At 41.7% G+C, this 71,218-nt stretch overlaps 4 protein-coding genes and 2 long non-coding RNA genes across 17 annotated transcripts; 4 read left to right on the top strand and 2 right to left on the bottom strand.

Moving 5' to 3' along the window:
* Positions 1–10,410: 10,410 nt before the first annotated feature.
* Positions 10,411–14,302, top strand: LOC139567845 (uncharacterized). The gene is made up of 4 exons (XR_011673469.1): positions 10,411–10,512; positions 13,534–13,590; positions 14,007–14,176; positions 14,267–14,302. It is a non-coding gene; the product is annotated as an uncharacterized lncRNA (long non-coding RNA).
* A 2,982-nt stretch (positions 14,303–17,284) lies between these two features.
* On the top strand, positions 17,285–42,907 carry LOC139538974 (carbonic anhydrase-related protein 10-like). The gene is made up of 9 exons (XM_071341623.1): positions 17,285–17,805; positions 18,453–18,527; positions 25,117–25,262; positions 36,863–37,048; positions 37,768–37,863; positions 38,004–38,076; positions 40,372–40,526; positions 40,670–40,844; positions 41,975–42,907. Exons 1-9 carry the CDS (start codon positions 17,748–17,750, stop codon positions 41,995–41,997), a joined length of 987 nt encoding a protein of 328 aa, XP_071197724.1. The 5' UTR covers positions 17,285–17,747; the 3' UTR covers positions 41,998–42,907.
* LOC139539028 (uncharacterized) lies at positions 32,147–34,124 on the bottom strand. The gene is made up of 2 exons (XR_011667863.1): positions 34,065–34,124; positions 32,147–33,817 (listed from the first exon to the last, which is right to left on the bottom strand). It is a non-coding gene; the product is annotated as an uncharacterized lncRNA (long non-coding RNA).
* Positions 42,908–53,042: 10,135 nt separating the features above from the next.
* On the top strand, positions 53,043–59,804 carry LOC139538343 (SWI/SNF-related matrix-associated actin-dependent regulator of chromatin subfamily E member 1-like). 12 transcript variants are annotated; one of them, XM_071341001.1, is made up of 12 exons: positions 53,205–53,443; positions 53,525–53,703; positions 54,883–54,934; positions 55,375–55,418; positions 55,873–55,971; positions 56,774–56,854; positions 57,228–57,359; positions 57,473–57,644; positions 57,741–57,913; positions 57,991–58,092; positions 58,360–58,624; positions 58,841–59,804. In XM_071341001.1, the coding sequence occupies exons 3-12, from the start codon at positions 54,928–54,930 to the stop codon at positions 59,059–59,061; spliced, it is 1,296 nt and encodes a 431-aa protein (XP_071197102.1). In that variant the 5' UTR covers positions 53,205–53,443; positions 53,525–53,703; positions 54,883–54,927; the 3' UTR covers positions 59,062–59,804. The 12 variants fall into 12 exon arrangements, with proteins under 12 accessions (XP_071196934.1, XP_071196598.1, XP_071196851.1 ...); XM_071340671.1 differs by having other exon boundaries at positions 56,774–56,866; XM_071340405.1 differs by having other exon boundaries at positions 53,216–53,443; positions 55,873–55,977; positions 56,774–56,866.
* A 230-nt stretch (positions 59,805–60,034) lies between these two features.
* Positions 60,035–66,698, top strand: LOC139538843 (von Willebrand factor C domain-containing protein 2-like). The gene is made up of 3 exons (XM_071341371.1): positions 60,035–60,503; positions 60,940–61,069; positions 65,879–66,698. The coding sequence occupies exons 1-3, from the start codon at positions 60,147–60,149 to the stop codon at positions 66,118–66,120; spliced, it is 729 nt and encodes a 242-aa protein (XP_071197472.1). The 5' UTR covers positions 60,035–60,146; the 3' UTR covers positions 66,121–66,698.
* Positions 66,699–67,825: 1,127 nt separating this feature from the next.
* LOC139538903 (large ribosomal subunit protein uL14) lies at positions 67,826–70,851 on the bottom strand. The gene is made up of 5 exons (XM_071341504.1): positions 70,726–70,851; positions 69,499–69,582; positions 69,108–69,236; positions 68,743–68,856; positions 67,826–67,954 (listed from the first exon to the last, which is right to left on the bottom strand). The coding sequence occupies exons 1-5, from the start codon at positions 70,736–70,738 to the stop codon at positions 67,872–67,874; spliced, it is 423 nt and encodes a 140-aa protein (XP_071197605.1). The 5' UTR covers positions 70,739–70,851; the 3' UTR covers positions 67,826–67,871.
* Between the last annotated feature and the right edge of the window lie 367 nt (positions 70,852–71,218).

Here is a 71,218-nt window from a genome sequence, read left to right as displayed (position 1 = left end):
GTCTCTGGCAGCAAGGTTACCCTGGGAGTCGGCCTCTGTGGCTGGGTTGAGACTCAGCTCAATCTCAAGCTCATTTTGAATTGCTTGGCAGGCAGTTGCCACAGCAAACGCTGAGTGAGAGCACAAGAACTTCAAGTCAGAGTCTGAGATGGGCAGAGATGGTGAGTCGTGAGTCATGGACATGGCCTCTAGACTGCTCTCAGAAACAAAGGGCTGGAGTTTTATGGAGACTTGTCTGACCATCTCCCCAGCAACACCGCTGATGTCTATTGATGAGCTGGCGCTGGTGCTCTGTGGCCTTAAATGTGTTTGGCTGTCCAAAAGTCCAAGATTATAAAGAACATCCCCAAACACAACATCCACAACATCAGTCGACAATGCTGTAATTCTGTTGCTAGACATAAACTTAGCTGGATGCACGTCGTCTGAGGTGAGAGTCCAATCACAAAGGGATTCTTTGGACGGGCACATGGACAGGCTCTGGATTGTTGGAGTTGCTGATATGCAGCTTTCATTTGTAGACTCGCCATAGAGTTGTGACATTTTAATTTGAACGGCTTTCACGATCTTGCCCTTGGAGATATTCAACAAGTGGTCACTGATTGACTGCCTGGAGGACTGTCTACTTGCAGATCTTTGAACTACCATGCTTTGAATTTCAGCAGAAACTGCAGTAAGGAAGTAACTCAAAGGGGTGGTCCGTTCCTGCTCAGATCTTCCATTGTCTTTAGTCCTGAGGATACTATTAATGATGGTGACTATTACCTGTCCAGCCAGAGGACCCAATATGGCTTCAAGCTCCCCCTCTAATTCAAGCGGAGACTTTTTGGACTGGCGACTGCTGGACTTGCTTCCGTGCGCAATATGCACCATGGCGTGGGCATACATTGATGCAATTGCCATGCTCAGCATCTCTTGAGCAAACTGAATGCTTGCTGAGTTGCTGCCATGACCTTCAGTTCCCTGATTACAACCCACATGTAGCATTAGCTGAGCTAGCCTGGAGTTGATGACTTTCATCACCATCTCCACAATTTCCATTACCAACCTGGTGTCTGCGGAGACGATGATGGGCATGAGCTTCCTCTGCCTACTCTGGCTGGACGGCAGTACAATCTCACTCAGCGACCTACATGCTCCACTGTGGACCATTTCATTGAAAACACAGCTCTGAGACAGGCCAAAAACAGACCTGAGTGGTTCTGAGCAGGGTCTGTCCTTCACCTCTCTATTGTCCCCCTCAGGTGTAGAGAGATATGTGAACTCTCCAGGGATCAAGTCTTCATCGTCCTCTTCACTCAGCAAAGAGGTCATGGACCTAGAGAATGCACACAACAGAGACATAGCAACAAAAATGTCCATAGCGTTTTGGACTCAACCTCATTATTATTAATACTCAAAGGAAGTAAACCAATAAACATTTTAGAGCGCTTGTATCCATCTAAGCAGTATCTCTCACTAAGTAGGGCTGGTTATTGGTACACATGGTGGGGGGTATGGGAGTAATGTGTGAGGGTAGAACTTCTTGGAGGGAAGTGGATAGTGGTGCTTACCTGTGAGTGGAGGGGAAAGGTGTGGATGTCCGCGAGCTCCAGGAAGTTTTAGGGCTGGTGCTCCTGCTGGGGCCTTGAGTACAACTTAATCTCACAGTGCGGGAGAGAGAAGTTACTGCCTCCTCACTTCCTGATCCAGGAGAGCCTGGCAACTCAGTCAGCTCTATCTGCATGGTGAGGTCAAGGGCTGGAACCACAACTGTCGATTTGATCTTCTTCACCCATGTGACAATGTCCATGCACTTAGCAGTAAACTCATCTCTGGTTAACTGCAATGAACATATAGAGAAGTTAGACAGTGTACTGATATAATGACTTAGAGCCATGTGATGACTCACCATTTCACTAACCAAGCAGACAGGAACTGACTTTAACTCACCTTGGCACGCATATTCTCACTCAACAGATTCCAGTGGCTGAAAAGTAAATAACAGATAACTTTTCTAATGAGGAACATATCAAGGAAGCCCAGTTGAGTTGGGCATCTAAAATATTTATAATACAATCAAACAGTCAAGGGGAGAATAGGAAAGCCACAGAGCAACATACTTGTCAGTCATGTCCTGCACAAAGGTGCAGAGAACTGGGGAGCTTCTTTGCAGCCTGACAAGGCTGTTCTGGGACGTTGCAGCCTGGGGGGCTGTGGGCGTGGTGGTGAAGGTCACATCAGTATCCTGGGGACGCCAGGAATTACAGTTAGGCTGGAATTCAATCAACTCTAGTACTCTCTCCTCCCAAACACACACACACAATGCAACTAGTAGACTAGATTGAGAGATGACTACAGTCCTCACCTCCAGTTCCAGGTCTCCAGAGTTGAGTAGAGAAGTCTGGTGTGGCTCCTGTACATGGGATGGGCTGGCTGTCTCTAGATCAGCCTGCATCTCACTTTCTATTGCAGCCTCTAGTGACTGGGTTGGGTCAGCTGACTTCAGATCAGCCTCCTGCATCTCTGCCTCCGGTTCAGCCGCTATTGACTGAGTTGGGCTGGCTATTTCTTGATCAGCAAAGAATTGGCCCAGGCTTAAATTTGTACAACAAAAAATGTCATTGGTAATTTGCTGCGTGATGCTTGTTTGATCGAATAGAAGTTTCGTAATGGTTAGGTTGTTTGGAATGCACTGATATAAGCAGACACTCATGGCATTTCAGCAACTTTGAAAAAAATCTACTTTATATTGGAGTTGTGCCTGTTGTTCACACATGCATCTGCCCTCTCCTTGGCTAGAATGGTCGTACCTGATCTCACCCCCTCTATTGGTCTATTACTTAAATGTTTTGGTCAATGACAGCCTATAGGCTACCTTTTAACCCACATAAATGAATACAATTGGATGTTATCCTGCTGTAAAATCTGTACAATTATTATTCTTCTCATTTACAATAACCACAGTATTGAAAATAAAGTAACATACCTCAGACACTTTACTCTCCATGTCTTTTCCTTGTAAAATAAGAGAATGTGCATCCAATGATTAACACTAGGTTGTCCAGTCAACAACGAAGATAAGACTGACCAACCAGTTGTTCTGTTCAGTTTTAAACCTCATCAATTATGACGTAACAATGTTATGAGTATTTTACGCACTGGAAAAATGCACCCCCGATTCAACGCTTTGTTTATGGCCTACACATTGAAAGTACTGAATTTTAATGAAAGTTCTGGGGGTGGTAGGCCCATGTTTTGGGCTTTTGACGCAAATGTTGAGTGCGATGCAAAGCAACATAAAACGTGATACACTAAGTTACATACCATAACGTCGCAGTTGAGCTGGAACTATCCTCCTATAAGATCATGAGAGTTTTTGAATAAGGTCGCAGTACACCAGTATCTATCTGTACGTTAGAGGTATCGTCGTCATCTCTAACGCACAGGTACTGGGGCAGGTCGCAGGTATAGTTACATCCCTGCTCTTATTACTCCTGTAATTCAACCAGATATAAGGAGAACAGGACAATAAACTAATACCTATTACAATACCTATTACTGACAATCTATATTCACCCTAAAATCGATAGTCATACCCAATCATTAACATCGGTTCAATAAACTCTGCCCAGCCTATATAGAGGACTTCAATAAATAAGGGTGGTACATAAAAAACTAACTAAAGGACATATTGCCCTCTTGTGGTTAGTAAAGGTAATGACGTGATCCCAGTCTTCAAAAGTTTCTGACACTAAACTCTCGCGAGGCTCGGCCCAGAAGTACCGCACAATAGACTAATAGTCTGCTTTTATGGTTTAATGGATCTTTGAGGTTATTGACCTTTGGCCGAGTTTTTAATCAATAACAGACAGTGGATAGTAAATCAAAAAATGTGTTCGAATACTGGACTTTGTTTCAAAGCATTGTTCCAAAATAATTTAGCAAATTCAAAAAGTATGTGGACACATAGTAAATCAAAAAATGTATTCGAATACTTGACTTTGTTTCAAAGCATTGTTCCAAAATAATTTAGCAAATAAAAAAGTATGTGGACACACCTTGAAATTAGTGGATTCGGCTATTTAAGGCACACGCGTTGGTGACAGGTGTCTAAGCACACAACCATGCAATCTCCATAGACAAACATTGGCTGTAGAATGGCCTTACTGAAGAGCTCAGTGACTTTCATTGTGGCACCGTCATAGGATGCCACCTTTCCAACAAGTTAGTTTGTCAAATTTCTGCCATGCTAGAGCTGCCCCAGTCAACTGTAAGTGCTGTTATTGTAAAGTGGAAACGTCTAGGAGCAACAATGGCTCAGCCGCGAAGTGGTAGGCCACACAAGCTCACAGAACGGGACCCCCGAGTGCGAAGCACGTAGAGCGTAAAAATTGTCTCTCCTTGGTTGCAACAATAACTACTGAGTTCCAAACCGCCTCTGGAATCAATGTCATCACAAAAACAGTTTTTTTCGGGCGCTTCATGAAATGGGTTTCATGGCCGAGCAACCGCATACAAGCCTAAGATCACAATGTGCAATGCCAAGCGTCGGCTGGAGTGGTGTAAAGCTCGCCGCCATTGGCGTAATGAATCATGCTTCACCATCTGGCAGTCCGACGGGCGAGTCAGGATTTGGCATATGCTAGGAGAATGCTACCTGCCTGAATGCATAGTGCCAACTGTAAAGTTTGGTGGAAGAGGAATAATGGTCTGGAACTGTTTTCATGGTTTGGTCTAGGCCCATTAGTTCCTGTGAAGGGAAATCTTAACGCTACAGCTTACAATGACATTCTAGACGATTCTGTGCTTCCAACTTTGTGGCAACAGTTTAGGGAATACCCTTTCCTGTTTCAGTATGACAATGCCCCTGTGCACAAAGTGAGGTCCATACAGAAATGGTTTGTCGCGATCGGTGAGGAAGAACTTGACTGGCCTGCACAGAGCCATGACCTTAACCCCATCGAACACCTTTGGGATGAATTGGAACGCTGACTGCAAGCCAGGCCTAATCGCCCAACATCAGTGCCCGACCTCACTAATGCTCTTGTGGCTGAATGGAAGCAAGTCCACACAGCAATGTTCCAACATCTAGTGGAAAGCCTTCCCAGAAGAGTGGAGGCTGTTATAGCAGCAAAGGGGGGACCAACTCCATATTATTGCCCATGATTTTGGAATGAGACGAGCAGGTGTCCACATACTTTTGGTCATGTAGTGTACATTAGGCCTACATGTCATAAAGTATATGGCATACTGAAGGAGGCATACTTTCAGTGCCAGTTCTGTTTTGAAACCTTGTACGCCTACGCATGATGTCCATTTTGCAATCAACTACTTTGATAATCATGGAGAAACATTCAAGAAATTCCCAAAACGTTAAGAGTCTGATCATTTGTACTATGACACATTTGTTGTTAATTATTGCCTCCTTTGATAAGAATTTGTGTTGTTAATTTCAGCAGACAGTTCAGAAGTCTCACTCTCTTTGTAGAGAAGTATGTTGTGAAGAAGAAACATAACATTCTAGAATGGTTGAGGAGGAATGACATCAACTGTGAACCGGTATGTGGATCAAATTGTCAGATAGCCCTGGATTTCTCCTCCTCTCATGGCAGCAAAATGAACTGCATGAAATGTATTCAACTTAACAGTGTGAAACTGAATTAAAGGTAGACAGTCACATGAGTAAGAGGTTTCCAAGTGTAAAGAACACAACCTTCATGATTGTTTGGAGTTCTTTGTTTATTATCTTTTCATATTGAAACAATCAGGATGTGCCACACATAGCACTGCTAGGTTCAGCAGGTGGACAAAGGGCTGCAGTGGCCATGCTCGGGTGTCTTCATCAGATGTGCATGGATGACCTGCTGGACTGCCTCCTGTATGTGCATGTGGTGTCTGAGTCCACCTGGTAAGCACAGACAGATACCGTGTATTATTGTACAGTAAATATATAGATTAGAACACAAGTAGAGAGCAAGTAGGTTCATGGAAAGAAATCTTAAATATGTATTTAGCAGTAAGGAAAATGCATTGATTTTGATAGCACGTTATAACCCAAGATTCTCATTGCACTTACACACACACACACACACACACACACACAGGAACATGTCTTCCCTGTTCAAAGAAGCTGCCTGTGGTCCAGACAAAATGATTGAGACCATAAAGGGACCCAGTGTAGGCTTTGGAGAGATCCAGGGTTGGTTAACCGACAGAGTGGAGGTGGAGGGCTTTCTCTCTCACAGACGTCTAGGGTGTCTTCACAGCAGCCGGGGTCATGAAAGAGGTCAGCACCACAGACAAGCAGTAAAATCACATTACAAAAACATAAAAATACACCTTATGGAACAGCGGGGACTGTGAAGAGACACACACATGCACAGACACACTCATACACACACACACACATGATAACGTACGCACTATATACACACACATGTACACATGGATTTTGGTTTGTAGATATGTGTGGTAATAGAGTAGTGGCCTGAGGGCACACACTTAATGGGTGTGAAATGTAATGGCATGTTTTTTACATTTTGCTGGACCCCAGGAAGAGTACCTGCTGCCTTGGCAAGAACTAATGGAGATCCATAATAAATACAAATGCATTTGAAACTTTCCAAGATAGCATAGCAGTCAGACGTTCTTTGTCCTCGTCCTTTGTCCTCGTCTTGTCGTGTCCCGTATATATATATATATTTACACCTTTCTTCGCATATCTTTTATATATTTTATTTTCCTAAAACTCAACTTCAAAACACTCTCCTGCAACCCGCCTCACCAATTTAAAAAAAAAAGTATTATTTACCTCAAATCTGAAATCCACAATAGAAGCTAGCCAGAAGCTAACCAGAAGCTAGCCAGAAGCTAAACAGAAGCTAACCAGAAGCTAGCAGGTTTACTGGCTAACCTTAGTATTCAGCTAACCACGGTTTGTGGTTATCAGCTATTCCTTTAGCTCGAAAATCTGTTGCCAGTTTTGTACAACGCGACTCAGACCAGAACATACCGGACCTATTTTTCTCTCCATATCCCCGGATTTCAAATGCAAGCTCTGGACATTTACACCTGGATTTCGCAGCTAGCTAGCTGCTATCCGTGTGACTATTGGCTTACGTCGATCCCGGAGCAAACATCAATTATTCCGGAGCTAGCCAGCTGAAGAGTTCCATCAGCCACTCCTGGACTACAATCACCTATCCGGACCCGTTTTACTGCCAATGCGGAGCCCCAACGGGCCTTCACGACTGGACTACCGATGTTATCTGCCCGAGGGAGTTATCCAACTGGCCCCTCCGTCGCGATGTTACCTGAACGCCCATCTACGGCCCGCTAATCGTTAGCTGTCTTATCGGCTGCTATCTGAATAAGTCTATCGGACAGTTTGTTTTCTTGGGTCACTATAACTATATATATTTTGCCAATTGGATTGAACCCCTCTACCACACGGAACCCCACTAATCTACCGACGGAAACACACAAGGTGGCTAAAAACAGACCTCCATCCTATGCTAGCTTGCTACCGATGGCCCGGCTAGCTGTCTGAATCGCCGTGACCCCAACCAACATCTACTCACTGGACCCTTATGATCACTCGACTAAGCATGCCTCTCCTTAATGTCAATATGCCTTGTCCATTGCTGTTCTGGTTAGTGTTTATTGGCTTTATTTCACTGTAGAGCCTCTATATACCTTATCCAACCTTTCAGTTCCACCACCCACACATGCGATGACATCACCTGGTTTCAATGATGTTTCTAGAGACAATATCTCTCTCATCATCACTCAATACCTAGGTTTACCTCCACTGTATTCCCATCCTACCATACTTTGTCTTTACATTATACCTTGAAGCTATTTTATCGCCCCCAGAAACCTCCTTTTACTCTCTGTTCCAGACGTTCTAGACGACCAATTCTCATAGCTTTTAGCCGTACCCTTATCCTACTCCTCCTCTGTTCCTCTGGTGATGTAGAGGTGAATCCAGGCCCTGTAGTGCCTAGCTCCACAACTATTCCCCATGCGCTCTCTTTTGATGACTTCTGTAACCGTAATAGCCTTGGTTTCATGCATGTTAACATTAGAAGCCTCCTCCCTAAGTTTGTTTTATTCACTGCTTTAGCACACTCTGCCAACCCGGATGTTCTAGCCGTGTCTGAATCCTGGCTTAGGAAGACCACCAAAAATTCTGAAATTTTCATCCCTAACTACAACATTTTCAGACAAGATAGAACGGCCAAACGGGGCGGTGTTGCAATCTACTGCAAAGATAGCCTGCAGAGTTCTGTCCTACTATCCAGGTCTGTACCCAAACAATTTGAACTTCTACTTTTAAAAATCCACCTCTCTAAAAACAAGTCTCTCACCGTTGCCGCCTGCTATAGACCACCCTCTGCCCCCAGCTGTGCTCTGGACACCATATGTGAACTGATTGCCCCCCATCTATCTTCAGAGCTCGTGCTGCTAGGCGACCTAAACTGGAACATGCTTAACACCCCAGCCATCCTACAATCTAAGCTTGATGCCCTCAATCTCACACAAATTATCAATGAACCTACCAGGTACCACTCCAAAGCCGTAAACACGGGCACCCTCATAGATATCATCCTAACAAACTTGCCCTCTAAATACACCTCTGCTGTTTTCAACCAAGATCTCAGCGATCACTGCCTCATTGCCTGCATCCGTAATGGGTCAGCGGTCAAACGACCTCCACTCATCACTGTCAAACGCTCCCTGAAACACTTCAGTGAGCAGGCCTTTCTAATCGACCTGGCCGGGGTATCCTGGAAGGATATTGATCTCATCCCGTCAGTAGAGGATGCCTGGTTATTTTTTTTTAAATGCCTTCCTCACCATCTTAAATAAGCATGCCCCATTCAAGAAATTTAAAACCAGGAACAGATATAGCCCTTGGTTCTCTCCAGACCTGACTGCCCTTAACCAACACAAAAACATCCTATGGCGTTCTGCATTAGCATCGAACAGCCCCCGTGATGTGCAACTTTTCAGGGAAGCTAGAAACCAATATACACAGGCAGTTAGAAAAGCCAAGGCTAGCTTTTTCAAGCAGAAATTTGCTTCCTGCAACACAAACTCAAAGTTTTGGGACACAGTAAGGTCCATGGAGAATAAGAACACCTCCTCCCAGCTGCCCACTGCACTGAAGATAGGAAACACTGTCACCACCGATAAATCCACTATAATTGACAATTTCAATAAGCATTTTTCTACAGCTGGCCATGCTTTCCACCTGGCTACCCCTACCCCGGTCAACAGCACTGCACCCCCCACAGCTACTCGCCCAAGCCTTCCCCATTTCTCCTTCTCCCAAATCCAGTCAGCTGATGTTCTGAAAGAGCTGCAAAATCTGGACCCCTACAAATCAGCCGGGCTAGATAATCTGGACCCTTTCTTTCAAAAATGATCTGCTGAAATTGTTGCCACCCCTATTACTAGCCTGTTCAACCTCTCTTTCGTGTCGTCTGAGATTCCCAAAGATTGGAAAGCAGCTGCGGTCATCCCCCTCTTCAAAGGGGGGGACACTCTCGACCCAAACTGCTCCCGACCTAAATCTATCCTACCCTGCCTTTCTAAGGTCTTCGAAAGCCAAGTCAACAAGCAGATTACCGACCATTTCGAATCCCACCATACCTTCTCCGCTATGCAATCTGGTTTCAGAGCTGGTCATGGGTGCACCTCAGCCACGCTCAAGGTCCTAAACGATATTTTAACCGCCATCGATAAGAAACAATACTGTGCAGCCGTATTCATTGACCTGGCCAAGGCTTTCGACTCTGTCAATCACCACATCCTCATCGGCAGACTCAACAGCCTTGGTTTCTCAAATGATTTCCTCGCCTGGTTCACCAACTACTTCTCTGATAGAGTTCAGTGTGTCAAATCGGAGGGTCTGTTGTCCGGGCCTCTGGCAGTCTCTATGGGAGTGCCACAGGGTTCAATTCTTGGACCGACTCTCTTCTCTGTATACATCAATGATGTCGCTCTTGCTGCTGGTGAGTCTCTGATCCACCTCTACGCAGACGACATCATTCTGTATACTTCTGGCCCTTCTTTGGACACTGTGTTAACAACCCTCCAGGCGAGCTTCAATGCCATACAACTCTCCTTCCGTGGCCTCCAATTGCTCTTAAATACAAGTAAAGCTAAATGCATGCTCTTCAACCGATCGCTGCCTGCACCTGCCCGCCTGTCCAACATCACTACTCTGGACTAGAGGTCGACCGATTAATCGGAATGGCCGATTTCAAGTTTTCATAACAATCGGAAATCTGTATTTTTGGGCGCCAATTTGCCGATTTTTATACCTTTATTTAACTAGGCAAGTCAGTTAAGAACACATTCTTATTTTCAATGACGGCCTAGGAACGGTGGGTTAACTGCCTTGTTCAGGGGCAGAACGACAGATTTTCACATTGTCAGCTCGGGGGATCCAATCTTGCAACCTTACAGTTAACTAGTCCAACGCAATAACGACCTGCCTCTCTCTCGTTGCAGTAAACCAAGGTAAATTGTTAGCTAGCATTAAATTTATCTTAGAAAAAACAATCAATCATAACCACTAGTTAACTACACATGGTTGATGATATTACTAGATATTATCTAGCGTGTCCTGCGTTGCATATAATCTGACTGAGCATACAATATGAGTATATAATCTGATTGCGCAGAAGCAGGCGCGTAAACATTCATTCAAACAACACTTTCGTGCGTTTTGCCAGCAGCTCTTCGTTGTGCGTCAAGCATTGCGCTGTTTATGACTTCAAGCCTATCAACTCCCGAGATGAGGCTGGTGTAACCGAAGTGAAATGGCTAGCTAGCTAGCGCACGCTAATAGCGTTTCAAACATCACTCGCTCTGAGCCTTCTAGTAGTTGCTCCCCTTGCTCTGCATGGGTAACGCTGCTTCGATGGTGGCTGTTGTCGTTGTGTTGCTGGTTCGAGCCCAGGGAGGAGCGAGGAGAGGGACGGAAGCTACACTGTTACACTTGCAATACTAAAGTGCCTATAAGAACATCCAATAGTCAAAGGTTAATGAAATACAAATGGTATAGAGGGAAATAGTCCTATAATTCCTATAATAACCACAACCTAAAACTTCTTACCTGGGAATATTGAAGACTCATGTTAAAAGGAAGCACCAGCTTTCATATGTTCTCATGTTCTGAGCAAGGAACTGAAACGTTAGCTTTCTTACATAGCACATATTGCACTTTTACTTTCTTCTCCAACACTTTGTTTTTGCATTATTTAAACCAAATTGAACATGTTTCATTATTTACTTGAGGCTAAATTGATTTTATTGATGTATTATATTAAGTTAAAATAAGTGTTTATTCAGTATTGTTGTAATTGTCATTATTACAAATAAATAAATAAAAATCGTCCGATTAATCGGTATCGGCTTTTTTGGTCCTCCAATAATCGGTATCGGTATCGGCGTTGAAAAATCATAATCGGTCGACCTCTACTCTGGACGGCTCTGACTTAGAATATGTGGACAACTACATATACCTAGGTGTCTGGTTAGACTGTAAACTCTCCTTCCAGACTCACATCGAACATCTCCAATCCAAAGTTAAATCTAGAATTGGCTTCCTATTCCGCAACAAAGCATCCTTCACTCATGCTGCCAAACATACCCTTGTAAAAGTGACCATCCTACCAATCCTTGACTCTGGCGATGTCATTTACAAAATAGCCTCCAATACCCTACTCAATAAATTGGATGCAGTCTATCACAGTGCCATCCGTTTTGTCACCAAAGCCCCATATACTACCCACCACTGCGACCTGTACACTCTCGTTGGCTGGCCCTCGCTTCATACTCGTCGCCAAACCCACTGGCTCCAGGTCATCTACAAGACCCTGCTAGGTAAAGTCCCCCCTTATCTCAGCTCGCTGGTCACCATAGCAGCACCCACCTGTAGCACGCGCTCCAGCAGGTATATCTCTGGTCACCCCCAAAACCAATTCTTCCTTTGGCCGCCTCTCCTTCCAGTTCTCTGCTGCCAATGACTGGAACGAACTACAAAAATCTCTGAAACTGGAAACACTTATCTCCCTCACTAGCTTTAAACACCAGCTGTCAGAGCAGCTCACAGATTACTGCACCTGTACATAGCCCATCTATAATTTAGCCCAAACAACTACCTCTTTCCCTACTGTATTTCTTTCTTTCTTTCTTTGGCTCCTTTGCACCCCATTATTTCTATCTACTTTGCACATTCTTCCACTGCAAATCAACCATTCCAGTGTTTTACTTGCTATATTGTATTTACTTTGCCACCATGGCCTTTTTTTGCCTTCACCTCCCTTATCTCACCTCACTTGCTCACATTGTATATAGACTTATTTTTCTACTGTATTATTTACTGTATGTTTGTTTTACTCCATGTGTAACTCTGTGTTGTTGTATGTGTCGAACTGCTTTGCTTTATCTTGGCCAGGTCGCAATTGTAAATGAGAACGTGTTCTCAACTTGCCTACCTGGTTAAATAAAGGTGAAATAAAAAATAAAAAATCTAGTTTTTTAATCTAATCTAAACTAGTTTTAATGACTCCAACCTAAGTGTATGTAAACTTCCGACTTCAACTGAATCTGTCAATGGGGCTAGTGTTTATCTTGCATAGTAAAATGTAAAAATGTTAAATAACATGTTGTAAATGTTTACATTATATACATATAGACAAGTGGTGAGCACCAATATCGATACATTTTTTATTTAAAAAGAAAATTGATATTTTTTAATGTAACCTTTATTTAACTAGGCAAGTCAGTTAAGAACAAATTCTTATTTACAATGACGATATCCCACGATATCAATATAAGCAAAGAATATCATGATATCAGTTGATCCTTTCTGTTAACCTACACTATTATGCAACAAAAAACAACAACACATGACTGTTCTGCATCCACAAATTCCTCCCACAGAACTTCTAAATAGGGCTCTACCTGTACAGAGCACATGCCCCTTCAAAAAAACAACATCTATACAGTTTTTGTCCTTGTTGTTCTGAACCCACATCTCGCAAGTCGTCGTTAAAATCGTGTTAAATATGTCATTTAATTAGCCCTTACGATGTGGCCATCTATTGCTTCTATGTGACTAAATAATCAGTCAGGTTTGTTCAACGAGTCTGTGACCGCGGTTGCAGATTTTTTGGTTTGAGCACCTGCTCCCCAAATGGTCTGTGCACCGTAGGTTTACGCTCCTAGAACATTCACTCCTGGCCCAGGTGGCAATTAGCGAGCAGTTCTCTGCCCAGAGACATTTGCAATCTTTTTTTGTAAACCGATATCAAAATCGTATCGAAAAATCTAACTGATCGATAGATTTTCCATATTGGTGCCCATCTCTAATAGATGGTACATAGATACAGTATGTTGCACTTTTACATGTTATAGTTAGTGTTGGCCCTGTTATAAATACTATGTAACAGATACATGAACACCTGTGATTAATTGAATCAGTTTGAGCCACACAAACTGTATGTTCTTCAATGGTGATGTCACTAATTACAGATATCTTGGGATGTGCTTTGGCAGATGAAAAGGAGATCACAACCGACTGGATTAAAGGTATTACTCTGTTACTCTGTGAGAGTAGCATTACTATAGCAATATTCCATCTGTCTACTTTGCGGACAAACCAAATTAAACCAAGACACATTTTACACTGGAGCCAGAGAGCTTGAAAATGAACTGGTGAAGTGTTTGGAGATGTGATGTTCAGCGCAGTGGAAATATTTGAGGCAAATCTAACCTTAATTCTCAATTAGAAATCTCCTTTGACGTATTATACTATATTTCTATCCAAATGTGACACCCGCGGCCTAGATGGTTCGGCCACATTCAAGTCTGCGTCCGAAATGGCACAGTATTCCCCTATGTAGTGCACTACTTCTGAACAGAGCCCCTGGTCTCGGTCTAAAGTAAAGCACTATAGGGAGTAGGGTGCCATTTGGGACGCACACTAACACCTTCTTTACCCACAGATTGTGATGCACTCCGGGACTATTAAAAAAAGATGGCAAATCCTTTCCCTAAAATAGGCGACAGTGTGACAAAGGAAATAGACCATCCAAAGGACTGCAACGTGTTTGAGGGCAACCGAGTGACCCCACCATCATATACATGCCCCTCTTCGATATCCATAATTGTAAAGGTATTTCATCTCATTCTATGCTTTCCTTCTCTTTGTGTATCCTTGGTTGCTTGATGTGTCTGATCCTGATGTTTCTTATCATGTCTCTAGGTGAGGAGGAAATAAAGAAGGAGATGGTTGAGTACACCACATTCGTACTGTCTTACATTGTAGGGAAGATGTATCACCTTCTAGAAAAGGCATCTGCAAACATGAGAAACAATAAGGGGAAAATCCTCAGGGAGATTGAGAAGGCTATCAAGCGCAGGCAAGAAAATAAGTGAATTTCATATGTAACAATGAAATGGCTATTGAATTACTAGCCTGCAGTTAGAATCTTAGTATTGACATTAGTGGCAACATGAGCAACATGAGTTCTCATCGGAACCCATAGTTGCCAGTGGCCCCAAACTCCAGTCTGTCATACCGCATAGGCCTACCCCTTAGTCCAACACCTGATCCAGGAGAAAGCTGACTACCAATTATAGGTTCCCAACAATAATTGTTTTCTCAACTCAATTATATCCAAGCCCTATACGTGTTGCAGTGGGACTATGTACAGTATAGTCTACAATGGGTGGAATACCTCCATGTTTGTATATCGGCTAACATTTTTCCTGAAGATGTACTAGTTAAGTACAACCACCAGATGTCTCTAAGTGTTCACATTATCCATTAATTTCCATTGAACTTGTATTTTCTAGTTATGTGGGAAATTATGAAATGTATCTACATTTTTCCCAATATTATGGGCTAGGCAGGGGTTAAGTTATATTGTTGTATTGTGTAGGCCTGTCATGGTTTGTGGGTATCATAAGCACAGATTTAATAACACAAATTTATACTTGTAGCCTTATGAATATGGCCATTGGGCAATACATTACAAACTGCCAAAACGTAGGGTACATGCCCTTCCTGTTAAGATGCATTACTACATGAATTGATAAAAGTAAAGAATACAGATTCAGAGTAGCTTATCTATTGACTGATGATCATCATTCTTTTTTCACACCTTGCTGGCATGTCACTGTCTCATGGCAACAAGGTCTCAGAGCATTTCGTATTATTCTATACAAAAACCAAGACACTACATTTAGTATGATATGTTTCCTTTCGTATGGTATGTATTAATTTGTGGATGTCCATCATCCATTTTGTATGATATGTTACAAATTACAATTTGTATGATATGTTACGAATTGCAATTCATACAATATGTTACGAATAGCAATTTATACAATATGATATTATGAAGTAGCAAAACGTATGATATGTTACGAATTCCAATTTGTTGTGGCTAACGTTAGCTAGCTCTAAGGGTTCGGGTAAAGGTTAGGGTAAAGGGAAGGATTAGCAAAAAAAGGTTAAGGTTAGGGGAAGGGTTAGCTAACATGCTAAGTAGTTGCAATTGCGTGTAGTCATGGTTGCCAAGGGAAGCCAGGCTTCCCAAAATATTTGACCAATAAAAAATAACAATTATAAAATGTCTATTTTGTCTCTGTGTTTTCATAATCTCACGGGAGAAATCATCCGAGCCCATGTATCTGATTCTGTCTGGAACAAATGAGTATGACATGTTGCCGCCATAGCATTTGATTTATTGATGCCAGCAAGCATTTGTTCTCTCTTGATAAAAAAAAATAATAATAATTAGCCAATCAGCATTGAGCTGAGCGAAACTGTGGGTTATCCTGGCATAGCAAAATACCCCCCATGGGAGGCCCGTTTGGATTTGGCTTCACACCAATCAAGTCACATCCTCAGCAAAACATCATTGTCAGAAAAACATGTCTGTTTTTGGTCTGCTTGTGTTGATGTCCTGCAGTAGCTATCTTGCTAAATCGGCCCTTTCCTAAGCCGTGAATGGAGATGGGGATTTGGACTTGTGGTTTTGACTTAATTCTCTGTACAGGCCAATGTTTATGACAGCAATCAAAACATTTCTAACAATTTTTTTGATTTTATTTAACCTTTATTTAACCAGGAAGGGCTCAATGAGATTTGAAATCTCTTTTTCAAGAGCATCCTGGCCAAGATAGCAGCACCAAGTCATTACACAATTACAGATAGACAACATGAAAAACTACAAGTAATCTAGTAAAAAAACAAATTCATATATTGTGCCTGAGACGATTGAAGTTCAATAATGTAGCCTAGATGTAGCCTAGTAGGCTCACGTTAACTAGCTGGTTCATTGTTGACCATACGAGGAAGTTAGACTAGCAAGCACTTTAGCTAGGTAGCCAATGACAACAAAATTGAAAAGCGTACTACTGTATGACAGAGCCATAGACCGTTTTTGCCAACATGAAATAGAAGAGGATGGGATTTGCGTTCAACTATACAAGTAGGGTGAAATCCAATGTTTTTTTATATTTTTTTTTACTTGAGCACATACACAGACACAAATCGGTACCATGGACAGCCATATGATATTTAGCAACATTGATTAGGCTAAATTGTTTTTGGTATCTTTAAGTTTGTTTTCAGTGAATTAAACTAAGCATATATAGCCTTGCTGATTTGATGATGTTTAAATTGAAATGGTGCTTGCTGTAACTCTGTGGTTCTAAATCAGTAGTTGTTTTAGTAAACTGTTGAAAACATTAACACGCTTGACCATGCTGCAGGTCATATAACTGCTTGTGACATGCAATATTTGCTCTGTGGACTTCACTGGACAGATGTTGCTCTCCGGTTTTGTGACGAAACTAACATATGTGTATTTGAATTTATTCCGCCACTGTGTGACTGTTGTCTTTTTGTTGTCACTGCCTTATTGTATATCACGGTGGCGTATGAACTAATAGCTTATAAAGCAAATAACACAATTATCACAACATAGGTTGTAATATGGCTTTTGTACTGCCTTGGCTTCCTCAGTGATATTACCCATGCACCGCTACGGAGTAGTTGCAAAGTAACTCAAAATAAGTAAGTAGTTGCAAAGTAACTAAAAATAAGTAAGTAGTTGCAAAGTAACTAAAAATAAGTAAGTAGTTGCAAAGTAACTAAAAATAAGTAAGTAGTTGCAAAGTAACTCAAAATAAGTAAGTAGTTGCAAAGTTGCTAATTAGCTCAAATGCAAAAGCTGTCTGTGATAAGATTTGACCATGTAACCTTTGAGTTGCAAGACTTTCGCGTTATGTCACTCATCCACCACGACTCATCCACGTGTCCCGTACTAACGTCTACTATGCTACGTCTAGTCCACGAGACCAGTCTGCCCATGGTGATGGTCTGCGGAACGCAGTGACAAGTTGAGTCCACTCAAAGATAGCCAGTCATGTAGCTTTAGTTCGTACTCGGTCTTCAAACACATTCAATGGCGAAGCGAACGACGGCATCGTGTCGTAATTATAGAATATATTTTTTATGGCTCACATTACAACGTGTTTTGAGTGGTAGTGGTTTTTGATGCGCTTTCTTTTGGCATACCATTTTGGCAGAGCGCGCACCACTCTGAATGTGACACCTTGGATAGTTGACGGATTGGGGAAAATGCCTCATCAAAGTTTGTCATCGTTAAGAACTCAAACTTTACAATTAATATATTTAAGCTTTTGCAAAATTAACTTGGAATGAATGAAGAATGCATATCGTTTGGGAAATATTTTTGATTTTTCAAGCATATTTCATCTGTACATCAGGTAAGCCTTGAAGCCTGCGGTTATTAAATGGAATACATGAGATGAAGTGATGAGCTCAACTGCAGGGTTTGAACAAACCCCAGAATATTGTGGCACATTTAAATGTATTTGGATAAAGAAATACAGAATAGTCTTCTGTTGATGCAACCGTATCATATGTAGGGCACGGGTGTTGCAGCTGTCTACCAATAATTGTTTCAATGTAAGTTTAAGCATGACAAGTCTTTAAAGGTCCCTAAAGCAAATATTTGCTCCACTTGCGCGTGAGTTGGCAACACAATTACTGTAATCGTTGATTATCTAGCCATTCTCGTGAATCTTAGTCATAATATTGTATAATAGGCTATTTGTGTTTAGGATTATAGATTTGTTTTGTCCCGCCCCCAATTTGGTACAAATGAGAGAACATTTTACAAAATCTCTTTGCGCCTGTCATATTTGTAATGCTGAGATTAGATTCAACATTAGGCGTGTTCCACATACAGATGTTTTTATCTCAGTTTTTATCTCTAATCTCTCTCATTGTCTCTTTAAAGGTAATATTAGACTTAAGAAGAAGTGAAAGTAAATAGTGTTCTAACAAGTGAGTTGATGATCATTTTCAGCGACATGATAGTTACTGTGGTTTTGTTTTCTTCCTATTGCAGCACAGCTAATTTCACCAAAGATTCATGACGGTTGGTGGGCGTACAAAGATGCTGTCCAAGGGAGCTTTGTTCCAGGTAATTATTTTAAATGTTGAACAAACACTGACATCACATGAACTCAAAGCCTTGATGGCCCACTATTAAATTCGGAGATGGTCCAATCAGTTTTCCACATTGATTCAATGTCATCACACTGAATAATTTTTGTTGAAATGACATGGAAACAATGTTGATTCAACCAGTTTTTGTCCAGTGGGTTGTTTTGTAACAGAAAGCCAGACCAAACATTCCTTTCTGTTTTGGGAAGGGAACATTTCTTGTTAACCAAGAGGGTTCGCTTGTTACCAACTTTCTTTCTCTTGGGCAGTGTTCTTGACATGGGCTGGTTTCTTCCTCCTCTCTCTGTCTCTGCAGCAGGAGCTTCAGGTTCGCTACTGTTCTGACTGCAGGTCTTATGACATTTTTATCAAAGCCCTCTCTCCATCTTCCTCCCTCCCTGTGCTTCTTTACTCCATAATCAAGGGGAGCACAGACATACAAGTATACAGAAGAAGAATGGCAGCACAATGAATAAAATAGAGGTCTCAGACCTTTTCAAGGAGGAAGGATCGAAGGACCAATATAACTGTGGAGTCAAGTGGAGTCTGGTAACATTTCAGTAATACAACATAAGCCCAAATTCTGGCGACATTTCTTGTTTGAGGCTGTTATTCGTTAAAAGGTACATTTGACATCACTATTATATCATACACAGAAAGGTGACTTCCTGTTTGCAGGAATCAACTTCCTGTTTTGCAGGAATCAATTGCCAAGACTTACACTATTGTCAATAGGGTCAGGGCGATACCAGGATGTCAATATTTTTTCCATAGCAAAAATGAACATGAAGCAGACCAATCTCCGTGGTCCTTTAGAAACCTGCTCTATGTAAAATAGTATGTGCTATAGCTTGGGAAATAAATACATGTGACTCTGGATCGTACCTGGCTCCACGAGGGGGCTAAAGGGGGCCTAGAGCAAAAAAATCTATCTTCGCTGTCAGCACAATGGACAGGGCGCGCCACTGTGTGTGTAGGGGGGCTATGGAAAGCCACTGGGGCAGTTAGGTATGACTCCTTTGAGTTTCCATAAAAAGCGGGGGGAAAATGCGTCTCATCTCTGTGGTAGACTAAGTGAATAACGTTATACACCTCGGCATGCAATATTTGATTTTGATTTATAAGGACGGGGTCAAGTTTACCAGTTTAAGTGTTGGAGGCCCAATTGTCTCCTTCCTGCTCCTCCGCTCTTCCTATGAGGGGTTGCTCTGCAGGAGTGTCTGCCCTATGATTGGGTGTGTGAGGTTTTCATCCCGACATTGACTGACACTAAGTTGATGATGACCTAGCTCTCTCCGGAGCCTGGAGAGGGTGACAGGGTGTACTCTGACCCTTTCCCTGGGCTTGGAGAGAAAAGGACTGCACCGCAAAAATTTTCCTGGGAGTGGCACGGAAGTTGTCACTGCTGGGGAGTCTGGAAACAACCCCAGTATCCACTGTGCATTGTTCAGGAGAGAATTCTCTCTTACCTGCTAGAAAAAAAGGCCCATGTGGGGAAGTTTGTACCCCTGCATTGCCAAAAGGTTATTGGACGGTGGTGTTCATCTGCCTTGGGGCAACTCCTTTATTTTCTCTGTTGATCTACGTTCACCAAATGGACATACCATGTTGGTCAATGTGTATCATGTACCCAGTGCTCGTTTAAATATCAATATAAATATCGCCGTCTTCTTTGAAACCCCAGTGCTGTGTAAAATAAATCCAACTCATTTGCATCTCTACCTGCCGCCTCCTGCTGAATATGTGTCCTTATGACTGCTGAATATGTGTCCTTATGACTGCTAGAAGGACCCTATTTTACACTGATACAGCGTAGCGGAGATAGATTACAGATTTTGCGCCAACCTGTCACTTCAAAAGCACTCAATGATCTCGTTGTCTCTGCATTTGAACTTTATGTTTATTTTGGTATAGCGTGATAAGCAGAATTCAATATAATTCCAATGCAAGAACACCCCAAAATGTAGCCCCCTCACCGATTTCCACTGCCTCCTTAGTCACTTTATCCTGGCGCCGGTTTGTCTGTTTGTTTCCAACATTAGCGCTGTTTTGCTAAAGAAGTTAAATCCGCTTTGTGTTTTGTTTCCTTTGCCACGATACTAACGAGTATCACGATACTGGTATCATCCCACCCCAATTGTCAATGTGGGCCTCAAGGAATGGTGCAAATTTGGATGAGCCAATGGGCTCCTATAAGGATATGTGACACCAGCAGAAACCGCTGCCTCGAGGGCCAGCGCTGTTCTCAACTGGTCCATGTGTAACCCTGTCATTGGATTACCTTAGGAGAAAGGCCTATTTATTAGCTGTGACAGATAAGCACAGCAGGTGACACAGAGGTCTTTGGAAGTCTTTTGTAGAAGGTTGTGGGATGCTCCCTGACCTTTTACTTGATGTCTGCTGCTAGTGTATCAGTGTGTGGACTCAGGGGGTGAGCCCTTTCAGCCTCTCAGCCTAGCAACGGGGAAGCTTCCTGTCTATCACCACAGAGACCTTTACACAGGAGAGGAGACATCCACACACAGCAAGTGACAGTGACTCTGTGTATGTGCTGTGTGTCATATGGGTGGAAACCAAGTTGGTGGGATGTTTTTGCTATTGTACATTCATTCGCCTTAAGCCCTTTTTGATAAAAACGGGAAACTCTACAGCTAGAATGTACATTTGTAGCCATCTAATTAAAGACTTTACTTTTTGAAATAGAAAGGAAATCGAATTGATCTAAACAGGCTCAAGAAGAGTGCAATTATGCCTTGGCCCATTAACTTTTTGATACAGATTTCAATTCAACTGAACCTTTTGTCAGAAACAAAGGTATCATCTTCCTTCTGTATATTCTTACAGGAGCATAACTCTGTATTATTATTTGTATGTGCTGCAGTCTTGGAAAGTAGGTCACCAAGTTAGTGATCACAGCCAGCTATCTCTCTCTCTCACACACACACATACACAGATGCCCTTGCAAAGACTGAGGGGCAAAAAAGAAGTGCGGAAGGAAGAAACAGAATCCCTCCCACGCAAAGGGTTATGAGGGAATTTAAATGGAATGGGAAGAGGCTAGAATAGAATTATGATTACTATGCTCTCAATAATCTTCTAATGGTATTAAAAGGCCATATTCACAGGACACTTTACATTTTCACTCTCACTCAGAGCTATAATAATGTTAAGCCCCTCTTCCTCCTTTTCCCACTCACCGACTAATGTGATGAACATCCTCATATGTTCTAGCATATTGCTGCTGTATTTCTATGGCGGCCTGGAGGATGAGCGGATAGGTTTGGTATTGGAGCAACATTAGCTACACCATTGTCCTCAAAGCTAAAAGATTGTGTGAAGGTGCTAGATTATGGCTGACATTTAAGACTGTTAACAACCAAATCATTTATAGCCGAGCCAGCCAAATCATTTACAGCTGTGATAAAGGAAGATTCTCAAAAGAAAGGTCAGAAAAACAGTGGCTTATTCCTCCTTGCCATGTCAAAGTAAGATTTGATTTGTTTGAGGGCTGAGCAAAATAACCTCCTACAGCAGATGGTGTTAAATCCTCTATGATGAGAAGGTCTAGACCTAGGAATATTATCCTGTCAAACCAGAAGCTTGTCAGTAACCAGGTTTACATTTAACCTTTTCCATCGCTAGAGTTGAAAATGTGATGGAAACCCATCTCACTTGTATTTTTTAAATTCAGCACATGGACATTTGTTTTTATGTGCATTACATCATCACACACAGCCTTTTATCCTCAAACAAGTCTGTTACTTGATGGAAACATTTCTGGTAAGAAAATGTGTATGTTGTTTTTATGCAGATTTTAGAATATTCACATGAAAATCTGTCACCAACTGGATGGAAACCTAGCTAGTTGTTCTACATTGTCAGGCTCCTCCTTTGGAATTGGTATTGCTACCTGCCCACCAATACCCAAAACACCCCTTGGCTTACAGCACCCTTTTAAGCACTGTTTATTGAAGAACAATTCTCCCTTCATCATTACTCTCTGATTGTCTCACACTCCATAGCCTATAGTTTTCATGAGTCGGTTGTCTGAGTGTGAAAAGGTCTACCGTGTCCTAGTATTTGGCAAACAATATTGCAGTTGCAACACAGGTATTTGAACTAATTGTAGTTCCATCTGTAGTTCTCTCACATCCCAAGACATCTGCTCTCTGATGTTAACTGCATGATGGATCATCAGCTATTCCTCCACTTTAATTATATCCACAGGACCTTAGGAAAGCATTACACTGGAGTCGGGAGTGTCTCTGCACAGTTCAGCAGGTTCAATAGACGGCAACCTGTCCCAATTTTGTCTTCTTTGTTTATGCTGCTTCGAAAATTGGAAATGTAATCCCTACGATCTGAGGGGAGGATTTCCCTGGTCATTTTGATATAAAATCAGAGTGAATTTTGTGAATTGTGATTGCTGTGAATTGGCCAGTCCTCAGTCCTAGTGGTCTCTCCAGACCCATTGACATTTATGTTCTCATTTTAGTTTGTTCTCTTTAACGTTATGTTTATATCCTGACTATTTTGCTCTGGAAAAAACCTCTAGACCTCAATTAGCTGCATATCCCAACACGTGTTGTGAAGTCTCCCTAGAGGTAGTTGTACTGTAGGGTCTGGTTTTCAGCTCTTGGCTGGGACATACTGCATTGCACCTGCTGCATGCACCTGCTACCTGATCCAATAATATACCTGTACTGGAATAGAGATCATGAACACTATGCAGCATGGGTAAAGGGGGTGAGAGTTCACACGTGAGGGTTTAGACATACTTATACTTTTCTAGCTGAGTTTTCTAATGGAAATTGTTGTCTTTCCTGCTCAGCCTCAGTAATGTCCAGGTGCATCTCTAAGCACCTTTCGCTGCCAAAACAATAGCGTTTGTTTGAATCTGCCCTATGAAGCATCCTTAACAATGAATGCCTCGTCATTTATTTAGACGTTTTTATCGCTCTTGCTCCACCAAATCAACAATCAAATAAAGTGGTTAAAAAGTTAATACAACAGTTAGCATTACACTCAACTCATGGCAATCTATCTTTTTTTCCCTTTGAGCATGGTTCTCAACAGTTTGACATATCCTCTCTTTCTTGCGACTGTTGTGCTCACCAAATGTCACTGAGTGGGATTACAACACAGTTACATCACTGTTTTAGGACACAAAGGCTTTTATGTACTGTACGTCACATTACCAATTTTTTTGGGCAAAAGTAATAATTGTTGCCAAAATACTGCCATCGAAACTATCAACAACAGTGTCAATTTTTCCCTGGATCAGTTCGTTAAAACAATGATAGTTTAGTTAAAAATTCCTAGGCTTCATTTTGTGATCATTTTACTAAACATTGTGCTTTTTTGATAAACACTATATTGAACCCACTACACGTGCAGCTACAACTGGTAAACAATGTGGTGGCTCCCAAAAGCAGGAAGATATGCAACAGGAGCTTTGTTGACATTCAGAAATTCCAACATCATTCCAGATCCTCCTCTACTGTATTTCATTATTATGCATTAAGAGTAGTTTGGCCAAGATAGGCATGTAATATAGGTCACTGATCATCTTAGGGTGGCTAATCCATTGCTTATTTGCTAGTTGAATCTTTATTCAGATTATTTTGAGATTTACCTACTTAGCAGATTCACTAGCTGATTCATTAGCTGATTCTTAATTCTGAAATTGACTCCTATTCATGATTTCCTCTTATTGTAGAAACATCTATAAGGGGTTGTGGCATTGATCTGATTGTCCTTAACCACCATTGGGCTTTGCCCATGAAGGCATGCCCCTTGCCCATGAATTAAGAGCAATGAAAAAGTACTGGTTGTCCCAGGAGTCTCCGTCCGGCAGTTCAGATGAGTATCAGTCTCTAATCCCTATGCTAAGGGAGAGAACGTAATAGTCCTGAACCCTCATCTGTTTCACAGCTGGACGGCCCACTCCATTCAAGCCGACCCACGTGATGTAATCACGGCTGGGTGATGTCACACGTGTCAGAAAGGGGTAGTGATGGCACTCTTGAGGCCTGCCACATCTGTCACAGCTGCCCTGCTCCTGTGCCACTGCCAGGCTCTGAGCCATACTAAGAGGAGAGGAGGGGTTCTCCCCAGTCCCTTCTGTCATGTGCAAGTAACGAGGGACGGATAACTAAGATTATTTCAGCTGATCTTAAATCAGATTCTGGAAGCATTTAAACTGATTCTGATATAGAGGGATTCTATCTAAATCCATAGTAGGATCTACATACATACATAATCAACTTTGGCATTACTCTCGTGCCCTTCTCTCAAAATAGCTCTTCCTAGTACTGTACAATCATAATATGGAATGTTGTGCTGATGGCATACTCCATACTCTAACTGCTGCTGTTTGGTTACAGTAAGGCAAGGACTTTAAAGGGATATCTTTACTTCGTTTCCTTACTCAGTGTTTCCTCAGTGGTTCCGGTCAAAGTTTTTATAGTCCAAGTGCTGTTTAAGAACATACTCATCTCACACATCAACATGATATTAGACATTAGACACGATAAAGGACATTGAACTGTGCTTGTTGTCCACAGTACCATCCTTCTGGGGGCTAGTGAATTCCGCCTGGAACCTGTGTGCCATGGGAAAGAGGCAGTCGCCGGTCAACGTCGAGACCAGTCACATGATCTTTGACCCCTTCCTCACCCCTCTACGTCTCAACACAGGCGGACGCAGCAAGGTAAGGAGATTGTGGAAAGCCTGATGACTCTTGAGCTTGTAGATCTGAAGGGCATCAGGACTTAAACTTCAGGAGATGTTGATCATCTGGAGGCTATTATTGGATTCCAGTTGTTTGTGTTCATATTACATTTAATGCGTAATGCGTAATGAGGACTAGTATGCTCAGCCATCATCAAAACGAGGTGTAGGTGGGAAAAATTCTGTTTACAGAATAAACGTTTCTAGATTTATAGTATGAAGTAACATCAAATTAAAAAATCTTCTCTCAGAATTCTTTCGACTACACTGACAGGGTGAATTTTCTAAATGCCACTAGCAACACCCCCGTTATCTGGCCCCATGGCTCCCCTTTAGTTGTACATCATGCTCTGCTTCCACAGTTGCCTTCTGAATCTCTCCCATCCCGATCCCATCAAATGACCCATATAGCAGATAGTATTTATTGTAGGATTTCACTAACATTATCAAAGGGTGTTGGCAGGATGCCCCAAGCTCAAGCTGCAAGCTGGGGACATGACCATCGTTCACCACAGGGCATAAAGTCCACTAGGGAATAGGGGAAATCACTAATCATGTAAAATGAGAATGACAACAGAATTACACCCAGTACTATAGTTCAAATGGTGACAATTTAACTATTACCGAAACTATTTGATGCAATTACATTTTATTGACATATCTTTTGGTTCTTAGCGGTGTTGTGTAAGAATGAAAATTGACTTACTGTAAGATATGTGGTGACCATTTTTCAGAGGACAAAAACCTTTGATTAAGATAGTCCACCTCCCCCAGCATTTGGGTCCCATGAATAGTACGCTAATTTTGTTAGAATCAGAAAAATACCACAAGGAGCCAGGGAGGATTGGCAAAGAACAGTACATATAAGAGAGGGTTAAATTCTCTTTGTAAGTCTTGTTTTATGATTAATGCTAGTGTGCATCTGCTGAGCGAGAGCGCAGAGAGCTGGGCCATCTGTGCTGGCGTGTGTCTGTGGGAGGACTGTGGGAGAGGGGATAAATGAAGTTAGCCAGGATGTTTTTACATTCGCCACAGCTCATCTACTCGATACTCCCAGATATATGTCCATCAACAGATGGACATGTTTACTCTCCCAGTTAATTGCCTCTTTTCCTGCAGCTATTTATTGAGATGTATACACCATTTTAGTTTTAAATATTGTCATGTGCCATTTACACACACATACTGCACCACACACAAACAAACTCAGCTCACACACAAGTAGAATACATGTTATTCCTGATTAACATTGAGCTTTGATTTACAGCTTGATGAAAGGCGGTTGCTTGAAAAAGGTGGTGGTGTAAATGAATTTCCATCTTGTTATTAAGCACTTGGGATGTTAGACCTTGTGGAGGAGTCTTACTTTACCACAGAAAACTTCAGACGGAGAGAGATGTTCAGGTGGAGGGGATGCTGAGATTCTGAGGAACCTGTTTTGTAAAGACATTTAACTGTTGGAGAAAGTGTGAAATTTACTTGTTATGGTCAAAGATCAAACGATAAGATGCAGTTGCTGCACTCCAAAAACTGCACTTTTACAGAAGTGTATTTGTTCACTTCACTTGAATATTAGGGAAATATTTTCAACTTGTATGCTCAGGCAGCGACTGAATAGCAATTTGCATTTTAGATACTTGATACAGACAATTAATCCTAAGAAGTGATTTAGTGTGGCAATCTTTGTCATGAAAAAATACAACATGAAACTGTGGTGATAAGCCTTTGCTTGATAAATGGTTCTGTTCACAGCATCTTTGAATTGATTTCAACGTGTTGACATTTAGTAATAATTTGGATGCTGCGACAGTCAATAGCAGGACATTAGTCATTTCCTATCTCACTTGCTCCCATGTTGTCCACAAAGCCATACTCACTCGCACACACTGTCACCAAATTCACTCATGAAGATGTAGTTTCTCATTAACTTACCCTAGTAAAGCACAAACAGTTGCTCATAGAAAACATTTAGTAGGCAACAAGTTGGCATTTTGCAAAGCACCCATGAGGAAAACTGTCAGTCGGGAAATGTCGGTCCTTTGAACATATTGGTGCAATTTTACAGTATAACCTATTTCATGTAATGTAATCCTGGGCTAGAATATCCTTATTTTTTGTTTATCCAGAAAACAGCCTGCTATTGCCAAGAGACAAGTTTGAGATAAGATAAAAAAAGATACCTTAGTTCCTTTCGAAGGTTGAAGGACTTCAATGTCCTCAATCTGTTCAAATCCCAGACTTTGAAGCCTCAAGGAAGGGAGGGATTGCAAAGTGGTTTAGGAGTGACAGAGACTAAAGGAGAAGTAAGGTGGGTGAGGTGAGTGTTGGGTCAAATAACAGGAGGATTCATCATTCTGACAGGCTTCACATGGAGTGTCACCACTTAAAGACATGCTCCGGAACTTTGGTGACTCATTCCTACATTGCGGTGCCTTTTGGACCTCATAATCTTTGTATTCTACCAGTTTGACTTTTGGAAAAACATATTGGTCACTTATTTTTTTGTGCATTTTCCAACCTGTTAGGTGCATAATCCTACCAGGGTGGAACCTAACAGGGTGGAAATTTGGAGCCTAAATTAGCCATAGCTGTGAGTGAGCAAGATTGAGTTAGCATAAAGAGATTAAGGGTCTCACTGTTCAGTAAGAATAGGAGCAAGGCAAGTTTCATTCCATCAGCCATAGGGCTGCTGAACAGTGGGACATAGGACAGATGCAGGATGCTGAACAGTGGGACATAGGACAGGTGCAGGATGCTGAACAGTGGGACATAGGACAGATGCAGGATGCTGAACAGTGTGACATAGGACAGATGCAGGATGCTGAACAGTGGGACATAGGACAGATGCAGGATGCTGAACAGTGGGACATAGGACAGATGCAGGATGCTGAACAGTGGGACATAGGACAGATGCAGGATGCTGAACAGTGGGACATAGGACAGATGCAGGCCCAATACACGGCCGGTCAGTAGGCCGCAGAGACTTTGAATATGTGGAAATGTAAATGTGTGACTTGTGTACTAACTTTCCATTTTTTTGTACTGCATGTAGTTTATTGTGTTGTGTTTGTGTATTTATATTCTGGCGTCACAGAATGAATTTCCATTTAATTGTACAATAAAGTATATCATATCGTAATGGTGAACACTTGAACAGGATTAAATAAAATTATAATAAATACAATAATCATGGAAGAAAATGATTGAGAGAGAATTTAACTAGGACTATAAAAATAATTAAAAAATATATTATTATACAAAAGTACTGAGAGTCTCTTTAACAAAGATGTTTAGGGGTTGTCTGAGGTCCACACAACATTCAAACAGACACCATGAAAAGGGAATTTAGAAAACACACTTTATTGGCAGAGATGTTTTAGCATATTTTGTCTTTCATGTTGCAAAATGATGGTTAACCAGCCAAAAGGGGAGCTCCTGGTGTGCTTCTTGTGTTTTTAAGGTAAAGGATACCTGACCTTATATTTCAAGTCTTTGGAATCCACATAAAAAACAAAATAAGAAGTGATATTTCCTGGGGACAGAAAATGCACCGCATAGTAGGAATTATTTTTTAAACCTACATCTGTGGTTTGGATGTGTCAATATGTAGTTCATAAATGCATAATCTATGAGCAGAATTACCGTTTTACCTTAATTAGCCACGAAATCCATAGTTGAAAGCAACTGTTTTTCTGGGAGCTGTGCTGCACCATTTTCCCTACATTTGCCCCCTAAGCAATTTGAGTTCAACCAATGCACTTCAGCCCCTCGCCATATGAGTGACAGCTAGCAAGATGCACTTGATGCCACACAGCAGAGCTAGAGCAAGAGCAATGACGTGGTGCACGTATCTGCAGTACACCATTTTCGGAGTCCTCTTTTGCCTCGTGAGTCTTACTTTCAGAACCACTGGCTAAACAGTATACAAAAGTACTGAGTCTCTTTAACAAAGATGTTTAGGGGTTGTCTGAGGTCCACACAACATTCAAACAGACACCATGAAAAGGGAATTTAGCAAACACACTATTGGCAGAGATGTTTTAGAATATTTTGTCTTTCATGTTGCAAAATGATGGTTAACCAGCCAAAGAGGGAGCTACGGGTGCGCTTCTCGTGCACGATTTTGGGAGGATTTCTATTTTGCATATTGTAACCTTACTGTGTTGGCGGAACAAATAACATGCCTTCTGTTGCTTTACCACCCCAACTGCATTGAACTGCCAGGAACAGGCAGTGTTTCTGTCAACGTGTGTTTACTGGAGATTCTCTCTGCTGCTCGTGTTGAGCCCCAGACAAAATTCTCTCCATTATACTACTATTGTGGATCTCATGCTGAGTGTGTGTGAAGTTCAGTAAAATCCCAACTTTGAAACAGAGCCAGTAGACGTGCCTCAATGCATAGAATGAGTTTCCCCACAGAGAGGAGCTCACTTCAGAGTGTAAAGGCCACAGTTAGAGGGCGGCAGGTAGCCTAGCGGTTAAGAGTGTTGGGCCAGTAACTGAAAGGTCACTGGTTAGAATCCCCGAGCCGACTAGGTGAATAATCTGTGCTGTGCCCTTGAGCAAGGCACTTACCCCTAATTGCTCCTGCTAAATTATGTAAATGTAAAATGTGTATTTTTCAGGCAGAGACAGTAGAGGGCCTCCAGGGAACCGAGAGAGAACTGATCGGGGATTTAATAATCTAATCAAAGCTAGTCTCTTCTCTTCTCAAAACATGGTGGAAAACCAAAACTACCTCCTGTTCTCACTGTTTTGAGTCACTGCAGTCACTGCAATTTACTTTTCATTGATATAATAATGGGAGAGTCTTGCGTTCTGCATAAAAGTGAGGTATGAAATGTACAGTGCCGTCAAAGTATTCACACCCCTTTACTATTTCCACATTTTGTTCTGTTACAGCTTGAATTTAAAATTGTTTACATTTAGATTTTTTTGTCACTGGCCTCACACACAATACCCCATAATGTCAGAGTGGAATTATGTTTTTAGACATTTTTACAAATTAATAAAAAATTAAGTCAGTGAGTATTCAACCCCTTTCTATTGGCTAGCCTAAATAAGTTCAGGAGTAAAAATTGGCTTAACAAGTCACATAATAAGTTGCATAGACTCACTCTATGGGAAATAAGTGTTTAATTTAATATTTGAATGGCTACTTCATCTCTGTACCCCACACATACAATTATCTGTAAGGTCCCTCAGTCGAGCAGTGAATTTCAAACACAGATTCAACCACAAAGATCAGGGAGGTTTTCCAATGCCTCGGAAAGAAGGGCACCTATTGGTAAATGGGTAAAAAAAAAAAGCAGACATTGAATATCCCTTTGAGCATGCTGAAGTTATTAATTACACTTTGGATGGTGTCTCTACAAAGATGCAAGCGTCCTTCCTAACTCAGTTGCTGGAGAGGAAGGAAACTGCTCAGGGATTTCACCATGAGGCCAATTGACAGAGTGAAAAGAAGGAAGCCTGTACAGAATAAAAATATTCCAAAACATGCATCCTGTTTGCAACAAGGCACTAAAGAAATACTGCAAATAATTTTTTTGTCCTGAATACAAAGTGTTATGTTTGGGGCAAATCCGATGCAACGCATTACTGAGTACCATTCTCCATATGTTGAAGCACGGTGATGGCTGCATCATATTATGGGTATGCTTGTAATCGTTAAGGACTGGGGAGTTTTTCAGGATGGAAAATTAACAGAATGGAGCTAAGCACAGGCAAAATCCTAGAGGAAAACCTGGTTCAGTCTGCTTTCCACAAGACACTGTGGGATTTCTTTTTTTACAAATGTTAGAATTTTTCTTCTACTTTGACAGAGTATTTTGTGTTGATCATTGACAAAGAAAAGGACAATTACATCCATTTGAATCCCACTTAGTAACACAACAAAATGTGGAAAGTTAAGGGGTGTGAATACTTTCGGAAGGCACTATAGAACCTATCTCTCAAGCCCGAGGGACAGTCCACTGTACAGCAGAGGGGAAAAGTTTCACCTAACCTGATTTTGTATCAGGTTAGGTGAAACAAATTTCAAATTAAAATCAAATGTCCCCAAAATGTAAGCCCTCAATATTTGGACTCAATTCACTGAAGCAGAACAGCAATTAGTCCCAAGCCTTTTTAACTCAATTAAGTGTGGGGGGATTTTTGGTCATGGTAAGCAGCTTTTATGCTCTGTTTGGAAATGCTTAAAGCGGACAGCAAAATCGGTAAATCCCTCAACAGGAGTGTTGTGTCAGCTCCTCCTCTAGCATGACTTTACGTCCAAATACATTGCATTCAAGGTAGCTAGAGCATTGTGCGTTGTCATAATCAATGATCATTGTGAATTTGAATGGAATTGAGGTTCATCTGCAGAATTTCTGCCTGTTAGGTAGGCCTAGTCTGTGGTGTCAATGAGACCGCACTGAATGGAGAGCATTTGAAAGACACTTTGTGATAGAATATCCAATTGATTGTCCATGCTACTCATAACCCATTTAATCCCGAATTTTTCCAGACATGAAAATATCCAAATCTTGTGTCATTAGTAAGCCTTTAAAATAATAATCTTTTTTTTTTTGTTTTCATGGAAAAGTAGGTAAAGAAGTGTGTTTTATGGTCGTTCACACTTGTGACCGGTGGGATAATGTGATGTATACTGAATTAACATATTTATCCTATGCAGTCATGAAAATTCTTATATATCCCAGCCCAGTTATTAACACATTTAAAACTCTGTCACTGGCATTCCCCAACATTGCTACTAGAATGCCCCATCACATTCTAGTGTGACTATTTTACATATCAAAAACCCTTTTACAACACCGATATGAATACTGAGAGCAAAAACTAAAAACAACAACCATCAACGTATTTCAACACTGTTACTTTAGTGCAACATGTATTGAAACATTAATATTGTAACTTTATTGTAACATTTTAACTTGTACTTTAGTGTAATATTCATTGTAACATTGTCATTGTGACATTTTAGTGCAAAATTCACTAACAACTGTATAGCAGTCTTGTCATTCATTCACATTGAACATAAAGGTAACATTTAGGATAGAGGTAGCCTGTAGAACATGCATTCAAGTAGAGGCCTACACTGAACAAAATCAAATAAAAAAATCAAATATATATATATATTATACACATACATATGTGTATATATGTAGGTGTATAATATATATATTTTTAAATGTTTGTATTACAGTAGGCTTCAGAACCAAGTGCACGATTAGTTTGTGCATCACTATTTTGAACTACGATCAGTCAGATACTGTAATACAGTATGTCTTGAATTAATTGATCCTCTTTTCCAAAAACATTTCAGTCATTTTGATTGTCTTTTTCGTCGACTTTTCTTTTCTTCCTAGAGTCCGTTGTACTGCTTCTCCTCACCCTTTATTGACTTTTCTATTTTTCTTATATTGGCTTTTTCGGCCCTTTTTCATTCGCTCTTATCTCCTTTTCTACTGTCCATGGTATATCTTGAAGCACTCAATGTGCAGTGGCGCTTTGCATTTCTCACATGCATATGTAGTGCGTTTGTCACAATGACGACATCTATGGAACCGGTGCATCGTGTTGATTGGCCAGTGAAAAGCTTTGTCATATCTTGCCTGATCTTCAATAGTAGCAGCCAGTAGAGTTTTCCTTCGTTGGCTCAGTGGTTTCGTGCCAAACATTTGCATAAGAGACTGGCCCACTATCCATGAGAAGGTGAGCAGGTTGATGGTCCCTCCCATGACATCTCTGTAAAATAAATGGATGTTTTACGAGTGCACTGTTGAGAGACCATGCAAAGATGGGCCACCACCACTTCTTAGACCTGATGGAGATATGCTATCTTGAAACCTGTAGGTTGTGAAGTTCAACACCACCCATGTGCTCATTGTATAGGTTGATGCATTTTGGTTGTGGGACTTTGTCAAAGGCACGTCGCTCCTTGTTCCATCTCTTGACAGAGTTCTCACTACTGTATTTTTCCTTCATGTTTGTTGCCACTGTGACAATGTTATTGTCTTTCTAATGGACCAGCAACTTGTCTCCTTGGGTCAGAACTTCAGAGATTCCACGGGGTAACTTCATGAAGTTCTTCTGTGGCTTAAATGGGACATCAAACAGACGATTTTGCCTCATCGTTCTAGAGCTCCCATATCCTCTTTTTGTCATTTCATCGAGGAGTGCAAGCGAAGTGAAGAGGTTGTCATGAAGGAACTTGAAACCTTGAGGCACCTGAGATTGCTCTGCAACACCAAGAACGACACTGGGTCCATGACCCAACCCAGTCTCAGGGAGGAGAGTGTGGGGTGGTGAGGGGTAGGTCATCATCACTGATAACGTTGTTCCTGTCATGATCAGTTTGCATAGGTTCAGCATATACATTCAACAGCCTGGCTGGCAAATGGCCTGTCTCCCCCTAATAGTCCATATCTGACCCATCGCTATCACAATCTCTGAGGGATAACTGCAATGTTGCACGCCTTGTCTGAGCAGTCACCTAGATCCAACATATCCAGAACTTGACTCAAAGTGAAACTAACAGAAAGAACAGAGTAGAAAGTTAGGTAGAACAAGAACTATGTATGTGTATAAGTATGTGTATACCTAGATGCACTGTGTTATCCCGCCGGTCACTATTGTTGCAGTCAACATGTTTACTCATTCTATGACCACACTGAACAAAGTTGAGTAATTGAAAATGCATATATCAATACTAGACACCTTAAAGATGATGTGTACCAAAAATATTTGTCCTATCTGAATGTTAACATACTTTACTAACCTTTTGTTTGGGAGCTTTAATGCAGCCATCGTCTTCTCATGGTGCAACCAGGAAGTAAACAGCTCTGGTCATGTGGCAATTTACACTTAACATGTGACACTGCACATATTTCATTGAGACCCTTTTATATTCCAATATTTGCTGGAAATGCATTGATATATGATTCAGTAAAACTTTTAGAGCCTTATAAGGAAACATTTTTTACGGTCACTATTGTGACTGATGGGATTAAATAGGTTAATAAATTGAAGTTATGTTAAGAGATTTGATTTGGTTTGATTGAATGACCATGTGACCATACCCGGCCAGTATAAAAGCACCGATTTAGAGTATAGTCGGTCGCTACACAAGATGAATACAGGAACTGAACAACTTTAAACATCTACTGCTATAAAAAAAAAATCTATACCCTGTGAAAAAATGTAATATGACCTAAAATCTGTCTGCAACTATTTAAAAAGAAAAATATATATATATATATATACAGTACCAGTCAAAAATGTGGACACACTTACTCATTCAAGGTACTCATTCTGTACCTTAAATGCACTGTTAAGTGGGTACTCTAAATGTTGTTATTATATCTTTGTCTATCAGATTTTAATGCACCACTGTCATCAGAAGGATTTTGAAGGCTGTGTGGGTGAACAGTAGGTAGATTTAGTGAAAACATATTTTTATGACAAAGCAAGCCAGCTACATTATCACATCCCAAAGGGCCTCATCACATTTATTTGCTTACTAGCCAGTAGAGATTATATCATCCCCAAAACAGAACCTACAACTCCGAACCCATATTGCCGTCTTCTCATGCACAAAGTATTGGCCCCAGTGCCAGCTCAGTGCCAGCTCAGTGCCAGCTCAGTGCCTGCTGAGTGCTTATTTTGCCTAGTAATTAGAATAGGTGTCAGTGGAAGATTTGGTCTAATACATAACACTGTTGAGGAATTGAATTAATGTTCAGCTCTCACCATTTTGCTCATTTGATTACATGCATTATGCACTAAGAGGGAGTAGAAAGGGCCCCTGTTTAAAGGGCCATTAAAAAACATGTCAAGTGAAATATATTGCTTTTCCTACTTCATTTAACCATCGGCAGTATTTGTTGTATATATTTTTCTGTATTTCTTTGTCTCTGAATAAATTAACTAAGTGGATCACCCTATGATGAATGACTCCATCACGATCTACACAGGCATATCACTGAACTCCCTCCCTTCACTTTTTCTCGTTACCTCCCTCTCATTTTATTATAAGTCTTGATGTTATCCTAGTTTTATATGAAAGAATGGAACAAAGCTTTGAAGGTCTTCCTTTACCTGTTGGTCACTTCAAACAACGTGAGAGTTGGTTTCTCAGTTTATTATTCGTTTCACCTGCTGCCTTAATGAGATGAGATTTGGAAGATGATTTTCTATTTTTTATTTATTTTAATCCGCCTTTTAAAAACCTAATTTACTGCAGGCCTACAGCCAATCCCAAATGATTATTCTGTGATTATGAGCCTGAGGAATATTATAATTTTACATCGCAGTAATGGGAAAGTGCAATTGAAGCGTGAGTTTTTTTCTTTTTCTACCCATAATGGAAATGATAAAGAATTACACTGAACAAAAATATAAACGCAACATGTAAGGTGTTGGTCCCATGATTCATGAGCTGAAATTAAATAATTTTGTTTACATCCCTGTTACTGAGCATTTATCCTTTGCCAAGATAATCCATCGACCTGACAGGTGTGGCATATCAAGAAGTTGATAAAACAGCATGGTCATTATACAGGTGCACCTTGTGCTGGGGAAAATAAAGGACCACTCTAAAATGTGCAGAAACCGTCTCAGGGAAGCTCATCTGCATGCTCGTCATCCTCACGAGGGACTTGACCTGACTGCAGTTCGGCGTTGTAACAGACTTCAGTAGGCAAATACTCACCTTTGATGGCCACTGGCACACTTCACGGATTAGTCCCGGTTTCAACTGTTTCGGGCAGATGGCAGACTGTGTATGGCATCCTGTGGGCGAGCGGTTTGCAATGTCAACGTTGTAAACAGAGTGCCCCATGGTGGTGATGGTATGGGCAGGCATAAGCTACGAACATAATTGCATTTTATCAATGGCAATTTTAATGCACAGAGATACTGTGGTGAGACCGTTCATCCGGTGCCATCACCTCATGTTTCAGCATTGTAATGCACAGCCCCATGTTGCAAGGATCTGTACACAATTCCTGGAAGCTGAAAATGTCCCAGTTCTTCCATGGCCTGCATACTCACCAGACATATCACCCATTGAGCATGTTTGGAATGCTCTGGATCGACGTGTACTACAGCGTATTCCAGTTCCCGCAATATCCAGCAACTTCAAACAGTCATTGAAGAGGAGTGGGACAACATTTCACATGCCACAATCAACAGCCTGATCAACTCTATGCGAAGGAGATGTGTCGCGCTTCATGAGGCAAATGGTGGTCACACCAGATACTGACTGGTTTTCTGATCCACAACCCTACCTATTTTTAAGGTATCTGTGACCAACAGATGCATACCTATATTTGCAGTCATGTAAAATCCATAGATTAGGGCCTAATTTATTTATTTTAATTTACTGATTTTCCTTATGTGAACTGTAACTCGGTAAAATCTTAGAAATTGTTGCATGTTGCGTTTATATTTTAGTTCAGTGTATTAACATGAGTTATCTCCATTTCCTCTTCTGTAGAGGTCTCTCAGGTGAGAAACTTGCCCCCCTTCTCTTTTACCACACATCCACCACACCTCACTTGACTCCTCTCTGTGCAGATGGGAGGCACCATGTACAACACAGGGCGCCACGTGTCGCTGCGGCCAGACAAGGCTCACCTGGTGAACATCTCCGGTGGGCCTCTGGGTTACAGTCACCGGCTGGAGGAGATCCGCCTGCACTTCGGTAGCGAGGACGGCCAGGGCTCGGAGCACCTGCTCAATGGACAGTCCTTCCCTGCAGAGGTGAGAGGGAACGAGCCAATGAGCCGAGAGGAATTATCTTTATCTTTGTTGTGTCTATAAACAATCCAATCCACTGCAAGTTGCTTTCATTAGACTAAGAGCTCAATTAAATCAAACGTGCATTACAGTTAAGGCTTCACTGCTTTACACAGCCCTACTGAGGCTTGTTTGTGTGGAAGATTTCCTCAAACAATGGACAATGATCAAATATGCTGAACTACCTCTATCACTCAGTCCACTAATCACATGCACAGGGCCTTTGAAGGGTGGGGTAGAAGAGCAACAGCAAAGGCTGGATCGATAAATGGCAGTAAGTTTTTAGTGGCAGTGGGTTTTTTCAGTGGAGGAGGGCGATATTATAATGACAAGAAAGGAAAAACAGTAAACTTATCACGATTTGAGAATTTGCAAACACTTTCCAGTCCTTAATCACCATTTTTAAGTGAGGAAGATATGTTGCCAAAAGTAAGTGGCTGCCCAGATAATTAGAGCTGAATCCTGTTCTAAATTGGAACTCTACTGAGCAGATAAGTGTCAAAGTAAAATATTCCTGAATTTCTTGAGTTTGTCTTCGAGTGAGGGTTGGATGGGTAAGATTAGTTTAATCTGACATAATGCTTTCATGTGCAAGACAAATTCACATTTCTGTCTCACATGGTCTAACACCAGGAAATGAAGGACTCACTGTTTGTTTTGTCTTTATCTCGCTTCACTTACAGGTGCAACTTATACACTACAACCAGGAACTCTATGCCAACTACAGTGAGGCAGCCAAGAGCCCCAATGGCATAGCAATTGTGTCCATATTCATAAAGGTCAGTTTGTGCTTGATGCAGACAATCTCCTTCTCTGTGGTGTTCTATTGTAGTGACAGTGGTCTTTATATTCAGAATCCCATGGGACTGTGCTGCGGATGCTGAATATTTCATGTTCTTTTAAATCTCTTCCCTCTCAGATATCCGAGTCTCCAAATGTATTCCTGAATCGCATGCTGAACAGAGACACCATCACGAGAATAACATACAAACGTAAGCACCCTCGGACATTTAAGATGTGTGGGTTTATGCACACACATTGTCAAATCTACAGTAGTCACAGATAGAATAGTAGTCAGTTCCATTTCTGGATCCGTCATAAAAAAGAATATCTAGCAGCTGAATTCATTTGGCTAATTGGAAGGTTGCCAGAGATGGACTTAATCAGAGATTGAGTGAAATTCATTCCAACTTCTGAATTAATCAGCTACATTACCAATGTGATCCTCCTGGTTCAATATATAAGATGTGTAACAATAGAAACGGCCCCCAACCCTGAGAGATGTTTGAGTCATCTCCTGTTTCTAACTGACAGAAATAACTCTGTGGCACTTTCAGAATGTTCTAAGCTGATCAAAAATTGTCATTCCTTTAAAGACAACAATTATGTAACATTGCTATAGTTAGTATTAACAGCCTCTACCCAAACTCTCTTTTCTTTCAGTTTTATGCTCTTCATTAAGTCTGGTTAATTTAATTGTCATTCCTTTTTCATTAATGAAATTAAATGTGTAAGTCGCTCTGGATAAGTGCGTCTGCTAAATGACTTAAATGTAAATGTAAATTAAACGAATTACATTAAATAAATCACTAATCATCCTTTTATTTGTATCCCATTACTATAATAATAGGATGTTATACTGTATTACAAGTCCCTGCTGACCAGGGAGGTACTATCATTCGTCAAAACAGATGCAGTCACCCCCTTACTGAAGAAACCCAACCTTGACCTCTTATCCAACTACAGGCCCATCTCCAACCTCTTCCTATCAAAAGTACTGGAAAAAGTGATTGCAAACCAGCTTCAATCCCATCTGTCTTCCAATTAGCTGAACACATTTTTCCAGTGAGGTTTCCAGTCCTTGCACAGCACTGAAACAGCTATGGTGAAAGTTACCAATGACCTACTGATGGCTGCAGAATCTGGATCACCTAGCCTCCCACTTCTCTTAGATCTCAGTGCTCTTTTGACACTGCTGACCACAACATCCTCCTGCGCCATCAGAGAGCACACTTCAGTCTCTGGAACTGCTCTGAACTGGTTCTCCTCTTACCTCTCCAATAGGAAGCAATACATCCCGATTGGATAGTCCAGATCGGTGGAGTCTACAGTCACATGCGGCGTCCCACAGGGGTCAGTTTTGCATCCTATTCTGTTCCTAATCTACATGCTCCCTCTCAGCCAAATCTTCAGAGTCTATAACATCAACTTCCACTGCTGCACTGACGATACCCAAGTATATATTTACATCAATCCGGACACATCTCAGCCCTAGCAAAACTTGGCAGCTGCCTAGATGACATCAGGGCATGGATGAAAGAGAACTTCCTCCGGCTGAACAGCAGCAAGACTGAGGCTATGCTTATTGGGACACACAAGCAGATCACTAGTGCTGGAAACATCTTCCCTACTAGTGACGGTCAAGTCATCCATATGTCCTCTGTCATCTCTAACCTGGAAGTTAAGTTTGATCCTTCTCTGTCCTTTGATGCCCATATAAAACATATCTGCAAAACATAATTTTTCCATCTAAGAAACATTGCCTGGCTCAAACCATCGCTCTCCCAGCCAGATGCAGAGAAACTCGCCCACGCCTTCATCTTCTCCCAGATCGACTATGGCAATGCTCTGTTCGGGGGCCTTTAAACCAAATCACTTCAGAGACTACAACTTCTCCAGAAGAGTCCTGCCAGGACCAAGAAGTCAGCCCACATCACCCCCATCCTTGCTGAACTACACTGGGTACCGGTCAACTATAAGATTGACTTTAAAATCCTCCTCCCAGTGTTTAAAGCCTTGAATGGATTGAGTCCCACCTACATCAACAATATAATTTATATCAATGAGCCACCTCGCACTATCCACTCCAGCAACTCACCACTGCTTCAGGACCCCAAGACACGTCTCAGTACTATGGGGGACCGAGCCTTCTGCTCCTTTGCCCCTCGCCTATGGAATACTCTCCCTGGCCATTTGAGAGCCGCTCCATCAATCAGCGCTTTTAAAATGGGTCTTTAAACACATTTCTACAGACTGTCTTTCTTATAGTCCTAATCTGGAAAGTCCTTTTAGCAACTAGTCTACTATTGCTATTTCCTGCCTTGATTTGTTTTTATTGTAGTTTTTACTTTATCATATATTTTTGCCTATGTAGAGCTTTGGGATAACACTGTAATGAAAAGCGCTATACAAATTAAATGTGTTATTATTATTCTGTAATACAGTGTATAAAGTGTTGAGGATGGTACAGTATGAATCTGATTACCTCTGTTTTGGTCCACCTCCAGATGACGCATTCTTACTCATGGGGCTCAACATAGCAGATCTATATCCAGACACTATACGTTTTATAACATACGAGGGCTCCATGACTATCCCGCCCTGCTTCGAGACAGCCACCTGGATCCTCATGAACAAACCTGTGTACGTCACACAGATGCAGGTAACTCACCCTCGATCATAGACTCAATAATAACATTAACTCATGTTTGCCAGAAGTTACTTAATAGTTGGCCGTATTTGAGACTGTAGATTCTTTACCATAAACCTTATCTGTCCAACTTTCTCTCACGCCGTCTCTTTTAGATGCATTCCCTGCGACTGCTAAGTCAGAATGAGCCATATAAGATATTCCTCAGTATGAGTGACAACACGCGGCCCGCCCAGCCTCTCCTACAGCGCTGTATCCGCACCAACATCAACTTTAGCAAGCAGGGCCGAGACTGCCCCAACAACCGTGCCCTGAGGCCCCAGTATCGAGGTGGGTCTGAACGCATGTGTTTAGGATCTTTATTCAATCAACAAGGTTACTTGAAACTTTCCGTTAAATTCAGGTATTGGTAAAAACAGACTGTGAGAAAGAAGTTTGTCATAGTAATATAAACTGCACATACTGTATTCAGAAACCGGTTTGTGTTTTTAGAAATTCGATATACACTCAGTGACCAGTTTATTAGGTACACTACCCCATTCACGAAAAAATGGTTCCCTCCTACAGACCGTGGCATCGAGGCATTCAGTTAATGTTCGATTGAACGTTAGAATGGGCAAAACCAGTGACCTAAGCGACTGAGCGTGGTATGATCGTCGGTGCCAGGTGCGCCGGTTCCAGTATCTCAGAAACATCCGGCCTCCTGGGCTTTTTACGCTTGATAGTGTCTAGGGTTTACCGAGAATGGTGCAACACACAAAAAACATCCAGTCAGTGGAAGTCCTGTGGGCGAAAAAGCTTGTTGATGAGAGAGGTCGAAGGATAATGGCAAGAATCGTGCAAGCTAACAGGCTGGCCACAAATAGGTAAATAATGTTGCAGTTCAACAGTCGTGTGCAGAAAGGCATTGCAGCAGATGACCACACCGGGTTCCACTCCGATCAGCTAAAAACAAGAAGAAATGTCTCCAATGGGCATGCGACCACAAACACTGGACAATTGAGGAGTGGGAAAACATTGCCTGGTCCGACAAATCCTGGTTCCTGTTGTGTCATGCTGATGGCAGAGTCAGGCTTTGGCGTAAGCAGCATGAGTCCATGGCCCCATCCTGCCTGGTGTCAACGATACAGGTTGGTGGCGGTGGTGTATGGTGTGGGGAAGGTTTTCCTGGCACACATTAGGTCCCTTGATACCAATTGAGCGATGTTTCCATGCCTTGGGGAATTCAGGCTGTTCTGGAGGCAAAGTGGGATCCAACCCAGTACTAGATGGGTGTATCTAATAAACTGACCACTGAATGTATGTTTTCTGTTTTCTATAGTTCTGAGATGTCTATAGAGAAATGCCTCGTCCCTCAAAATGAACAGGTTCTTTGTAGGTTCTATGTCTCAAGCATTGCCTTTGTGTTTCCAGTTCAAGGAGTTCATGCTAACCTCCACATCTCTTTGTTCTCTTTCCAGTAAACCAGTGGCTTCTGAAGTAGGAAAAAGATGAACATGCTGTACAATACAACAGGATAAAAACTAAATATGGGATCCTGATTCTCAAGACTTTATTTGAATGTGGAAATACTACATTATCAGCAGAGGCTGTTTTTTTAATGTGTTTGAGATTGCAAAGTAAGACAAGGAAAGATTGAAAAGTGTAACTTTTAAGGATGCACAAATGTAATTCTTCTACAGAGCTTATGGAAATGGACTGTAAGGAAATTCAGCAGGCTCCGCCATTTACTGACCTCTGCAGTGGAGACAATGAGGACCTCTTTCATGACATCATCATCATCAGATTCACTTGAGTACCCAAAGATCCCAAAGGACCAACACTTCTTGAAATTAGCTAAATGTAATCACAGATACAACCATAATGTGTTTTGATACCAACAGCATTCCATCAGATCTAACAACAAGCTAAGAATCTAAATATGATGGGTGCTCTTCTGGTGATGAAAGCTTCTACATAACCACGTCACAAGCAAAAGGTGTACTGAATAAATGTCACAAATGCAGAAACGTTTCCTGACCATGTGACCTAACCAGGAAAAATTCTGGGCCCCAGTAAAACACCAGGGCAAGAGATTTTCCTGTTCAGGCCACATAGTCAGGAAACACTCCTAGCCATAGACTTGGGAGATCCAGTATTTTATACTGTATTTGCTAAACTTTTCTAGCCATTTTGGGCCATTTGCCTTTTCTCTGTTTAATTGTTTACAATTTCATTCACTCTGTTTATTTCAGTGATAGCAGCCCAATTAACATGTTTCAGATAATTATCTAAGATAAAATCACACTTTACATAAGGCCTATATAGTATATGCTGTTTAAGAATTGTATATTGTCTAGCACTGAATAGAGCATGGGACGTGATTTGTCTGCAAATTCTTTACGCAGTCACAAGGCATTCCTTATCAATTATTTATCCTCATTTTAAATTCAGAGCTGTGTATGGCGTTACAGGCAATGTGGGTTTGTGTGTGTGTGTGTGTGTGTGTGCGCGCGCGCATGTGTACATGACTGTATGTGTGTGTGTGTGCGCTCTCTGCTGAGCATTGTATGTCTCATTAAATAGGGTAAATCTCCTCGTTTTGTGGCAACGAAACAAATACAATTGTATTTGTCACATGCGTCAAATACAACAACAGGCCTAGAGTGATATGCTTACTAACGAGCTCTTTCCCACCGATACAGAGTAAAACAAGAAGATAAAAACACAAGAGAAATAACACACAAGAATGAAGCTAAATACAGGTACCAATATACCATATCAATTTGCAGGGGTACGAGGTAGTTGAGGTAAGTACAGTGGGGAGAACAAGTATTTGATACACTGCCGATTTTGCAGGTTTTCCTACTTACAAAGCATGTAGAGGTCTGTAATTTTTATCATAGGTACACTTCAACTGTGAGAGACGGAATCTAAAACAAAAATCCCGAAAATCACATTGTATGATTTTTAAGTAATTAATTTGCATTTTATTGCATGACATAAGTATTTGATACATCAGAAATGCAGAACTTAATATTTGGTACAGAAACCTTTGTTTGCAATTACAGAGATCAGACGTTTCCTGTAGTTCTTGACCAGGTTTGCACACACTGCAGCAGGGATTTTGGCCCACTCCTCCATACAGACCTTCTCCAGATCCTTCAGGTTTCGGGGCTGTCGCTGGGCAATACGGACTTTCAGCTCCCTCCAAAGATTTTCTATTGGGTTCAGGTCTGGAGACTGGCTAGGCCACTCCAGGACCTTGAGATACTTCTTACGGAGCCACTCCTTAGTTGCCCTGGCTGTGTGTTTCGGGTCGTTGTCATGCTGGAAGACCCAGCCACGACCCATCATCAATGCTCTTACTGAGGGAAGGAGGTTGTTGGCTAAGATCTCGCAATACATGGCCCCATCCATCCTCCCCTCAATACGGTGCAGTCGTCCTGTCCCCTTTGCAGAAAAGCATCCCCAAAGAATGATGTTTCCACCTCCACGCTTCACGGTTGGGATGGTGTTCTTGGGGTTGTACTCATCCTTCTTCTTCCTCCAAACACGGCGAGTGGAGTTTAGACCAAAAAGCTCTATTTTTGAATCATCAGACCACATGACCTTCTCCCATTCCTCCTCTGGATCATCCAGATGGTCATTGGCAAACTTCAGACGGGCCTGGACATGCGCCTGCTTGAGCAGGGGGACCTTGTGTGCGCTGCAGGATTTTAATCCATGACGGCGTAGTGTGTTACTAATGGTTTTCTTTGAGACTGTGGTCCCAGCTCTCTTCAGGTCATTGACCAGGTCCTGCCGTGTAGTTCTGGGCTGATCCCTCACCTTCCTCATGATCATTGATGCCCCACGAGGTGAGATCTTGCATGGAGCCCCAGACCGAGGGTGATTGACCATCATCTTGAACTTCTTCTATTTTCTTCTATTTTCTAATAATTGCGCCAACAGTTGTTGCCTTCTCACCAAGCTGCTTGCCTATTGTCCTGTAGCCCATCCCAGCCTTGTGCAGGTCTACAATTTTATCCCTGATGTCCTTACACAGCTCTCTGGTCTTGGCCATTGTGGAGAGGTTGGAGTCTGTTTGATTGAGTGTGTGGACAGGTGTCTTTTATACAGGTAACGAGTTCAAACAGGTGCAGTTAATACAGGTAATGAGTGGAGAACAGGAGGGCTTCTTAAAGAAAAACTAACAGGTCTGTGAGAGCCGGAATTCTTACTGGTTGGTAGGTGATCAAATACTTATGTCATGCAATAAAATGCAAATTAATTACTTAAAAATCATACAATGTGATTTTCTGGATTTTTGTTTTAGATTCCGTCTCTCACAGTTGAAGTGTACCTATGATAAAAATTACAGACCTCTACATGCTTTGTAAGTAGGAAAACCTGCAAAATTGGCAGTGTATCAAATACTTGTTCTCCCCACTGTATATACAGTGCCTTCAGAAAAGATTCACACCCCTTGACAAAGTAGGATTTATATGAATTGAATTGTCATTTTTTTAGCAACAATCTAAACAAAATTGTCTAATGTCAAAATGGAAGAAAAATTATCATTTTTATTTTTAATTAAATGGAAAATGAAAAACTAAGTATTCAACCCCTTGAGTCAATACATGTTAGAATCACCTTTGGCAGTGATTACAGCTGTGAGTCTTTCTGGGTAAGTCTCTAAGAGCTTTGCACACCTGAATTGTACAATATTTGCCCTTTATTCTTTTTACAATTCTTCAAGCTCTGGTTATTGGTCTTTGCTAAACAGCCATTTTCAAGTCTTGCCATGGATGTTTTTTGCCAATTTAAGCCAACTTTAACTAGGGCACTCAGAAACATTGAATGTCGTCTTGGTGAGCAACTCCAGTGTATAATTGGCCTAGTGTTTAGGCTATTGTGTGGCTGAAAGGTGAATTTGTATCCCAGTGTCTGTTGGAAAGCAGACTGAACCAGGTTTTCCTCTACGATTTTGCCTGTGCTTAGCTCTATTGCATTTTTTTTTTTTTTTTTTAACTCCTTAGTCTTTGCCAATGACAACCGTACCCATAACATGATGCAGCCAACTTCATGCTTGAAAATAAGAAGAGTGTTAGTCAGTGATGCTTTGTATTCAGGACAAAAAGTTAATTTCTTTGCCACATTTTTTGCAGTATTACTTTAGTGCCTTATTGCAAACAGGATGCATGTTTTGGAATATGTGTATTCTGTACAGGCTTCCTTCTTTTCACTCTGTCATTTAGGTTAGTATTGAGGAGTAACTACAATATTGTTGATACATCCTCAGTTTTCTCCCATCACAGCCATTAAACTCTGTTTTAAAATCCCCATTGGCCTCATGGAGAAATCCCTGAGCGGTTTCCGTCCTCTCCGGAAACTGAGTTGGGAAGGAAGCCAGTATCTTTGTAGTGACTGGGTGTATTAATACACCATCAACACTGTAATTAATAACTTCACCATGCACAAAGGGATATTCAATGTCTGCTTTTTATTATATACCTACATGATCTTTGTGGTTGAATCTGTGCTTGAAAGTCACTGCTCGACTGGGGGACCCAGATAATTGTGGGTTACAGAGATGAAGTAGTCATTAAAAAAATCATGTTAAACACCATTATAGCACACCGAGTCCATGCGACTTATGTGACTTGTTAAGCAAATTTGTACTCCTGAACTTATTTAGGCTAGCCATAACAAAGGGGTTGAATACTTATATTGAAGTGACTTCAGCTTTTCATTTTTTCTTAATTTGTAAAAATGTATAAAAACATAATTCCACTGACATTATGGGGTATTGTGTGTGTATATCAGTGGGTGTGAATACTTTCTGAATGCACTGTACATGTAGGCAGGGTTAAAGTCACTAGGCATCAGGATAGATAATAATAAGAGTAAAAAAACTAAGTAGTAGCAGCGTATATGATGAGTGTACACTCTTAGAAAAAAAGGGTTACAAAGGGGTTATTTGCAGAGGGATAGGGTTCTACCAAGAACCGTTCTGATCTAAAGAATCCTATTTGGAAGACAAGGATTATTTTGTAAGGCAAAGGGTTCTACCTAGAACCTTTAACATCCTGAGAACGTTTTGGGAAGAAAGGGTTATTTGATGATTCTTTGGAAGATGAGAAGGATTCTTTGGAAGGCAAGAAGAGTTCTACATAAAACCATACATAATATTTCCCAGTATGCTCTATTGCAGGGAGATTAAGAATTGTTTGTTTTACTGTATTATCTGTGTTTTTGCAAGTACATTGAATGGTTGATTAATTTCATGCTACACAAAGATAAATAACATACAGTTTTCTAAAATAATCCAATCTGATAGTAATTGGATTTATTGCACCTATTACTGAGATGGCTGTTCCAGTTTAGATGATTGAGATAGGTTATGGAAGATTGAATACTGAGACTGACAGTCATTCTGAATGCAGGTTGCGGGTGATTGAACAATTCCACTTGTTGGATATACTAACTGGCTGGATTCCAATAGGAATTACACATCACTTTGCAAGCCAGCATAATGTTACTTGCAGGCCTGATGTGGCCTGTAACCAGGAGTTTCCTAACACTACTGTTGGGGTATAACTAGGCCCTCAAAGAAAGGCCTTGTGAAATGTAATGTATTGCCATAGATCATTTGATTTGGAAGGCTAATAAGGTTGGTGGAATTGTTTATAGGGGTTCTATGTAGAACCCTACACAGGGGTTTCTTTGAATAACCATATGGGGACAAACTGAAGAACTCTATATGGTTCTACTTAGCACCTTTTTTTCAGAGTGTATGTGTACATGTGTGAAAGTGTGTGTTTGTGTGGCGTCAGTATGCGTGTGTATGTGTGCGTGTTTGTGTGAGAGTGTCAGGATCAAGTCACGTGAGAGTGCAAAATAGTGCAGTGCAGATAGTCCGGGTAACCATTGGATAGCTATTCAACTGTCTTATTCTTGGGGCGTCAGTATGCGTGTGCCTTCGGAAAGTATTCAGACCCCTTGACTTTTTCCACGTTTTGTTACGTTACAGACTTTACAATCCTTTCTCGGAGCTCCACGGACAATTCCTTTAACCTCATGGCTTGGTTTTTGCTCTGCCATGCACTGTCAACTGTGGGACATTATATAGACAGATGTGTGCCTTTCCAAATCATGTCCAATCAATTGAATTTACCACATATGGACAACAATCAAGTTGTAGAAACATCTCAAGGATGATCAGTGGAAACAGGATGCACCTGAGTTCAATTTCAGTCTCATAGCAAAGGGGCTGAATACATATGTAAATAAGGTATTTGTTTTTTATTTTTAATAAATTATGAAAAATGTCTAAACCTGTTTTCACTTTGTCATTATGTGGTATTGTGTGTAGATTGCTGAGAATTTTTTTTTGAATTCATTTCAGAATAAGGCCATAACGTAACAAAATTTGGAAAAGGTCAAGGGTTCTGAATACTTTCCGAAGGCACTGTAGAAGCTGTCTCTGAGCCTGTTGGTCCAAGACCAGATTCTCTGGTACCGCTTGCTGGACGGTAGCAGACAGACCATCCATGGTTTGGGTGGCTGAAGTCTTTGTCTAAACACAATATCATACATGTACTGTTTCTGTATGATAATACCACTATGCCTAAAGAGATATATATATACAGTTGAAGTCGGAAGTTTACATACACCTTAGCCAAATACATTTAAACTTAGTTTTTTACAATTCCTGACATTTAATCCTAGTAAAAATTCCCTGTCTTAGGTCAGTTAGGATCACCACTTTATTTTAAGAATGTGAAATGTAATAATAGAGAGAATGATTTATTTCAGCTTTTATTTATTTCATCACATTCCCAGTGGGTCAGAAGTTTACATACACTCAATTAGTATTTGGTAGCATTGCCTTTAAATTGTTGAACTTGGGTCAAACGTTTTGGGTAGCCTTCCACAAGCTTCCCACAATAAGTTGGGTGAATTCTGGCCCATTCCTCCTGACAGAGCTGGTGTCACTGAGTCAGGTTTGTATGCCTCCTTGCTTGCAAAAGCTTTTTCAGTTCTGCCCACAAGGATTGAGGTCAGGGCTTTGTGATGGCCACTCCAATACCTTGACTTTGTTGTCCTTAAGCCATTTTGCCACAACTTTGGAAGTATGCTTGGGGCCATTGTCCATTTGGAAGACCCATTTGTGACCAAACTTTAACTTCCTGACTGATGTCTTGAGATGTTTCTTCAATAAATCCAGATAATTCTCCTCCCTCATGATGCCATCTATTTTGTGAAGTGCACCACTCCCTCCTGCAGCAAAGCACCACCACATGATGTTGCCACCCCCGTGCGTCACGGTTGGGATGGTGTTCTTCAGCTTGCAAGCATTTTTCCTCCAAACATAACGATGGTCATTATGGCCAAACAGTTCTATTTTTGTTTCATCAGATCAGAGGACATTTCTCCAAAAAGTAGTCTGGCTTTTTTATGGCGGTTTTGGAGCAGTGGCTTCTTCCTTGCTGAGCGGCCTTTCAGGTTATGTTGATATAGGACTCATTTTACTGTGGATATAGATACTTTTGTACCTGTTTCCTTCAGCGTCTTCACCTTGCCTTTGCTGTTCTGGGATTGATTAGCACTTTTCGCACCAAAACACTGTCATCTCTAGGAGACAGAACGCGTCTCCTACCTGAGCGGTATGACGGCTGTATGGTCCCATAATGTTTTTCCTTGCGTACTATTGTTTGTACAGATGAACTTGGTACCTTCGGACGTTTAGAAATTGCTCCCAAGGATGAACCAGACTTGTAGAGGTCTAAAAACAATTCTGAGGTCTTGGCTGATTTCTTTTGATTTTCCATAGATGTCAAGCAAAGAGGCACTGAGTTTAAAGGTAGGCCTTGAAATACATCCACAGGTACACTTCCAATTGACTCAAATTATGTCAATTAGCCTATCAGAAGCTTCTAAAGCCGTGACATTTTCGGGAATTTTCCAAGCTGTTTAAAGGCACAGTCAACTTAGTGTATGTAAACTTCTGACCAACTGGAATTGTGATACAGTGAATTATAAGTGAAATAATCTGTCCGTAAACAATTGTTGGAAAAATTACTTGTGTCATGCACAAAGTAGATGTCCTAACCAACTTGCCAAAACTATAGTTTGTTAACAACAAATTTATGGAGTGGTTGAAAAACTAGTTTTAATGACTCCAACCTAAAATTATGTAAACTTCCGACTTCAACTGTATACTGAACACAAATATAAACACAACATGTAAAGTGTTGGTCCCATGTTTCATGAGCTGAAATAAAAGATCCCAGAAATGTTCTTAATGTACAAAAAAAGCTTTTTTCTCAAATGTTATGCACAAATGTGTTTACATCCCTGTTAGTGAGCTTTTCTCCTTTGCTAAGACAATCCATCCACCTGACAGGTGTGGCATATCAAGAAGCTGATTAAACCACATGATCATTGCACAGGTGCACCTTGTACTGGGGACAGTATAAGGCCACTCTAAAATTTGCAATTTTGTCACACAACACAATGCTGCAGATGCCTCAAGTTTTGAGGGAGCGTGCAATTAGCATGCTGACTGCAGGAATGTCCACCAGAGCTGTTGCCAGAGAATTTAATGCTAATTTATCTGCCATAAGCCACCTCCAACGTTGTTTTAGAGAATTTGGCAGTACGTCCAACCGGCCTCACAACCGCAGACCACGTGCAACCACGTCAGCCCAGGACCTCCACATCCGGCTTCTTCACATGTGGGATCATCTGAGACCGGCCATCCCGGCCAGCCCCATGAAACTATGGGTTTGCAAAACAGAAGAATGTCTGCACAAACTGTCCGAAACCGGGTTTGCACAACAGAAGAATTTCTGCACAAACTGTCCAAAACCGGGTTTGCACAACAGAAGAATTTCTGCACAAACTGTCCAAAACCGTCTCAGGGAAGCTCATCTGCATGCTCGTACTCACCAGGTTCTTGACCTGACTGCAGTTCAGCGTCATAACCGACTTCAGAGGGCAAATGCTCACCTTCGATGGCCACTGGCACGCTAGAGAAGTGTGCTCTTTATGGATGAATCCCGGTTTCAACTCTACCGGGTAGACGGCAGACACCGTATGGTGTCGTGTGCACGAGTGCGGATGTCAACATTGTGAACAGAGTGCTCCTTGGTGGCGGTGGGATTATGTCCCAGTAGGCATAAACTATGGACAATGAACACAATTGCATTTTATTAATGGCAATTTGAATGCAGAGATACCCTGACAAGATCCTGAGGCCCATTGTCCACCGCCATCACCTCATGTTTCAGCATGAGAACGCACAGCACCATGTCGCAAGGATCTCTACCCAATTCCTGGAAGCTGAAAATGTGCCAGTTCTTCCATGGCCTGCATACTAACCAGACATGTCACCCATTGAGCATGTTTGGGATCGACGTGTACGACAGCGTGTTCCAGTTCCCGCCATTATCAAGCAACTTCGCACAGCCATTGAAGAGGAGTGGAACAACATTCCACAGGCCACAATCAACAGCCTGATCAACTCTATGTGAAGGAGATGTCGTACTGCATTTATTTAATATTTATTTAACGTTTATTTAACTAGGCAAGCCAGTTAAGAACAAATTCTTATTTACAATGACGGCCTACCCCAGCCAAACCCGGACGACGCTGGGCCAACTGTGCGCCGCCCTATGGGACTCCCAATCACGGCCGGTTGTGATACAGCCTGGAATCGAACCCGGGTCTGTAGTGACGCCTGTAGCACTGAGATGCAGTGCCTTAGACCACTGTGCCACTCGGGAGCCGAGGCAAATGGTGGTCACGCCAGATACTGACTGATTTTCTGATCCATACCCCTACCTTTTTTTTAAAGGTATCTGTGACCTTAAGGTATCTGATTAACAAGCATATCTGTATTCCCAGTCATGTGAAATCCATAGATTAGGGCCTAGTAAATGTAATTCAATTGACTGATTTCCTTAAATGAACTGTAACTCTGTAAAATATTTGAAATTGTTGCATGTTGCGTTTTATATTTTTGTTCGGTGTATATGTTCTCTCTCAAAGAGAAATCTTATAAGCATTCATCGGATGTATTATCTGCAGGAGACCCAGCCTTGGTCAGCTAGCGTTACCTAGCAACCTATTTTACTACACCATCTGTGCCCCCGGAAATGAATATTCATTATTCTTCAACACGCATGTCTGTGTGCAGGTGATTGGTGTTCACGGTTACTATGGCATTCCTCAGACAACAGAGATATTAATCTCAGACAGAGATATTCATCATTCAGATTTATGTTCAAGTCATATTCAAGTCATAATATTTGGACCATATTAGTTCTATGCACTGCAAGTAGGTCTACATTTTAGTATAATTGTACTATGGTATCAAGTCCTCATCATGAAGCTATGTTTCAATGACTTGGCAATCCTGAAGGATATTGTTGGTTTCATGATTGACTGAAAATAAATGATGCAGCTGCTGGCTTGAAAAATAAGCACAGAATCATTGAAAAAAGTATTGCATTCTGCTCTCTGCTATGTTACTTTGGGGACGTTTCCATTTGGAGCAGTTTGTAAAAGTACAGACAGAGCAAGAACAGCACATTCTCTCAATGCAGCCTAGCCAGAATGGAGAAGTGGGAGTGGGAGTGGGAAAGGAGGTTAAACACCCCTGGGAAAGGACACTCCATATTGGAAATACATGTTTCAACATCTGACAGCATCCATCTGTCTGTTCAACTATGTCAAATGAAGACAAATCCCAGTTCCCCCTCTTCCACAGACTCATCACGCACACACACAAGTGGCACCATTCAAACCTTGAGCAGAAACATAATATAGCACTCATACATATTACATCTTCATTAAGCTCACAGGACAGTAAGAATGTAAAAAGACATAAGTAAACACTCATGGGGACATTTTGCGCCTTGGTGTTGGGCAACATACACACACAAGGTTTCAGGAGAAAAGCTCCCCTTTATTATTAGGGCTTACTTCACAGTCATGTCTGCTTCTTTCTGGGGATGCACTCTAGCAGCAATCCTTTGAATAAAACGGAGAAGACTAATACATATCCAGGTCACTCACAGCAACATGGAAGCTCTGGTGACGTACTACCACACATCTCGCCCTCAATCTGGTCAAGAAGTGGTGGTGTTATACAAGTGAACTGAAACTGTACTTTAAGTTTACAGGGCGTTGTAGGGGCTAAATAACTATAATTGAGCTTGAATCTCAAACATACCATTTTTATGTGTTCTGTGCATCTGTGTGCACAGAAGTGTAAGAAAGACAAGAGGTGAAACATTTGCGTGAAACATCTTAAGGAGGGGAGGACAATCGGGACAAGGTATCTATCTGTCTGTGCTTGAACTTCAACAATAACGGTACGGGATTGAGAGCTGACCCAATATCAGTTTTGTTTTATCTTTGCTCAAGCCATGAGCAAGGAGGGCAGCCATGCAATACCTAAAAGCAGTCTGCATAAAATCAGTAGCGGTGTTCTGCAGCCACCTAGCGGTAAGCAAAGATTAAGCATATTAACTCACTGGGTGCAAATCAGCGGTTCCTCTCCGAAACAGTAGACGGCGTGTTCTACGAAATCATGTTTTAATCCGCAGTCATTCACCAGCGAAAAAAATTACAGACGCGCTTTTGAGGGAACAAAGAAAAGAGCTCGGGGTGAGTTCATTTTCAAGTGTATATCCTTTCGATAGTTTTGCATTTTACTTTTCGAAAAGGTCAGATGAAGGTGGAGATCATTTCACAACTGAATAGAATTGTATTTTCATTCAAACTAAATACAATCTGCATTTACTTGCAAGCAAGGCTTAGCTTACGTTCGCTAGCTAACTGTGACTCCATTCATAGACGGTAACTGCTTTAGCGCATATTAACGATAGCTTCTGACCAGGGTGGGTTTTGTTAAGAGCCCCGGCGCCTGCTCTAAACATTAACACGCATCGCCTGCGGTACGTTTTTGGAAACTTGTCTTTCATATCAGCGATAAATAATTGAAGAACTAAAGGTTAAATTACTACACCTTTTTATAGGGTTGGTGTTCCCACAAGGCCATATCTCCATCTCTTGTTTACTGAAGCCAGACAGAAAACATAGGCGGCCACCTGTGCTAATGAGCTATCTAGCTTGCTTCAAACACCTGGCTGTGTACGCAACAGTGGGGAGGAAGTGTAGTTCTTCAACTGGAGAAACACAACTTCTGTGCAATACTGTAAGTGTATATTTTGTATTTGTATAGTTGATTTCTCACTGATATGAAAGATAAGGGGCATATCAGCATATGTTTAGAAAATCGGTTTTGAAGGAGTGGTTATTGACTTTATCTAAAAGTTAAAACACAGCGTCGGAATTGTAGTTCACATGGAACCAAATGTGGGCGAATGTAACCGCTGAAAACCCTACATATGGAAAAGGGTTTAAGAACTAGCTAACAGTAACTGTTACCTGTTATCGTTAACTCTACTTACTAGATTAGCTAGCTAGCTACATTTTGTAACTTTGCTAGTTTGGATGTTTAACCAACGTTAGCGTATGTTTTGAGATCACGTCCTTCACGTAGCTAGTTACAACCTATAATTATTTAACTATAGTTACTGTAGCTATCTCACTATGCGGCTAGCTCTCTTACTAGCCACTTCTCGACATTTTCCAACCATTGCGTCATCACATTGGCATTGTCGGGTAGATTCTCACACACTGGTATCTTGTATTTGCATCTGTCTCTAGTCAATTGCTAATATCTTAGCATTGCAATTGTTTTTTAAAATCAATCTAAGTGTTAAACGCCTGACGCAATTTTGACGTAAACAAAAAAAGTTTGATAGGCCGGTTTCAACCAACGTGGGGTCTACCGCCTCCCTCCAGTTGCTAGTTTGCTCTGTTCACATCGCGGTGATGACAACTAAAGTTAACGTTAATTTACTTGGCTCAGTAAATTGGGGCTCTGCGTTCATGACTAGCTTCACTATACTTTATTAATTTATGGAAGTAAAGATGTTGCTAGGGTTCTAGAGAACGTGTTTATGTATGCGTAGGGTGCCATTAATCCCAAATACGAAATATTTTTTTATTTTTTTTTGCATTTTCTATACCTCCACACCAGGTCCGGTCCATGAGTTTGCGTCGGATCTGCCAAGATGCATGCGTGGACGAGAGCTAGTCTGTTAGTATAGAAAGTGCTTTAAATTAGTTTATTTCGTATTTTAAGGAAATTACACCATGTTTTGTATGCAGCCTACTGGTTACATTGTATTTATGGAGCCAACAACAGTGTGAATCCTACGGTCTGTTTCCCAGATGCCATAATCTTTCAATCTCTTGCAGCACTAGCCATTTTTGGCATTGATATTATTATTATTTGCCTATAACAAACTCAATGTTTTTATTACAGCGCCAATGACGAGAATAGCTTGAAATCCACAATTCCTCAGCCAAGATGTCAAGTAAGTAGATATTTATGTCAATTTGTTTTGAATTGGGGTGGCAGGTAGCCTAGCGGTTAAGGGCGTTGGGCCATTAAAGTCTCTGGTTAAAATACCTGCGCCGACTAGGTGAAAAATATGTCTATGTGCCCTTAAGCAAGGCACTTAAACCTAATGCTCTAGATAAGAGCATCTGCTAAATGACAACCCCAAAAAACGAAAGGGGTCCAAATGAAAATATTGCACGGATTCACCTCAAGCGTACAAATAGACTAAAAAGCAACAAGGGTTGAGATTTCACCAGTTTAAAGAAATCTGTGACCTGTATTGTAAAAACATGTAGGTTTAGATGCAGGTTAAACGCTAACTGCATTATAGAACTTATTAATTGATACAGGGAGTCCAATTTACTCTTTTTGTTTTGTATGTCTAAACTTTGTCTTAACATTTATTTTACACAGAAAGGCCATCATATGCACCTCCCCCCACCCCAGCCCCCACAACTGTAAGTATCACACACCATCCAACATCAGTCCTCCCATTTTCTCCCATTGCCAGGGGAGTGGGTCTTCTATACAATCAACATGAGCTCAGTAATGTACGGTTGGGCTGCAGGACTGCACAGACATATTAGCTCAGGATGTTCTGTCAATACATTTGCAAGTATGTGGCTCACAGACAAACATTTTCCCTTCATCTAAATCACATGCTGCTATACATTTTGAACATCAATAGATGGAAGTAGAACTGGCCAGTTACCAGCTGTTTACCTCCCTCTTTGCTATCTTTTTATTTTGTGATGCTCCTATGACAGAAACAAGCCAGTGACTATGCGCTGCTTTCGCATGACTATGCTATGTAAATCATTACCCCCAAAACTCTCCTTTTCATTTTTTGTTGTACCTCCCCCTTGTTTGTGTCATTTCTCATTTGTGTTTTGTCTCATTTGTCTCCATCAGCAAGTGCCCAACACCCCTGGGTTTGTGGGGTACAACCCATACAGCCATCTGGCCTACAACAACTACAGGCTGGGAGGGAATACCGGCAGCAACAACAGGGTAATGGTAGGACCAATGCCACCCAGGGCTAGAGCCCAAGGAGTAAGGCTGGCTATTCCCTGAGTGAGACAAGGCTAATTGGGAGAAATGAGTGTTTGGTACAACAATAGAAGGGTGAAAAAAAATATATATATATTCAACATGCAGGAAAGGATACTTTTGGGGGGGGATAAATGGTACAACAAAAACAGCTGCTGGCCGTGGTCAAGTGAGGTCAGTAATTGCCCCAAAGTCCTCCTATAATCTTCTGTAAAACAGACACGATCATCTTACTCCCAACTGATTTGATGCTCCGCTTGATGATCCACCAACCACATGTGATTGTTTGTTTGAAGTGTCACCAGCTCCCCTCATCTTGTCCCACTCCTTGATGCAAAAGGATTTCATGTTAGAGCAGTTGCCCCTCTGACATGCCCCTCCCCTGCTTGTACATCCTGCTAGGGACCAGCAGCATGTTGCCCCGTCCATCCAAGGCTCATGACTTGGCATGTCAGAGGTTCATACTGGTTGGTGTTTTAATCACAAGGCAGCCAAAACTGATAGCTCTATTCGTTTGAATTATAGCTCTTAACACTGAGAGGGCAATAATGTGTCCTCTACATACCAGCTATGCATGAAACACTATCCAAAAAATAAGGTGCAACATTTTGGAATGAGTCTCCTTAAGAGCTTCACTTAAAGCAGATTGTGTCATTTTCAGTTGTGGCCCTGCCCCTTTTTCATAGTAGTACATAAGTGCTTTCTGTAATCACTATGTCTGTTGGTTTGACCTATTGATCTTTTCTTTGGCTCTCTTTCCCAGAATTCCTCAGGAATCACTGTTCCCAAGCCGCCCAAACCGCCAGACAAGCCGCTGATGCCCTACATGCGGTACAGCCGGAAGGTAAGCAGGAAGGTAAGACACCCACGGTGTCTACTTTTACTGCTTGTACAGGGGGTCACCCAGCCAACCGTCTGGATGGCCGGGGACCCCACTGTTGATGACCCCTGGTGGTATGTTCCTCACATTTTACCCCCTCTGGATTGGAGGTCGGAGACAGCTGAGTTACACCACCATCCGGATCCACTCCTCTTCAACACCTGTCTTCATTGTTGATTCTGTCTGTCCTTGTTTCTGTGTGACCTATTGTGCTTGCTTTCCCTTTGTCTCCTCCAAATCAAATCTTTCTCTCCCTCTTTCTTCCTCTTGTGTATTTATATACATTTTCCGGTTTAGTTGCTGCTCTGTTTTGACCACGGTGCCTCCTTTTTGCCAGGTCTGGGACCAAGTCAAAGCCTCTAATCCGGATCTGAAGTTATGGGAGATTGGGAAAATTATTGGTGGCATGTGGAGGGACCTCACTGAAGAGGAGAAGCAGGACTACTTGAACGAATATGAAGCGGAAAAGGTGAGGACAGTTTGCAGTTGGGAGCTTCAGTTTTCCAATGCCCTAGCTATTTTGCCTTGGGTAAATGAGTCAAGTCTTTTCACCGAGATTTTATAACTACTGCCTCTCTATAGATTGAGTACAACGACTCCCTGAAGGCCTACCACAACTCACCGGCTTACCTGGCCTACATCAATGCCAAGAACCGTGCCGAGGCGGCTCTGGAGGAGGAGAGCAGACAGCGGCAGACCCGCGTTGAGAAGGGAGAACCTTACATGAGCATCCAGCCTGCTGAAGACCCAGATGGTAATGGCCTGGGGGCTAGAAATTCTGTCTCCTGTACCTTTTTTTGTTTATCCATATTGTGTGTATTGAAAGCCAACGTTTGTGTCCTTTCCGTAGACTATGACGATGGGTTCTCCATGAAGCACACGGCCACCGCTCGCTTCCAGAGGAACCACCGGCTCATCAGTGACATCCTTAGTGAGATTGTGGTGCCAGATGTGCGCTCTGTCGTCACCACTGCACGCATGCAGGTCCTCAAGCGCCAGGTCCAGTCCCTCATGGTGCACCAGGTAAGCAAAGCTAGTGGAAAACACACACTGGACTGCAATCACATAATAGTCTGGTTTGACACTGTTCCTTTCCACAGAGGAAGCTGGAAGCAGAGTTGCTGCAAATAGAGGACCGGCACCAGGACAAGAAGAGGAGATTCCTGGAGACTACAGACTCCTTCAACAGTGAGCTCAAACGGGTATGTGCCCCCACCCCACAGTGTCCAACGTGAGAATCGCCTCATACAAAGTGCAACAGCTGATAGCCTTAGTCTTTTTTTGTACTAGTGAAGATAAAAGTAAACAAATTATCAGCAGCCGTGCTGAGATGATAGGTTTGTATTCTGTACCACTCTGTAGCTGTTCAAGTTTGTCTTTGTAGCGCTGGTGTGTTGTACTAAAGTCGGATTTGTCGTAACTGCTCAAAGCTGCAGTGTCTAAAACTAGATGTGTTTGTCTGTGTGCAGCTGTGCGGTCAGAAGGTGGAGGTAGACATGGAGAAGCTGGCAGCAGAGATTGCTGCGGCAGAGGAGGCTGCTAGGCGGCGGGCGGAGGAGAGGGAGAAGGAAGCGGCGGAGCAGGCAGAGAAGGCTACCCAGGCCCAGGAACAGCAAGAGCAGGCAGCAGCAGCCTCCCCTTCATCTACCCTGCCCATCACTGAACAGAACAACACCACCCCACCAACCACAGAGACCAAGGAGGACCAGGACAAGCCAACCCCTATGGAGACAGGTCAGTCATACCAACATCTCACTAACACTAACTACAGCATTTTCTCTATTGTTATTTCAGTAACTTGCTGTTTGGAGTAAGAAAAAGCATGCTAAAAGTAGTGCTTTTATTGCAGTAACATGTTAACCATTGTGGCATTCAGACTGAGCATTGTGATCAATGATCATTACAATCTACACAAAGACACCTGACCTACACTTTCCTCCTTTCCTTCAGAAGAGACTCCTGCGTCAGATACATCTGAGACCCAGCCTGAGGCTGAGGAGGGCACACCTGCTGCAGAGAAGCAGCAGGGCCCGCCGGTGGAGAGCGTCACGGACGAGGGCACCAGTGACAGCACCGCCCCATCCGAGAGCAGCACCGGACCCCCTGCAGACCCCCCTGCTTCAGCTGAGCCTGCCCCAGAGGAACGCCCAGCCAGCCAGCCCTCCCAATAACATCTCTGTAGAAGGGCACACCTCTCTCTGAGCACACCCTCCAACCTGTAGACTAGGGTCATGTTTTGTGGGCACAGTGCTGCATATCAAAAATATTGAAATGTATAGAAGTGATTTCATGGGTAGAGATGTCCATAGTTTTGTACATTCTGTATGTTATTTGCGATGTCGTGCAACCCTGTGCCCGTTTTAAATATGACCCTGTGATGTTCTTCCACCATCTCCACACTCAGTTTGTGTGTTTTCTATTGATCTTATAGACCTCTGGATTCATACCACAAGCCAACCGTTCCTCTTTAGCTATTTGCTACTGGCGTTGATAGAACAGGGAAGGGCCTTGGCCTAATTTATTCCATACCCAATTGACAATGGTTTTTACATGCTATTTTTGTTGCCTATTTTTATCTAACTTTTAGTTAGTAATCAATATGGTGTGGACTGTTAGTGATCGAATAAATTCAGAATTCATATGAAATGGCAAGTCCTTGAATATCACCTATTATATCATAGCAAATGGATGATTTGTGAACTGTTTTACATGAGCTGTTTGCAACTGCACAGCTGTGTCAAACCCTGTTGCTGTGTTACACCACTAGAGAAATGGTCATGATGAACCTCAGATAAAACCTCACACATTCAAATGGCTGTTTTTACTTGAATTTGAATGATTTTAGTATGCCTCTGCGATTTGCATCTTTTTTTGTACTGTCAAGCCTCTTGCCCAAATAAAAGTAATTTCTGTCTTTCTGACCAGTGGCTTATTTCAAATGGTTTATTGGCTTTCTCTAGATGTAGGCCTACTGATTGCTTAGACTGCCTAGTCAGTAATAACTCAGCATTGTAATTTTGATAAATCGAGAATGTATTATCAAACATTCCTTAATTGTTTTACAATTATTTCAAATTGAAGAAAAAAATGTGTGACTTTTGGACTTCTGCTGTGAGTAAAATCTCGTTGACCATTGGGGAATGTGGTTGCATGCCCACTTTTCTTGCCTCATCGCCTTCTCTACCATCCATGCGTCGTCACACCTCTTGAAAAGAGCACGAGGGAGCACCAGACGGCCACAGTGTAGATATCAGGAATGATGAACAGCCGCGCGCTTTGCCTCTACATCGCGCTCCTCTACCCGATTCCCAAAACATTGACGGAATACTCAACCAATACTGATTCGGAGTACGAGTTTGGGGATTACCGGGGCAAGTGGTGCTTAGACGACCATGGATTTGTGTATAGCATCGGGGAGGTGTACTATCCCAGTCCATCTGCTTGTCCGTGCACCTGCACTGAAGACGGACCCGTGTGCATACGACCCAAGTGTCCTCGCATTCATCCTCGATGTACGCGGATTAAATACAAGTCCTGCTGTCCAGTGTGTGAGGCAGTCAGCAAAGTGTGTGTATATGGTGGCAAAATGTACAGAATATTCGAGGAATTCAGGGTGAGATTTATTTTTTAAAGAAACATGACAAAATATGTTCCATCTACTTTAAGTGACTGTGTACATTATCCAAGGTTGGATCTTTGAATTTGTTTATTATACTCATAATGTCAAAGCAGTGTTTTTTGTGTGTCTAGCCTGATGGCGAAGACAGGTACATTGGTTATTGATTTATCCTCTATTGCATGAGAGATGTAGGCCTATTGTCAAGTGTAATCATAACTACTCTCCATCAACAAGGGGTCATGTGGGGGTCAGCAGTTGAGATGGCAATTGAAAACAGTATTCAGGTATTACATTGATGCATGCTTCATAGGTTTCTCAAGTATTATGCTTCCTTCCAAATGACAGGAGAACACAGAGTTTAACTTTAGAGAGAATGAAAGTGAGTGTGGTAGAAAATATGTCTAAAGGTGTGTCTAACCTGCTGTTTCAGTTGTCACGCTGTGAGAGATGTCGTTGTGAGCCCAACAGGGAGGTGTATTGTTCCATCTCTGACTGTCCTGCACCACACTGTGTCAACCCTACATATGAGCCCAACCACTGCTGTCCTGTCTGCTACACTGGTGAGTTCACTTCTACAAACACACAACTTTCCAACACAATTAATGGTCTCTACCCTCAGAAACACAATTTCTTGCACACTAGTTTGCATGCTATAATGATAGGGTGGACATACACACACACACAGATGTGTTCTGTATAATTTGACCTGAACATACAACGCAAATATACAGAATCCATAAGCCTGGTCATACAGTTGAAGTCTGAGGTTTACATACACCTTAGCCAAATACATTTAAACTCAGTTTTTCACAATTCCTGACATTTAATCCTAGTAAGAATTCCCTGTCTTAGGTCAGTTAGGATCACCACTTTATTTTAAGAATGTGAAATGTCAGAATAATAGTAGAGAGAATTATTTATTTCAGCTTTTATTTAATCACATTCCCAATGGGTCAGAAGTTTATATACACTCAATTAGTATTTGGTAGCATTGCCTTTAAATTGTTTAGCTTCCCACAATAAGTTGGGTGAATTTTGGCCCATTCCTCCTGACAGAGCTGGTGTAACTGAGTCAGGTTTATAGGCCTCCTTGCTCACACACACTTTTTCAGTTTCACCCACAAATTTTCTATAGGATAGAGGTCAGGGCTTTGTGATGGCCACTCCATTACCTTGACTTTGTTGTCCTTAAGCCATTTTGCCACAACTTTGGAAGTATGCTTGGGGTCAACTTAGTGTATGTAAATTTCTGACCCACTGGAATTGTGATACAGTGAATTATAAGTGAAATAATCTGTCTGTAACAATTGTTGGAAAAATTACTTGTGTCATGCACAAAGTAGATGTCCTAACCGACTTGCCAAAACCTTAGCATGATAACAAGAAATTTGTGGTGTGGTTGAAAAACAAGTTTTAATGACTCCAACCTAAGTGTATGTAAACTTCCGACTTCAACTGTATGTAACAAGCATTTCGCTGCACCTGCTATAACATCTGCTTAACTGTGTATGCAACCAATAAACATTGATTTGATGTCAACCATTAATAATTAGCTTTGACACAGCTGCAGCTCTTCTTATGTAATGTTTACGATGGCAGTAGTTGGCTGCTGCCCCCAGTTGGAGTCTAAAGTCATCAATATCTTCAATGTTTCTTTAATCACTGCTCCACTGCACTGGTACCATCTGTATGGTGCGTTCAACATGATATGTACATCATATTTATATCAAGCTCAATTATTAGTTAGAGTCAAGCCAAGGAGTTTTGGAAATATTTCAAATATTTAGTCACTGATGTGTGATCCAACCATCCTTAGAACTAAACTATGGAATTCAGCATTGCACAGATTACATAACTGAATTTAGATACTGGATAAAGAGGGATGTAATCAAACAGCTCGATAGTGCTCTGTCCAACACAGTAATAGTAACTAGCCCCCAGCCTGGTGGGATAGTGGGGCATGGGGCTAGCCATCCAACAGCAGGCAGTAAAGGAACAGCTTGTGTGTGTGCCGTATATAGTTCAATCAGTAAATCAATCACATTTATTTATAAAGCCCTTTTTACATCAACAGTTATCACAAAGTGCTTATACAGAAACCCAGTCTAAAACCCCAAAGAGCAAGCAATGCAGATGTAGACTGAACACAAATATAAACACAACATCTAAAGTGTTGATTCCATGTTTCATGAGCTGAAATAAAATAAAAATATAGGACAAAACACACATCACGACAAGAAAGACACCACAACACTAAATAACACAACACAACACTACAATATCCAGCTACTTCGCAAACCCATTGAAGAGGAGTGGGACAACATTCCACAGGCCACAATCAACAGCCTGATCAACTTTATGCGAAGGAGATGTGTCGCGCTGCATGAGGAAAATGGTGGTCAGATACTGAACGGTTTTCTGATCCACTCTCCCACCTTTTTTTTATGTATCTGTGACCAACAGATGCATATCTGTATTCCCAGTCATGAAATTCGTAGATTAGGGCCCAATGAATTTATTTCAATTGACTGCTTTCCTTATATGTACTGTAACTCAGTAAAATGTTTGAAATTGTTCCATGTTGCGTTTATATATTTTTCCAGTATATATTGGCACCCTTCCACTTTTCTTAAATAATTCCCTTTTTCTTCTATAATAAATTGTAATAAAAAATAAAAAAAGTTTGGTCTCCACACATTAGATTTTCAACATTAAAAAAGCAATTTTGTTTTTTGAAACTTAAGTTTACAATTTTAATTGAGAAAATGAAAACAAATGTCATGGACTCAATTATTAGCACCCATGAGCTTTTTATTATAATTGTTTTTTTTTCACCTATATTTAACCTGGTAGGCCAGTTGAGAACAAGTTCTCATTTACAACTGCGACCTGGCCAAGATAAAGCGAAGCAGTGCGACACAAACAACAACACAGAGTTAAACATGGAATAAACAAACGTACAGTCAATAACACAATAGACAAAATCTATATACAGTGTGTGCAAATGAGGTAAGATTAGGGAGGTAAGGCAATAAAATAGGCCTTAGTGGTGAAGTAATTACAATTTAGCAATTAAACACTGGAGTGATAGATGTGCAGAAAATGAATGTGCAAGTAGAGATACTGGGGTGCAAAGGAGAAAAAGAAAAAAAAATAACAGTATGGGGATGAGGTAGTTGGATGGGCTATTTACAGATGGGCTATGTATAGGTGCAGTGATCTGTGAGCTGCTCTGACAGCTGATGCTTAAAGGTAGTGAGGGAGATATGAGTCTCCAGCTTCAGTGATTTTTGCAATTCGTTCCAGTCATTGGCAGCAGATAACTGGAAGTAAAGGCGGCCAAAGGAGGAATAGGCTTTGGAGGTGACCAGTGAGTTATACCTGCTGGAGCGAGTGATACGGGTGGGTGCTGCTATTGTGACCAGTGAGCTGAGATAAGGCAGGGCTTTACCTAGCAAAGACTTATAAATTAATTGGAGCCAGTGGGTTTGGCAACGAATATAAAGCGAGGGCCAGCCAACGAGAGCATGCAGGTCGCAGTGGTGGATAGTATATGGTGCTTTGGTGACAAAACGGATGGCACTGTGATAGACTGCATCCAATTTGCTGAGTAGAGTGTTGGAGGCTATTTTATAAATTACATCGCCAAAGTCAATAATCGGTAGGATAGTCAGTTTTACGAGGGTATGTTTGGCAGCATGAGTGAAGGATGCTTTGTTGCGAAATAGGAAGCCGATTCTAGATTTAATTTTGGATTGGAGATGCTTAATGTGAGTCTGGAAGGAGAGTTTACAGTCTAACCAGACACCTAGGTATTTGTAATTGTCCACATATTCTAAGTCAGAACCGTCCAGAGTAGTGATGCTGGACAGGCGGGCAGTGATCAGTTGAAGAGCATATATTTAGTTATACTTGCATTTAAGAGCAGTTGGAGGCCACGGAAGGAGAGTTGTATGGCATTGAAGCTCGTCTGGAGGTTAGTTAACACAGTGTCCAAAGAAGGGCCAGAAGTATACAGAATGGTGTCGTCTGCGTAGAGGTGGATCAGAGAATCACCAGCAGCAAGAGCGACATCATTGATGTATACAGAGAAAAGAGTCGGCCCGAGAATTGAACCCTGTGGCACCCCCATAGAGACTGCCAGAGGTCCGGACAACAGGCCCTCCGATTTGACACACTGAACTCTGTCTGAGAAGTAGTTGGCGAACCAGGCGAGGCAGTCATTTGAGAAACCAAGGCTGTTGAGTCTGCCGATAAGAATGTGGTGATTGACAGAGTCGAAAGCCTTGGCCAGGTCAATGAATACGGCTGCACAGTATTGTCTTTTATCGATGGCGGTTATGATATCGTTTAGGACCTTGAGCGTGGCTGGGGTGCACCCATGACCAGCTCGGAAACCAGATTGCATAGCGGAGAAGGTACGGTGGGATTCTAAATGGTCGGTGATCTGTTTGTTAACTTGGCTTTCGAAGACCTTAGAAAGGCAGCTAATACTTGGTTGCACAGCCTTTGGCCAAGAGACAGTAACTGCTGACAAACGCTTCTTGAAGCCTTCAATTAGCTCTTTTCTACTGGAAGTTTGGCCCACTCTTCAGCTGCAAACTGCTCCAATTCTACAATGTTTGAGGGGTGCCTTCCACCAACTGCTGTTTTCAGATCTCACCATATGTTTTAGATGGAATCAGATCTGAACTCAATGCTGGCCACTCCAGAACAGTCTAGTGTTTCTTCTTGAATGATTCCTGGGTGCTTTTTGATGCGTGTTTGGGTTTGTTGTCCTGCTGGAAGACCTATAACCTTCGACAGAGACCCAGTTTTTGTACACTAGGTTGTAACATTGGACTGATAATCTGCAGATTTCATGATGCCTTGCACATGTTCAAGGCCCCCAGTACCAGAGGCAGCAAAGCAATCCCACAGCATTATTGAAACTCCCCCATGTTTGATTGTAGGAAGTGTCTCTTTGAATGCTTAATTTGGTCATCAGTAGTGCTGATTTGTATTGTATTTGTCCACAGAACATTTTCCCCAGAATTTAGGGTTGTTTAAGTGGGTTTTTGCAAAGTTCAATAGGCGTTTCTTGTGTAGGGAATTATTTGAGAAAAGTGCAGGGGGCCAATTTATTTAGCCACAACTGTATGTCTGCCTTTAAGGATGTGTAAGTAACTCTACAAAGTATAGCATATTGGTGCTGCAAATGACAGTAGGATGATTTTAATAAGACTACAGAAGTTTCTCATTGCAATGCTGATAAAAAGAGCACATTAAGTACACAGTTAACTGTCAAAAATGTATGCAATTCACATTGATGGTGACATCTGATATAATATCTATTTATTCTACATAATTTTTCTGCATCCTGCCTACAGGGCCCAATTGTTTTGTGGGCGACAGAGTGATCTCGGCAGGGGAGCGGGTAGAGATAGACAAGCAAACTGTGTGTTACTGCACCTACCGGGACGGCACCTGGCAGATGCACCCCCATGCCACCTGCGAGCAGCGCCCGCTGCCGGACCCCGATCTCAACCCCAGCCCCTCTGAGCCCCCCGAGGAAGACGAGACCAAGCAGATGGACAGGGACTTCCGCCCCAGGCTGGACTGGATCCCATGAGCAGGCAGGAGGGTGGGTGTGAGAGGGTAATAGTGCGCCAAGGGGAAACGGGGAGATGATGGGGCAGGTTGATTTCCGTGCCCTGCTGAGTGCAGTCTGCATAGGGCTTAGGGCCAGGGATGACCTACTACACCACATTATACAACCACAATAACATTACTAGCTAGTAGTGTTTGTGCAACATTATGTAAAACTTTGCACACAGGGACAATATATGGTGCACATTCAAGACAATACACAACTATAACATATAGTTTGTTGAAATTAATTTGTCTTAATTTTCCTTCACTTGCAGTAGTCTGGTTTTGTCGTCAAAGGGCTGGTGTAAGTGGACACTTAATAGATGGTTGCAACATTCACCCTTTTATTAATCTCAGGTTTACACTAGTGCACATTAACATTGCTCTGTATATTTCTCTTTGACTACTGTTGTTTCTTTAATAACTTAAAGATATCCATCTTAGAATTGTTCTAATGCTGAAATGGAAATGTTCCTTTTTCTGTATGTAAATTGACTTGTGGTTCTATGAAGTGTAGCTTTAATGGGCATATTTTTCAAATAAACGTCAGGAACCGTATGTATCAAGCGTCTCAGATTTAAGTGACAATTTAGGATCAGTTTTGCCTTTAATAGATTACAATGAATATAAGATTACATGGATAAGGGGCCCTGACCCCAGATCAACACTCCTACAGATGCTTGATACAGACCCAGTTGAATGAATGACAATGTCCCACCCTTATACTTGTTTACATGCAGGCAAGCTCCTACACCAGGGGTAGGTAACCCTGTTCCTGGAGTGCCAGAAGTACTGCAGGGTTTTGTTCCAACTAGGCACCAAATGACCAATTGATCAGTGATTGCCCAAATTCAACACACCTGGTCTTCCAGGTTAGTTAAATCAATAACATGAAGTGGCTGCGGCACTACAGGACCAGGATTGCCTACCCCACCCTACACTTTTCCCTGGACAAGGATTCTATCGGATCTCAGGGCTCTTGGCAAGGTTTCTTACATTTATTTGTCTTGCCTTCTAGGTTACCCACTTGGTCATTTTGTGAATATATATTATTTTCTGGAACATGTACCCATCTCATTATTAAATAAAAAATTATACGGGCCTTCTTGTTCTATACTCTTAACAAGGTGGCCCATTCATCATATCCCTCAATGGAAACTTAATTTAGGCTCTTAGATGAGCAACCTCCTGCAAAATAGATTTGTATTTTAAGCCGTGAAGATAAATTCTCCATAAATAATTTACCTCTGCTATCCATAATTTAGTCATCCATTAACATGGACAAGTTATCAAATACATCCTGACGTGAACCACAATTTACTGGCCCCTTCCGACAATTTTTGGGCTCCCGAATTGTACAGCAGTCTAAGAGACTGCATCTCAGTGCTAGACACGCCACCACAGACCCTGGTTCAATCACAGGCTGTATAACAACCATCCGTGACCGAGAGTCCCATAGGGCGGCGTAGTTTACCCAGTGTCGTTAGGGGAGGGTTTGGCCGGGGTAGGCAGTCAATGTAAAATATCAATTTGTTCTTAACTGACTTACCTAGATAAATAAAAGGTAAAAAAAAGAAATTATTGTTGAATGTGCTCCTGTTCTTATACCCAGTGAGACTAAACAGATGTATACAGTAGATACTGTGTAGTTTGACACTGCGTTGGGATCTTGCAAACAGGACACGTACTTTACAACGGTTTTTATTGAAAACAACAAGCCAGGGTCAAGGATCACGCTATGCTGCCAGCATTTGAAGCAATCCTGGGCCACAGGTCTGCACATTCCTTGGCCACCGGACCTGTGATGGCCGAACCTGTGACACAGAAGACAAAAATTAGATAAAATAGTGGACAAGATGCCTTTGGCCTTGCATCAGAGCAGTAACAGTTCACTCTTTGCAGACTCGCCACTTACTATGTGAACAAAAACATAGTTATGGAGCTCATGCATCCACAAGAAAACTACAGACTCAATTTGACTGTATCGTCTTGATTTGAACATCCACACTTTACTTTGGTTGCTGACGAACAACTCACTACCGTTTCAAGGTCAATTCCTATAATGTTACCTAGAAAATAACACCACTTGGCATTGTAACATCAAAATATGACATGTAGCAGTGAGATTCTCTACCCATCTCCCCAAGTGAACTTGAAAGGAATGGACAGGTGTGCATACCAATCTAATGTTTTTAAATCAATGACTGAGTGAGGACGTACACACTTACAGGAGAAAGGTAGTGAATCACACTGCCTCCATTATTTCACTATATCTAAATGTATTCAAAGGATGACCACTATCCAGTGAACAAATGTTTCATCACTGATTGAGATTGGTCAGCCAAAATGAGACTGCCATCTCACCCACAGTGATGATCTTACTATACCCTTCTTCGACAACTCACCGAGCTACTGACCAGACAAAGCAAGTGCTTTATGAAGGGGTGTCATTTATATTTAGCAACAGAATATTAGAAAATAAAATGTACTACTCAAAATCCACATCCATAATTTGAGAAGCACTCAAAGCCCAGCCAAACATCCGTATGAAGAACCTTCATGACCTGGGATGGGGGACCAAAGACACAAAATCCCAACTCACCTTTCATTTCTCCTTTGACATTCACTATGACCCCCGCATTGTCTTCAAAATAGAGAAACACGCCATCCTTTCGCCGATACGACTTCCGCTGCCGTATCACAACCGCAGGATGCACTGTGGGAAAGAGGAAGACTATCAGAATCCAGCAACCTGACATAACTCACATCGCTACACTGTTGATTTTCACCATTCAGTTAAACGATTGGTCTGGGACTACTACTGTACTGTGTTGAAAACTACAAGTCATTTTAAAGACCAATCAAATTACTATGCCAACCACCATTAGCAAACCACCATAATCTCTTGATTAGCTAGTCCCAGTTCATCCTATTCTAGTAATTGAATACATAATGCAGAACACTCACCCTTTTTTCTGAGTTCTGGTTTGCCTTTCTTGACAGTGGCCATGACCATGTCACCCACACCAGCAGCGGGCAGACGGTTCAGACGTCCCTTGATGCCCTTGACAGAGATGATGTACAGGTTCTTGGCACCTGGTGAGAAAGGGGGAAGATGGTTCCACTGCCCAGGCTTGGTTCAAGGTACAGATCCTTGTAGGCCATTTCAAGACAAGGTTGAAATACATGACATGTTCCATCACTGATTGAGACTGCTCAGCCAAAATGAGACTGCAATCTCACCCACAGTGATGATCTTTCTATTCCCTTTCTCGACAACTCGCCGAGCTATTGACCAGACAAAGCAAGTGCTTTTTGAAGGGATAAAAATCTTCTAACAGATCTGAATGTAACATACCTGTGTTGTCAGCGCAGTTTATGACGGCGCCCACTGGGAGACCCAGCGAGATGCGAAACTTCGCCCCAGATGACCCACCACGTCCTTAAGAGAAGAGATTCCATTGAAGTAAACTTTGCATGGTGCAGAGACTGAAAGCACACTACTTAAATCAAGCAAATATTATCCAAGTTGTTCCATCACGGATTGAGATTGTTCAGTATAGGTGACTGCCATCTCACCCACCAGTGATGATTACTATACCCTTCTTCGACAACTCACCCAGCTACTGACCAGACAAAGCAAGTGCTTTTTGAAAGGGGTTCAACTTCACATTTCGTTATTTTCTTTTCAGATTTAAACTACTGCCAAGAACATGCAGCCACAGCACTGTGGGAGGCATGGTAAAGTCACCATACAACCAACCCATAAGGCCTCAAGATTAGAAGTGACTTAACACTGGCTAACCTTACTGCTTGCACTACAAAAAGGCAGTCCATGTTGACAGTTCTACCCCTTGTCTAATGCACCCAACTAGGGTAGCTTGCAAAGTAAATGGCCAACTAGTTGTGAGTAGACTGCGGTAAGGTGATAGTTAGCTAGTTAGCAATTACTTGCATGGCCTGGAAGAAGAGTTGGAGGAAACTAGCTAGTTGGCAAGGAAAATAACGTTCAATCACAGATGAAATCAGTGCCTTTGGTTGAATGTTTTGGGGGAAGAGTCTCCCTTTTTAAAAGTTAAAACAATACACCGTTGCCCAACTTGGCTAGCCGGGGAAATCATTGCTTACTCTACACACGTAGCTACAGTAGCTAGTCAGCCTAGGGCTTCAGCGGTGTCCATGATTTGCAGTCATGCCTTGCTTTTAGTCAGAGACGCTATGCTACCACGCACTGACTATAACACTCTCAAATAAGTAGTTCACCTGCCACTCATTTGTTGGACATTGTACTGGAATGGCAACTGTGCTTATACGTGAGACGGATTAACGTTAGAACATACGCTCACCAATTCATGTATTTTAGCTAACACGCCAAAAGCTAATCAGCTAAATGACAGCAAACATGGCTTCCGTAAAAAGCGCCTAAAATCATCCCTCTGAATAATGCTCAGTACTTCACATTTTCAAGCCAATATGAATGACAATTATTCATAAAACGTTCATTATCCAAATAACATTATGTTCCTATGTTAGACATTCTGCAAACGGGTAGATGAATGTGGATTTTTCTTAGCAAGTCTCTTACCTCTCTTAGACATTGCTGCAAAAGGGAAAGAGGAAGACGGAAAAAGGAATCATGGGATATAAAGTTCCGCAGACATACCAGATATTTCACGTCCGGTAGATTAAGCCTATATCGCCCTCTGGTGTTGGCTACAACAGCCTACAGGTGGCGGTCATAAACAACTACCAGAGCGCCTCTGCTTTCAAAATAAAAACAAAGTAAAAATTGTGCAACTTCATGTGCAATTATTTACTAATTGTCCAGTCATGAATGGCAGGGGTCACACGTGGAACATTGAAGACAGTAAGGAAAAAATGAGGTGAGTGAAGAACAATTGTGTGTATAAACCCTTGGTGACTGACAGGGGACGCTGTATTGAAGCCCCCTTGATACTCCTCAATTGTAAAAAATTATATTTTTGGGAGCTATATAAAAGCATTTGTTGATGTCTACATTAGTTTTTGACATTTTACAGACACATATTACAGACACCTTAATGCATACTTTTACATTA

This window comes from Salvelinus alpinus, chromosome 1, assembly GCF_045679555.1.
Source record: "Salvelinus alpinus chromosome 1, SLU_Salpinus.1, whole genome shotgun sequence".
In the NCBI taxonomy this organism is placed as follows: Eukaryota; Metazoa; Chordata; class Actinopteri; order Salmoniformes; family Salmonidae; genus Salvelinus; species Salvelinus alpinus.
The sequence above is the reverse complement of the archived record's forward strand: the minus strand, read 5'-3'. Positions and strand labels throughout refer to the sequence as shown.

What these genes read in the sequence shown, in the direction of transcription:
- LOC139538974 (XM_071341623.1), top strand. Translation starts at nt 17,748, where the DNA reads ATGCATATCGTTTGGGAAATATTTTTGATTTTTCAAGCATATTTCATC. An exon ending in ATATTTCATCTGTACATCAG is followed by an intron (nt 17,806 to 18,452) that starts GTAAGCCTTGAA and finishes TTCCTATTGCAG; the next exon opens with CACAGCTAATTTCACCAAAG. An exon ending in CCTGAGGCCCCAGTATCGAG is followed by an intron (nt 40,845 to 41,974) that starts GTGGGTCTGAAC and finishes TTCTCTTTCCAG; the next exon opens with TAAACCAGTGGCTTCTGAAG.
- LOC139538343 (XM_071340331.1), top strand. An exon ending in CCACCCCAGCCCCCACAACT is followed by an intron (nt 55,419 to 55,872) that starts GTAAGTATCACA and finishes TGTCTCCATCAG; the next exon opens with CAAGTGCCCAACACCCCTGG. An exon ending in GCCTGCTGAAGACCCAGATG is followed by an intron (nt 57,645 to 57,740) that starts GTAATGGCCTGG and finishes TCCTTTCCGTAG; the next exon opens with ACTATGACGATGGGTTCTCC.
- LOC139538843 (XM_071341371.1), top strand. Translation starts at nt 60,147, where the DNA reads ATGATGAACAGCCGCGCGCTTTGCCTCTACATCGCGCTCCTCTACCCG. An exon ending in GAATATTCGAGGAATTCAGG is followed by an intron (nt 60,504 to 60,939) that starts GTGAGATTTATT and finishes CTGCTGTTTCAG; the next exon opens with TTGTCACGCTGTGAGAGATG. An exon ending in CTGTCCTGTCTGCTACACTG is followed by an intron (nt 61,070 to 65,878) that starts GTGAGTTCACTT and finishes TCCTGCCTACAG; the next exon opens with GGCCCAATTGTTTTGTGGGC.
- LOC139538903 (XM_071341504.1), bottom strand. An exon ending in ACCAGAACTCAGAAAAAAGG is followed by an intron (nt 68,857 to 69,107) that starts GTGAGTGTTCTG and finishes TCTTTCCCACAG; the next exon opens with TGCATCCTGCGGTTGTGATA. An exon ending in TGTCAAAGGAGAAATGAAAG is followed by an intron (nt 67,955 to 68,742) that starts GTGAGTTGGGAT and finishes TCTGTGTCACAG; the next exon opens with GTTCGGCCATCACAGGTCCG.